Source organism: Chaetodon auriga, chromosome 17 (assembly GCF_051107435.1).
Source record: "Chaetodon auriga isolate fChaAug3 chromosome 17, fChaAug3.hap1, whole genome shotgun sequence".
NCBI lineage: Eukaryota > Metazoa > Chordata > Actinopteri > Chaetodontiformes > Chaetodontidae > Chaetodon > Chaetodon auriga.
This window is the reverse complement of record NC_135090.1, coordinates 4,876,793-4,948,881: the sequence shown is the minus strand read 5'-3', so window position 1 is coordinate 4,948,881 and position 72,089 is coordinate 4,876,793. Positions and strand designations below refer to the sequence as shown.

The 72,089-nt window shown below is 40.7% G+C and overlaps 1 protein-coding gene across 5 annotated transcripts; it reads right to left on the bottom strand.

Annotated features, from left to right (window-relative positions):
* Positions 1-14,783: 14,783 nt before the first annotated feature.
* On the bottom strand, positions 14,784-51,342 carry phactr4a (phosphatase and actin regulator 4a). 5 transcript variants are annotated; one of them, XM_076755073.1, is made up of 16 exons: positions 51,008-51,342; positions 41,984-42,094; positions 36,081-36,125; positions 27,773-27,943; positions 27,605-27,685; positions 26,068-27,513; positions 24,350-24,733; positions 21,812-21,943; positions 20,734-21,310; positions 19,428-19,663; positions 18,384-18,546; positions 18,111-18,166; positions 17,102-17,163; positions 16,841-16,978; positions 16,236-16,312; positions 14,784-16,055 (listed from the first exon to the last, which is right to left on the bottom strand). In XM_076755073.1, the coding sequence occupies exons 3-16, from the start codon at positions 36,091-36,093 to the stop codon at positions 16,040-16,042; spliced, it is 3,552 nt and encodes a 1,183-aa protein (XP_076611188.1). In that variant the 5' UTR covers positions 36,094-36,125; positions 41,984-42,094; positions 51,008-51,342; the 3' UTR covers positions 14,784-16,039. The 5 variants fall into 5 exon arrangements, with proteins under 5 accessions (XP_076611188.1, XP_076611189.1, XP_076611187.1 ...); XM_076755074.1 differs by lacking the exon at positions 41,984-42,094 and having other exon boundaries at positions 51,008-51,320; XM_076755072.1 differs by lacking the exons at positions 36,081-36,125; positions 41,984-42,094; positions 51,008-51,342 and adding an exon at positions 33,322-33,512.
* Between the last annotated feature and the right edge of the window lie 20,747 nt (positions 51,343-72,089).

The window sequence follows — 72,089 nt, the reverse complement described above, 5'->3', positions numbered from 1 at the left end:
AGGAGACGTATTGTTTGAGCGTGCTTCAGTGTGAACTGTCTGCTCGCAGGATTCAACACATACTGATTGAGACCGATGAGCTTTCAAACACAATGTTTGACAAGCGACACAAAGGTGAGAGTCATGCTTTACTGAAACTGTTTTATAAGAGAGAAGGCTACAAGGGTGAAGGACTGACTGCTCGGTGTGACAAATGTACATCTGCGTATCTCCCCCGCCTCTGTCAAACAGCCACACACAGCTGCTTCATGAGCTTTTCTTTGGGATAATCAGGAGAAAAGAATGGCTAATTAATTTCCAGCCAGCACAACTCAGTAGGTAAAACAATCAGTCTACCAGCACCTCTAATGCTCAGTAATAAGGTTTTTCTTAAAACTATCATCCAATTAACCAATTTGCTTAACGCTTACAAAACCATGGATTAAACTGATGAGATACAGCCTGTTAATTGGTGCTCCTGCTTTCAGTTCAAGTTAAGCTAAGAAACCCAATAGTCCCAATCATCTCAACTCTCAACAAGAAAGTACATTAGCATATTTCAAACTATGTCAACTGTTCCTTTATGCAGCAATAAAGACATTTAGGCAGTTTATTTTTGGCGTCATTAAAAAAATCCATTATAACCTTATAGCATACTGTGATTCAAGCAGTCTGAGACAAAACTAGATTTGTACACCTCCTCTTGCCTTTTACCTTGCTTTAGAAATTCTTTCCCACGACAGGTGACTTTGGCCAATCACAGGTCATTTGAAGGATGGTGTTCCTATTGGCTGTGCGCATGTCCCTTAAGCTGCATTGCGAGTTTCACTGCATCTTTCCCTTGTATCCGAGTCTCTCCCACTGAGGATGCATGGAGAGATGTTAAGGAAACACATGAGGAGAAAAGACACAAGGAAACATGTTTTCAGAGAAATGAGACTTCCTTTCCTCTGAAGCATCACAGTGCGCTACATCAACTTCTGATGACGGTGGCAGCTGATCACAGCTGGATCAGCTGTCAGTCAGCTTTAACAGCTGTAGAGACTTTAGATGAGTTTGTGTCTTCACATGTGCACGGTGCTAATAACAGTAAAAGCACTCAGATATCAGTGCAGGGGCAGCAGGGTTTTCTCTGTACCCTGTTACCTGCACATGAACAACAACCTGCATTCTGTGTTCAGACTGTGTGCTGTGAGTCCTGCTCACAGGCACAGGAGCCATTTCTACTGGAAGAGTACGTTTCTATTATTTATTCATTATTTGCATCTGTATGTATTGATATGCTGAAGGTGGAATCATCATTTGATAACCCGAACTATGAGACTGGAAATAATCTATTCAGCAAAATGTTTCAGAGAAATTTGAAATAATGTGGCCACTATCCCTGATGCTCATCAGCTGCACATGTGACTGAATGGCAAAAACAATAAATGATGTGAAACGTGGTTCCTGCTGACTGACAGACTCTCCTACTCTCTCTAACTCTAACTGCATCCACAATAATTAGTAATGGGGGAAATAACAGATCATGAAAAGAAAACATTTTCTCATAAATGAAGAAAGCTTTTTGTGCTCCTTTGATTATTCAGACATACAATTACTAACAGTTATCTTGTTTTAAAATGAAACACTTCTCTTTGTTTCTTCTAGGGTATTGACTGATTTAGAATGTTTGCACTATTATTAACCAGCCACAGGAATGACCCTAACACTTATTGCCATGATGGAAAGTGTATTATTTTCAAGGATCTAATCAGAATTCCGTTCGGAATTTGAGTTGATTTGAGTCGCTACTGGATGCAAATGACAAATTGACATGACCTGGACAAATCAGTGCATCTCCATGAGCCAAGGCTAAAACATACTTACTTTAGCATATCGAGTGGGGTGATGGATAATCTTGTGATGACAAAGACGAAAGACAGCCAGCATGAATAATTAAGTAACCACTGACAGAGTTTGGTTCACACAGGTCACGTACTAATTGAACTAGGTTTTAACAGAGAGTGTGCTTTTCACAGTTTTACTCTTATTAAAAAACCAAGATGGCGCCACATGAGTGGCAGCTAGCTACAGCAGCTCCAACCATTTATCTTTGTTTTACAGCTTTTTTGTGCATTTGTCGCGTTTCTTCCATCACTAGCTTTGGTCGATTGGGCGCACTCATGGATGTAGAAGTGGCGAGACTGGTGATTTGCTTTTTACTCAGACAATTTAAAACGACACTGGGAGTTCCCTTTAGCCAAGGCTCCATTGTTTACACTAAACTGAACTGAAAGCCCTGCTGAATGAAACGAAGAGGGTCTTTAGATCGGGGGGCAAATATGAGCTGAGGAGGGTGCAGAGGGGGCTGATACAGGAAATAAGGAGAGGCAAAGTCAGCTACAGGTGGATGCTGGAGGAGTGCCTTCAGGGGAACAATGCCAGAGAGGTTTAGAGGGGCCTGAAAACCATCTCAGGCCACAGCAGTGACAGCGGGAGGGGCTCTGTCTGGCTGTGTGTTTCCTCATGCTAAAGGCTGCAGTGTTAAGCCAAGCTAATCAACACCAGCTCCGTGCTTATAGCTCAAACATCAGATTGATATTGATTTTTTCATTTAACTTTTTTCAGGAAAGAAAATGAGCACATTTCTCAAAATGTCCAAGTTTTTCTGATAAGTGTAATGAAGAAGCCAACTTTTCACATGTTCCAAGTGGAAAAACAAGGGACAGGAGCACACTGACTTTCAGCCTTTAATTGTGCAAATAGACACTGTTTCAACTACTTTTGCATTTGCTTACTCTCTCTTAGACCCCTTACATTAAATTATGTTTTGGGTTTGATGTGGGTCTGTCCAATCATAGTCAGATTAGCACACTGTTGAGCTCATGTCAACGTAGAATTTCATTTAAAGTTTCCGTACCCTCGTAATCTCACCACCTCCAGTGCCCACACTATCAGGGATGGCTCGTACCATGACCATGAAATATTTAAAATATCTATATAAATATTTCATAGAAAATATTTTCAAGACGAGGTCTAATCACTAAAAGCTCATTTCTATCTGTTCAACGGCATGATATTGTGCAGCCTATATGGCACATATATTTATTTCATAAGCCCCTTTTTCAATTGGACCAAATATGTATCTGAGACCCCTGCTGCTATTTTCTGCTAATACATAATATATTCAAAGCTGGCCGGGATCATTCAGAGAAAATGATTTTTGTGCCCCTGGAGTTGTCTTGACTGACAGGTGCATTAAAGAAGAGGCATGCAAATGCAAATACAGGCAAATGCAAAAAGATGAAAAGCTCTTGGAGACTCCGCTGTTTCATGATGGAAACGTTGTGCTAAAGTTACGATGAAAGTATTAAGGTTGTCCTGAGGTGCACACATGGAGCTTGCAGGAGTTTCCATCCTCACTGAAACAGTTATTTCCTCCTTAATGTTTTTGCTGATACTCCTGCTAGCAGAGACTGTCCTCACAAGAACAGCATTGATGTTTACGCTCAGGACTGAGGCCATGCTCACTCAGACATCATCAACAACGGCAGCCACCTCATTCATTTCAGTGAGACGACACTGCAGGCACATTGGAGACGCTGACGCAGAGGGCTGTGGCAAAGAACTTCAGGGTCCACCCACAAAAATAATGTGGCTAACTAATCAAATTTGTGCACCCATAATTTCCTTGCAGTTTACTTTGTGCTGCGAAAAACATTTAAGATGGTAGGATGAAAATCCTGTCTCATTGTATTATGCACTAGTGTGTAGTGTCTGGGCATCTAATAAGCCTTCAAAACGATGAATTACCAGCAGCGGTTGCAGCAGCGCCTGTTACGCACAGCTTATGGAGGCAATTAGGGTTTTTGAAATGAAACAATTGTTGACAGCATGAAAATCACAGCCTGAAAATGCAAGAGTAAACCTAACCATTGAAGATGTGATTTAGTTTTTAGTTGAACTGGTTTCAGTGACTCATAGTAAGTGCTATGACTGTGCAGTTTGCAAGAAAACCCTAAACAGGGAATGTGGGTATTTCATGTAAAGAGAGTGATTGAAGTAAACCTGCATACAAACCAGGCCGAGTTGTTGACTAAAGCTCTCACGCTGTTGCTTCTATAACTTCTACTCCACTGCTCTGCTACTACTGAATCAATAGCTCTGTGAGGCTTCCACCTTAACTGCCTCCTACAAGGAGCTAGTGTAGCACTGAAAACTGATGAGAACATTATGCAAGCAGATGAAAGAGGGCCAGATGGCCTTCAGGCCGCTATTTGTAGGAGTCTGAGAGGTGAGGAGTGCATAGCAGTGCTGTGATTGATCATCAGCCATGATGACACTCGGCTGTGAGGAGGCCAGTAGTAACACCAATCTTGTTTCTGGCTGCATCAGTCTCCAGCCTCTTCACTCACTGATGTCACGCTGCCTGATATCAGTTTGTTTCTGCAGCTGCACAACACACAACCAGATGATGAGGATTCATCATTATTTACTTTTCAGGACTGCATTTGTTCTGAAGAGAGTATCAGTTTTCTTATCATTTACTTCTTTAAGGCAGAAAATAAAAGGAGCTGGGAGTGAACAGATCTATAATATTTGGGGCAGGACAGCCTGACAAATGTCTGGTAATTCAAGGCGGGGATATGAGTCCTGAACACAGTGTGACTGGCTAACTTCAGACTTACTAATTCAAGTTGAAATAGTTCTTCTTGAGTAGATCTTCCTCTTTGCTGTGATGTGACAGTGCTGACTATCATTCAGCTGCATTGTTTCTTGCGTGTTTGAATTTGTGTGGTCTCCTTATGTCTGTGTGGGTTTCCTCCAGGTGCTCTAGTTTTCTCCAGTCCAAAGAAACACAGGTTAAAGGGGCATCCCACCAATTGAGTATGGCACTGCCACAACAAAGAGGCTGAGATATCCTGATTTTTAAGTCATTTTATAGAGTCAGGCTCTAAAATGATGCAGCTTGGTAGCATCTGTCATTGGAGCCTCCACAACCTGAGCTCATAATGCAGGCACAGTTGAATAAAAAACCTCCAAGCCCAACCCAATATAATCCTGATGGTTTCGACATCACCCACGTTGTCGCTATAATGCCGTCATTGTCAGACTGAAAAAGGTCATTATACCATTATACGGGTGCAAGCAGGCTCTTCACTTTCTCTTATTCTAATAGCTGTGAATGGTCTGAAAGAGCACAGTTTTTCACAATAAACAAGATTTCTATAGCAGACTAATGTTTTTTATTCTGATTTCTTATGTTTTTAATCATCTAATGAACCCTCAGAGTTTATCTTGCAACACATATCACGCCCAACTGACCACTGATTTAGATTATCATTACTGTTGACACCCTCTTATTATGTCTGTATTTTGGCCTTCCCTTTTTAAAATGTGCAATTATACAGTTACTTGTCAAGTCTGTTTTTTTTGTTTTGTTTTTTTTTATGGATAACAGTCCATGAACAGCATTGGGTTTAATTTATCATTGTGTTGAAAATTTGATTCAAGCTTAATCATGATAAAGATACAGTGTTGTCTGAAGTGTCACTGCATGCTCTAGCACTGAGATTTATCTTTACTGGAACTGAAGAAACAGCTCCAGACCAAAAGTACACTAAAGGGGTGAAATAGTTTTGGCCAAATAGTTTAAAACCCTGTTAGTTTCATTTAAATGTTCAAGTATTTAAGGCTTATCTACTTCTGTTGTGTAATTTATTTGACTGAAGAAGAACATTTTCCACAACAAATGAGTTTATATTGAAATGACAATGTGGATACGAAGAACAACGTAAGACCCACTCCTTCAAATGACCAAATGCTCTGCGAACTGGTCTTCAGTTTCACTTATTTGAGACTCTGGCTGTGAATTTATCTCATTTTCATTTTAGAGCTAAAAGCATTCCAGAAGCAGCTTCTAAGCTTCTGCACACTTCAACAAAACTGCACGCAGGCTTTCATATTTAGGAGTTGAGTGAAATTATTCTAATCACAATGTAGCAAGGCCTGGGCATTTTTCTTGGAAGCTAATTTTCTAAAAGGTAATTGGTAAATCTGCAAGCCTCTCTCTCTTAATGCCTGACTGCTCCTAAATGATCTTTTTTTTTTTTTTTTTCCTTACTTGCCACAATTCCCCATAAATCACTCACACACTGGATCCATGAAGGCAGAGCAGGAGCTGTGAGTAGAAATCACTGGTGGATTGTAACTAAGTGCATTTACTCAAGAAATGTACTTAAGTAGAAATTAAAGTACTTCTGTGTAAGAGTCTTTTCATGCTGCTTATATTGTAATTTTTACTTCACTACATTTATCTGATGGCTTTAGTTATTAGTTCCTTTACAAATTAAGATTTTTACACACAAAACATAAGAAGAGTTTATAAAATATGATGTTTTGCTGTAACTGGAACTACCTAACAGTTTATACTGTAAATATCAGCTGATTAGTCAATTAATAGCAAATAAATTAACTGTTGACATTGATACATATTTTGAACATTTCATGGTTCCAGCTACACAAATGTGAAGATTTGCCTCTGTTCCTTGTAATTATTTCAATAATTTTAATTCATTTCTAGTAATGTTGAGGTTTGGACTGTTGGTTGGACAAAACAATTATTGTCAAGGTGTCACTTTGGGTTCTGGGTCATCATCACTAGTTTCTTAGTTTTTACAGATCAAACAATCGATCGACTAATGGAGAAGACGATCAGCAGATTAATTTATGATGAAAACAATCATTAGCTTCAGTCCTCTACAAAATCCTTTAATGAGCTCCTCCTCAACCAACTACAACAGTAAGATCCTGCTTTTACAGTAATGACTGAGCAATGATCATTTAAGTCACATTTTCAATAAAGGGAATTTACTTGTTACAAAGTATTTTTTAGAGTAGTACCGTGTTAGTACTTTTACTTAAATTGGCCTGAATACTTTCTCCACCACTGATTAAATTTCATTTAAATGTAATGTAACAAATACCATACATAAGTATAACTTTCACTTTGATGTGATACTTGAAGAAGTTCAAATATCATATTTATAAAGTAAAATGATGTCAAATCTCAATAAGATATCACACAAACACGTCACATCCTGTCATTTCACTTTGTCACATTTGGAAATAGATTCATTTTGTGATATATATGTAATTTGTTTAATACCTTTTTTATTTTTACCCGTTCATTGCTTGTTACTCAAACAGTATCCAGAATGCTGAAGTAGGATTAGTTTAGTTAGTTATCAAATTCTTTAACTAACTGCAGTCAATTGTAAGTCATGACTACTTTTCTGGCCAATTGCTGAATCTCTTGAGGGAGAAGACTATGTGAATACTATAAATATACCGGCTATTCTGGCTAACATAAGATGGATTTATTGGTGTGATGCTTTTCATACAGTTTTCCTTCCCTCCTGAAAATGAACCCTCCATATCCTCCAGTCATTAGAAAGTCTGTAAGAATTTGAGACATGTCGGGGCCATTTGAGGTAATTTTGGTTGGATTTACAGCCTCTATATTTTACAGCTTTTGAAAGACAAATGGAATAATTTGGCATGGTTTAATGGATTGGTTCAATTACAAGTATGCCATGAAAAACAGTGTCAAATTGGACTGTCACAGCGAGTCATTTCCATTTTCCAGAGAGCAAGAAAAATATGTTCCCATACCAGATTTTAAGAAAGCACTCTTCCACTACTGCAATCTGTAGATTACATACATTTCTCACCTATACACATAGTGTTGGCATTAAATGAAAGCCTGCTTTCACTTTGCTCTGAGCTATCAGTAAGGATAAAAACCCAATTCCAGCTGAAAGTTAACAGGCGCTTTGGACATAACGTCACTGCTCGTTTGACATGGTGTTTTAAAGATGTGGGTGATGCAGGGCAAAAGTAATAAAACAGCAAATGGTTTAAAAAATGAGATAGTAAGTGAAAGAGGTGCTTCAGGCATTTTATCTGCATAGGCTGGATTCCTCAATCTGAGGGTTTTATGGAGAGAAACAGTCATGGAAGCCTTGGTTCTCTCTGCTGTCCGTGTATTAGCTACTGAACAGAGACGGAGGTAATGAGAGAGAGTGGGTCACACCCTCTCGTCTTTCTTTAATACTTCTGTTTGACCTCACTGAAAAATGTTGAAAGATGTGAAGCAGAAATGAGATGATAGGAAAACAAAACTAATGGGCTGAACATGAGCTATTTGCTAATGGCGGTATGTTCATATACCCACGGTGACGGTGATGTTTATAAGGTATAATGTTGCCCATCAAGTTCTCCATCATAGTTTAACATGAAATAAATGATGACCACTCTTTATCACGATTTAATCATTGTTTATATCAACCCTGTAATTTTCCCTTAGATTGCTTCTTGCTTCTGAAACACAGAGAGTCAGTGAATCCCTCTGATGACAAAGGCATATTTAGATTTAGCTCAGCCTGATCGTTCCACAACTATTCATCAAAGAAGTTGCAATGCTTAATGCAGATGCGTGTAACAGTATGTTACTGAAACTGTTATATTGGGTCATTATGTTCCACAATGTCACATTAAGTGGTTACATTATGTTCCCATGTTGCATTGCACTGTTGTGCTGCTTTGTGGCTTGACTTATGTTGTGTTATGTGTCATAATGTGTTTGCTGATGCTCTCCTTCAGTGTACAATGCAGTTATTTCAGCTGTGTCTCTAGAGAAAACCTTGAGTCTCAGTCACATGACTGATAGAGAATCAACACTATTTCTTCATCTCTTTACCCCTCAGCGAGTTTAGCATATTTTTGTTTGTTTCATGCGGGGTCCTTGTGGATTGAAACCTCAGCAAAGCTTTGCTAATTAGTCTAGATTGCCAGGCAAGCAGTGGCATTCCTCTAATCGCACCACAGTTAGCATCAGGCCTGTTGGAGCAGAGCTTAGCTTCTTCTTCATGCATCTCCCCTGGCATTTTAAAGTGTGGAAGGGGGGGGCTCACTGAAGCTGAAATGCATATGGTTACAACACACAGGGGCTCATGGGTAAAGATTTTTTTTTTATAAAAAAGTTATTAAAGGAATCTGGCCATAATAATGCAGGCTGCATTGTGAAAAGCTTGGATGGAATAAAGCAAATGACATTAATCATTTTTTTGTACTTATATAAAATGTATTCATTTTGTGCTGCAGGGCAACAAAGTGTTGCCGCCTAATAATGGAGCTGATGGCTTGTCATTGGAGATCCATTTTGTTTGGAGGCAGCACAGCCCTGAGAGAGAGCATCTATGTAAACACTCAAGCTTTTAGTGCTTCAGTACACATTTCATTACTTCCTTTGCGGCTTTCTTGTGCTTCTCTCTCTCTCTTACCCTCGCTGCTTTTCTCTTTCTTTGTGCAGCTCCACCTTTTGTAACAGTCATCTTTTACAAGGGCTCGCAGTGCAAAGGGCTCTGATTCAGCCTGATGCAGGAAGGAAACAAATGTGCAGCCACCAGATGAAAGCTGAGGCAAATGGACGCTTCACAACAGAGGTGTCATGTGTGATAGAAGATATGATTTCAGACTGGCTGCAGAGAAAATAACACCTTCCAACATTGATAGGTTTGATTTTGAGCCTCAGGTAATTTCATTTTTTATTATAGGATATTTTCAGTGATCAGATTAATTCCCACAATCATTTTGATTTTATTGTGTAATGTGATATGTGACTGTGAGCAGAATTATAAAGAGAATGAACCAGAGTCAGTAACTGAGATAGAAATTTGTTATCCATGGCCCAGTATTCTGATATGGTTTTCCCACAAAAGTATTATTTAGCTAAAATATTTTTAAAAAATCCTGATTCTACAATTATGCAAATCTGAATCATTTCTACAAGTTTAACTGCTTCACAGGAGTCGCTTTCCACATCATACCATCTGTGATGTCACAAATCATCCTCTTTAAAATGAGATTTTCAGTGAGCATCGAGAAACTTTCTACTGTGAGCAGATGAATGTGAAAACAGCCTTCTAGTGTCAAACTCCGCACAGACATCGTTCTGCACAGTTAAGCTCAAACATTCAACTGAAGGAACAAGAGGAAAGACACCTTTTTAAGTGGAGAGGGACTTTAACTGATGATACTCTGAGGTTAGAACTCATGTCAGTGAAATTAAGAGTGTTAGCTACAAATGTGGTTCAAGAGGAGCTCAGGTTTTAGCCACACTAGCAGGGACACTTTGCACTGTCAGTCGGTAGGTCACTTTGTCCAAAAACTGCATTCCCTTTAGCTTCAGCTGTACTTTGTAGGCCTATCTCGTGCTAATTATCAAATGTTAGCACAACTCAGAAGAAAAAGCTGCATTTCTGCATATTAACCATTGTTAGTGTGACCATGTTAGCCTGTTGACATCAGCATGTTGCTCAAAGTACAGCAAACAACAAATTATGTTTACTTAGTTTCATCCCATGTTACTTTATACTCTGCTACATTTTAGAGGGAACTATTCAACTGTTTACTCCATTATTCTACTATTTACAGCTATAGTTACAGGTTATTTTTAATTTTACACACAAGACCTATGAGTTCATGAAGCATGTTACAGACTGTTACAAGTACCCAGCCAGTAGTACTAGCAACAATGTTTAATTGCTTCTTACAAGATGCATCACTTATACAACATGCAACAGCATAACACTAATAAATTACTGAGCATGTTTTACTGATGATACTTTTGTACAAGTACTTTTGTTTTACTTTTGTTTAAACAAGCCATGAACACAGTACTAGCATCACGTTTTGGGTTTTTCACATTTTTAATGCTCACCAAAGGTGACTGAATCCTACACACTGGTCCTTTAAGTTGATGTGGTGAACTTGTTAGCAAACAGTTGGAGTCATGTTTGTGTCCATCAGGCGAATGTAAGTCCATTATTTACTCTCTTTTTGCTGTTTTTAGTCTCTAGCGGCTCCTGGGGGAAATATATTGATCTTTAGCGGCTAAGTGTTCCACTATTTTTACCAGTTTGACAATAACTGGGTCTGTCTGCAGTTTTCTGCTGAGCAAGTAGTGTACAGATGGTTTTGGGAGGTTTTTTTCTGAAAACAGTTGCTTCAATCAGAAATGATGCCATAAGAGCAGTGAGAGTGAAGCACAAGAGTAAAGTTGTAGCCGGACAGCCAAACAGAGAGCTGAAACTCACTGTAAAGCTCCATAAAGCCAAGAGCTGCAGATTCAGGTGATAAAACTCTGTGGCTTCATCACGACAAGCAAGAGTTCAGGATGTACAATTGCCCCCCCTGTCTCCTCTGGAGACATTTAGCTCAGAGGAGTGTGCACTTCACTGGTATTGTGTTTCCTCATTTCTGTGTAATGAAGTCATTTGACCTTTCAGAAAAACAGACACAACAATAACATCAGCTATTTAGTCTCCAGTTTGTCCTTTTCCCCTCGTCTCCTTCCTAAAGCCAAACATCTCAGCACGTAATTGAACTGTTACATCAAATGTAAAAATGGACAGCGCTGTCTTACATCAAAGACCAGTTCGGGTCATTTGGAGACTGAAGCCTTCATAGCTGTAAAATCATTCGATCACTGAGGAAGCTGCCATTAAGGATCTAATACAATTTTTTCATCCCGACATTCATACAAATTACATTCCAGGCGGCTGTGGAAGATGTTAAGAGAACCGCTCAGCCTACCTGGGAACCAGAGAAGCCCCACTGGGGAGGTCATGTTTTAAATGAGTGTGTATTGATGTTCGCTGTTCTTCCATCTACCTTTAACACAAAACTCTAAATGGACTGTATTTAATATCAATACAATATAAAACAAGTCACCAACTGACAGAACGCATCCTCCTGATTTCCATGAGCTTCACGGGCCGCGAGTGCCAATCGGCCTTGAGTCTTTCCTGACCAGCGACGACAATGGCGAGGTGGCAGCAAGCTTTGTCAGTACAATCTTGCATCAGTGACCCACCTCCCCCCTGCATTCCCCTGAGGAGCAGCTGTTTAGAGACTCCTGGGGCTCTCTAATGATACAGTGATGCCCCCCGGCATGTTTTACAATCACAAACAGCTTTCCTCTCGGCTCCTGTCTGAACAGCATTGCCCTCATTTGTGCTTTGCAGCAGCAGAAGGTGGTCAACATGCAGCCTTTGGTTTTGCTGTAATAACCTGAGATTTGATCATTGTAACTTAAACTGGGACGTGATGTGAAAGCTAATTCACCTCAACTTTAAAATGCCAAATCCTGCATTGGTAAGTTCTCAATTATGATGACCAGATGACAGTGAGGCGTTAATGTGACGTGATACTGTGGTCAGGTTACAAATCGTCCCTAAAATGTCGGTTTGTTATGTGAATGTAGCTGCCTGCCACTCAGACGCAATGCATCGATTAGTCTCCAGGAAGACAAATTGGACATCAAATTTTCATCGACCCAGCGCAGTCATAAATATTCAATGCTCGCAGCCAAGATGAAGTCGAATTCAGTTCACAATTTCTTTCTTTTTTTTCTGCAAGAACATAATAACTCACCAATAATCGTGGTCGCTGTCAACATTTGGGATTTGCAGCTGATTATACATTCATGCTGAGCTGCTTTCTGAGAGCACGAGTGCTTTTCTGGTTTGGTTTTTTCTTGTTTCGTAATTAGGATGTTTACTGATGCAGATAGGGGAAAAATGAATCTGCTTTTATTTTGCGTCACATTAGCTTGATGTTTCTAGAAAAAAGAAAAAGAAAAAACAGTTACCAGGTTTAAAGGTTGACTCACCTCCTGATGTGAAATTAAGAATATAAATCATATTCCAGTCAAAAATTATGCTAGATATTTCTATATTTGTAAGACTTGCAATGTCTGTGTTTATTAGAGGGGAAAACCACAAGACAAAGGGACTAATGGGACCAGAGTATGATGCCTGCAGATCTATGCATGCTAACATGTTAGTGTTAGCATGCTAACATGCTAATGTTTAACAGGTACAATGTTTACCATGTTCACTATCTTAGTTCTGTGCCCCAACATGCTAACACTTGCTAATTAGCACAACACCACATGCTGCTGAGACTGATGGGAATGTTATTCGTCTTGCACATATTTTTTCACAGAATAAATAGTGGAAATATTCAAATGACTTTGGCTTCATGATGGCATTAGATGTGACGTTAAGGGATCACCAACGTTATCTTTCATCCTGAGGGGGACATGACATTTCACTCAAAACTGCAAATGTCAACCTCATGGTGACACGAGAGAATAAATCAGAGGATCACCAAAGTCATTAGGATTAGATGCACATGCTGCACACTGCACACATCACTTATATTTTATATTTTATATGCACTGTATAACTCATCTGTTCACTTATACTTTTTACTGCACTGCCACTTACCACCTGTTGCACATCACCTGTTTACATACCGTGTAGCACATGTTTTTATGGTTTCATAGGAATTACTTGCACTACCTGCACCTACCTCATACCATTTATACTTCATGCCACTTGCACTACTTGCATGTATTTATATTTTTGGATATCATGACTATTTGCACTTCTGGTCAGATGCTAAACTGTATTTCATTGTCTCTGTGTTGCACTCTGACGATAACAATAAAGTTGAATATAATCTAATCTAATCTAATCTAATCTATCTGGAAACCCAGAATGTCTGCACAACCAACAACCCTGCTGACATGGCCATCCCATGCCACTAGCATGGCTGTGATACGGAAGTATACAGATATTCTTCTCTGGCTTCATTAAGGCTGCTGGCCAGGACGTCAGCAGCTCTAATTAGTTCCACACATGTTGCACAGTGCAAACAGTTTGACAGTGTGATCACTAGCTAACCAAATTAGAGATGAGATCGTTTGACAATGTGTCGATAAGACCGTATTATGCTCAGCGTTCATGTAATTAAAGGCTTAATTGCCACCAGCCTATGAAGGCCCGGAGGCACCACATCAAACCCACAGGCTGACCTGGTACGGTTTGCTTTACATCAGGCACACGGTGACACCTAGTCAAAAAAAATTCTAAACTACTGACTATATCAATGACTAAAAGATGTTTTGGAGAGTTTATGATCTTAAAAGATTATAAGCAATGTCATTTTTTATTTGTAGCTCAGTCTGGGCTGCATGAGTAATGAGTCCCAAAAACTCCAAATTTGTTAGAATGTATCATTTCAGGGTAAAAAATATTGCACTACTACTACTACTAGTAGTACTACTACTACTAATAATAATAGTAATAGTAATAATAGTAATAATATTAAAGCATATTTAATGATTAGTGGTTAAAACTGATGAATTGTGTTCTCTTGTACCTGAAAACAAGCTACTGTCCAGGGGGATCTGCTGTGACCTTTTTGTTCTACATCTCATACTAAAACAACTTACCAGATTAAAGGTGTGTCCATGTAACCAGTCCATTTTGATAATCATTTGACATTCAGTTAGTGTCTGAACACACAGTGGAGGAGAGCTGTGCCCCTGTTGACTGACTATGTCTATGCACTGCTAATTAGCATCACTGGGGAGGTTAAAGGGACAAGCTAGGTTTGTTCAAAGAAATGTCAATTGCACTTATTCTTCTGTTACAGACATTATAGCCACACAGATCCACAGTTCTGCAAGGAAAGACATGTGTCTTTATCTTAGACCACTTTACTGGACTTTAGCACTGGTGACTGGTTTGTGAATCAGTCTGCACATTTTGTATAACACTGCCCTCATCTGGTCACTTTAAGAGGCCATGCACTTGTTATTCACTTCAGATATTTCTTTCCTCAACAGACAGACAGGACTGAAATGGCGAAGCGTGGGCAGACTTGCTCTTTGAGACTCGAATAATCACATCATACTGAATGAAAATCACAGGTTATTTTAATTTGTGAGTGGGCTGCTCATTTATACAGTGTGGTTTGCATAAACAAGTTAAAGATCTTTGTATATAAAAAAAAAGAAATATTTGTGCCATCACTATTTGGAAATAACATTTGAGAAATACTTTACAATTAAAACACATCAGCATTACTGTGGATGTACAATATTAAGTCAATCAAGTCTATTGAACTGATCTATACAATTGCAGCCAACTATGGACTTGCATATATAAAGTACCATAAAACAGGCAGGAAAATAAAAATATGTACATTTTCCTGCTTGAATAACTCAATTATAAACATAGAATTTATAGGCTCAAAACTGTTTAATTTTCTACAGACCCAATTAAGGAACATAAGGTGCCGTATTAGAAAATAATCTAGAGATATGTGCTCCATGAGAATCATTTCAATGATCAACAAAATACAGTAAAATGCACACTTTCTGATATTAGGTTGGAATCAGCGCTCTGAGGGTACACACACAGAGCTCGAACCGTTGATTCAAATAGAGCTACAACTTTCTTTAAATAAGAAACACACTGCTGTACACAAGTCTGTCACATTTTGTCTGAACCTTTAATTACATACAGTGAATGTGTGAAATCATGTGAGGAGTAAGGCTGGTGCTGCGTGGCACCTCTGGGTCGACGTTTGAAGTACCTAACATAAACAGTGTTTAAACAGTCCAGATTAGTTTGGTGGTACCGTGGACAGTGTTAATAGGAACTACAATGATCCATTTATGTGCATAGTCTTCCTGTTTTGCAGGGAAGAGAGGAAATATAATGTGAAGGCAGGTAAAGGCATGGTGAGAGTGGTTCCCCCTGACAGAGACAGTGTGATAACCCTCCAAAAGTTGTCCTTTCAGTTCAATCAAACTCTTTCTGAGCCCCCAGTGGGAGGGGGGGGGGAATTTCTCGCTCTGTTAGTGTTGGCACCGGGTGCCTCCATCATGGACGCACTAGCAAACCTCCTGTCCTGAATTCTACAGTCTAGGAACTGGAGTACTTCTGAGAACCACCCGAGGCTGAACTGATTCGTGGCTTCTTTGGCTTTGGTTCCAGTCATCAGCGACAGCGTCGTCTCCAGCTGACGCAGGTTAGCAGGCAGTCAGTACAAAGGGACCAAAGGGCCACGTGTTCAATTCACAGTGAGGAGAGGGACTTGTGCCTCCTACAACTCCCAGTCTGAGTGTGTTACTGGTCATACTGGTCAGCACGGACAGCTAAGGCCGGTGGAAGCTGGCGGAGAAAGAGGGAGAAGGTCACAGAGGTCAGTCTAGATCCTTCACTGCCACAAACATCTTCGGACTAAAAAACAGAAAATCTTCACAAGAGCTAATAAAGTATTGATGAGACTGCAGAATAAACTTGGAGAACAGTTGACATGAATTATTGATGGCTGTTGTATACGAGCCTGACCGGGTATAGATCCTGCTTTCTTCATGAACCTCCATCTCTGAACTCTTGAATTCATTGAGCTCTTTGCGGATGGCAGCCTGAGAGGAGACAAGAAAGAAAGAGCACTTCAGCTGGAAGGCTTTTATCCATTTATAGCAAGGCACAAAAGAAGAAAGGCAGTGTGTGATCCGAGCCAGATCACCTTTGAATGCTACAGTTCCACTCCAACTCAATAAACATGCTTTTAAGTAAGTAAAAACTGAACATGTAGTTAAAAGGATGCCACTTCTAACATACATAGAATTTCTTTTCCTACATATTGTGTGAGCTTCAGTGGAGCAGGTAATTCACTTGGTAAAATGTACAGCCATTAAGCAGCGTCTGTATTGCATTCCTGGGATTCCTCCTGGATACTGAATCTGCTTGGAATGCAAATCCTCAGAGTTGACCAAAGTAGAAGACATTGCTGTTAAAAAATGCACAGGGCTTAGGCGCTCTCTGGCTAAGAAGCTCTAAGCCTCAAGAGCCCTGTTAGTATAAAGAGAGGTGTCGAGTATGCGTTTGTGTGTGTGTGTGTGTGTGTGTGTTTGTGTGTGTGTGAGTAGGTGGGATATGTTGAGTCTCACCTTGTCAGCAGGAGTGAGCTTGGTCCACGGTTTATCTGCCCGCCGGTCGTAGTCCTGAGCATGGGTGGACTCGACGTACTCGTGGAAACGCAGGATTTTCCTCGCCTGGAGTTCAGCCACTGTGGGTCTCTGCGACAGCTGATGGGAGAACAAACGGCAGCATGTTAAGTGAGGTCTGTCTTAGGAGTCATAGAGGTGTAGCTTCTAGTGCCTAATAACAACTGGTAAGTGTATGATGCGGTGACTCGGTTGCATCCTGACCTTTCTCGTGAGCCTCCGTTTGATCTCACATCGCTCTAATCGTCGATCCGTTTCATTCTTGGCTGCGGGAAGAAAACACATTCCATGAGCAAGAGGGAAACACTGCAGCCAGTCAGGTTGATTTCACCCGAGCTGCCGTCGGCACGCTGCGGTAACGGGAATCTTTAATCGCTGCCTCGCTCTGCACAAGGCGCAGCATTGTTTCAGCGGGGGTGCAATGCATCGCCTTGCCCGAGTCATTTCAGGACAAGCGCGATGTTGTGTGGTGGCATGAAACCTGGATCGAAACGTGTTGACAGATTCTGAGAAGATCGTGTTACCACTTGCTTCTGGGATCCAACTTGGCATCACAGCGTTGTTGTTTCACCACAGTAAGCTAATTTTCACAATACACCACAAGGGGGTGTTTCATTTTGTGCGCCTGAGGCGAGACGCTTGAAACCTTGTTCAGTCTAAAGCAAAGAGAAATGCATATATCTGCATATGTATGTACTCATCTATTAAAGCTATGCATATGAATTATGGATGCACCAATCTGGCAGAAGACTGCATATACGGCGAACGGCCTATGAGAATATTGGATTATTGATTCAGTCTTTCACCTTGTTTAATCCATCTTCCCACAACAATATCACAAGAACTCCTGCTGGAAAAATGTGCAACTGTGGTCTGAAGAAAACATGAGCTACCCACATTCTGACCGCACAGCCTTCTTTACAAATGTATGCATGTGTGAGTGCGTGTGTGTTAAAATCAGAAACAGTATCTTAATAAAGTCATATCACTACCAACATTCTACAAACTGCTGCGCATTTAGTGACCATCAATATGCCTGAGGCGAGAGGGGAAAAAACACGTTAGCCAGCGGACGAATGACTTATGCTGACTATTGACTTCAGGAAATTAGAAAAATGAAAAAGGTGCCTTTTGATCTTGTGGTGCCGAGAAATTGAATGCAAATTACCACACCAGAAAGAAGAAGAAGTGAGGGATGGAGGGAGAGTCTCACCTTGAAGGATGTTCCTCTGCTCCAGCTCTTCTGCTGTTGGTCTCTGACTCAGCCGCCTGAGGACACAGACTCTGTTTACTACTCATCTTTAAACACTGATGTGGATCAGTCTAGGGTATGTGTGTGTTTAATCTTTGCAATGGATGGAGAGCCTCTCAAATAACATCAGTTACGCTATAAATAATGTTTGTAATCAGCCAAACTGTAGCGGACAGATGGATGGAGATGATGACATTGATTGTCACACCCATCATGGCGATGTGCGCCCTTTACCGGTTCAGCGTGGTGCCGATCTTGTTCCTCAGTGCCACCCACTGCTCCCTGTTGTGCCAGCTCATTTCGTTGTGGTTCTCCTGATCAGCCCTTTCCTCTCTCTCCTGTCTCTCCAGCTTCAGGGCTAACGTGTCCTTCCTCTTCACTCGGCTTGCCAGCCCACCTGTTAAGACACATCAGCCATAAATAATCAGTTAGCAGTCTGTGCAATGTGCAGTAAACAGTATACAGCTTTCAGCCTGCTGCCTTTACATTTTATGTTCTTTTGGAGGGGGGGAGACCAGTTTAAGAAAGTGAACTTGATTTAGCTGCTGCTGAAGGAACATGTGACTCTCCATAGGTCAGAGTAAGACCAGTTTAAAGGGCAACATTTCTGTATTACATTTGCTGTATACAAGGATGAGGTAAAAAAAACATATGCGCTGTAAAAGCTGTAAATAAAGAGAAAAGAGACGCTACAGAACTTGAAAATGTGCCATCACCAAAGCAAAGTGGCATAAAAAAAATCTGTTTGAAACTGTTTTGTCAGACCAGCAGTCAGCATCCATAGACACTTCATTGGCAGTGAGTCAAGCACGCACAGGTGTTTTTAACCATATTATGGATTTCATTAAATATATACAGCTGATTTTTTTATTCTTGTATGTCTCTTGCTGTACTCTGTAGTTCCTTTTATTCAACGTGGATTTTTTTTTCACCCTGAAGTAAACTGTCAAGCTCCCTGTCTCCCTGCATGTGAAGCTGACACAGCATTCTTCAGTAACATACATGAATTTTTCTGATCCATATTTATAACAAGGATTACTCTTTGGATCACAAATGAGAAATTCAGTGGTTGCAGCTTCCTCTTCACATATTAAGACATCAGGTTCAGGTAATCAGGTTAGAGATCAAATAATTTACTTCATTTTATGTCAAATAGGCCCCATTTCCTGCACTTGTTTACAGATATTTCCTGATTGGTCATGGAGAATACAGTATCACTTGTATCTACAGCCTCTCCCACATGACCTTAATGTAGCAGTATACGAAAGACCAACTTACTCGGAGGACCTTCCTCGTCGTCGTCATCATCGTCGTCGTCGTCTCTGTACAGGATGGGGCCGTCAGAGTCAGACTCCTCACTGTCCCCGGGGCCTCCACTCTCGTGGATGACGCTCACTCTGGGGTCCCCAATCAAACCCCTCCTGCTGCGGGGCTCCATCTCAGGCTGGCGAGGAATCCTCAGGGGCTGAAGCTTCCGCATCTCCTCCTCCATGTCAAAGTCATCATCTTCTGGCCTGTAAACAAGTCCAGCTGTGAGAGAGCTGAAAAGGCTATTAAAAGAATAAACTGTAATACTTTAAGGCTTCTTGTAACCACAACCTGCCTTGATGTGCTAATCTGAGTACAGTCACGGGCAATTTGCAACAATTCTGCCATGTGAGGGAAAACAGCTCAATTGTTTGCTGAAGAGATTAACAAGGCACAGTTCGATGATTCTTATTTGGTGAACTGAGGAGTGCTGCTCTCTTGCTGGTAGCCCTGGAGCAACAGACTCATGTCTTTTTTCTAATTAGGAATGTGTACTTGAAATATGGCAGAGCGAATCTGAGAGTATGGATCAAAATCAATCCAATAATTCAAGGTCAAATGACAGCTTCAATTTTCACTTTGTGAAAACATTAAACGTAAAATAATTTCACATTAAATTAAAAGTTAAAAATCTTATTTATCGAATCTAATAAATGAAAGTAAGAGAACAACAAACTGCAATCCAGATGCAGCTGTGACCAGTCCATTTCCATCAAATAAGCCCTGCCTCTGGAGCCTCTGTCTGGAGCTACCGATTGAAGTGTACGTCTGTTTTTGGTCTTTCTCTGGCTCCTACAGCACTCTGAACCATACAAGTGTGGGACCCCTCTTTGACCAGGCCCACCCAGGCTTTCTTCCATTTGTTTCCTTTAAAGTCTTTCTTTGTTGATATTGCTCATCTTCCATTAACTTCTCAGATTAAAGTAGTCTTGTTATGTCTCTTAAACATGATACTCTGTCATTTGTAAAATAACATCTCACTTTGTTTCATCCTGCCGCTGATTTTATCAAATGATGAATCTAAGCAGGCTCTTGCAGTTTGGCTTTTTAAATAAAGCTTTATATATAACTCAACTTGTTTGTATGGACAGTGGAGAATGACGCTTGGGGGGCTTAATACACTTTCAAGTGATATGCAATACAGTACTTTAGGCATGAGACTGCAGCCAAGTACAGGCTAAAGGCAAAGTAAGGTAAACTCCTCTCCTTCATTCTCAGCTTTCAAAGCAATGTTTCTTTTTGTTAGAATACAGTGCAGATTATGTGGGCCACTTACAGCCTCAGAGGTTCGATGGTGATGGGGAGCGAGTGCCTTGAGTTACCCCCCCCTTCGATGAGGAAATCTGGAGGAGACTCAAACAGCAGTGAGTGTGCCCTCTGGGAGCCATCTGGGTTTGGCTGAGTTGGGCCGGGGCTGGCCAGGGCTCTCTGGATGAGGATGTGCAGGGGGATGGCTGGTGGCTGGCTGGGAGGCTCAGTGGTCGGGCTGGGGGGGTCAGCTTGCATGGTGGGCACAGGACCAGAGGAGGACATGCCTGGTGGATGGAGCGACTGAACCCTGGGAGGGGATGGAGGTATATGGGATGGTGGTGAAGGGAAAGGCTCAGTGGAGGGCTCAGGAGCTGCTGCGCTTGTCCTGTCGTCGCTGCTCTCTTCTTTACGGACAGCAGGGGGCATCAGTACAGGGGCAGAGGCTGGGTCAGTGGTGGGAGAATCTGGGACCTGACTGGGAGGGGAGGGGTCCACAGAATGGCGCTTGGTGACAGGGGTCATCCTCTTTGGTGGCGTTGGTGGAGAGCGCCTAGCAGGTGCTGGCACTATGATGATGCCACTACCAGGCTGTGAAAGCTCCGCTGTAACCAAAAAAAAAAAAAAAAGTCAAAAACAATACAACACTTGTCATATCGAATGACCCCCCCCAACAAAACCTACAGTCAGAACATGAAGATGCACAGTCAGTCTGTAGCAAGGTGAAGTTAGTTTCATCAACAAAACAAATATGTCCATAGCAGCTTTAGAAGACATTCCTGTTACTGCTGATCTGGTGCATGACAACAAATATTAATACACAACTGTATCAACAGTCTGGAAGGAGCATCCACTGGGATCAACAAACACATTCAACGCGCTGCAGCACACTACATGTCCAACCAAGTTCCATGCATTGTTTTCTTGGCAGCATTTGAAGTTACGTTAGTTGAGCTGAAAATGGCTTCAATGGCTGCAACACACATGCAATGCAGTATTGTTAAAATGGAGGTGAGGTATTTCATATGCTCTGAGGGTGGTGAATCAATACAACAAGTCTGCAGGCTCTGTTAAGATGTTTTAAGATCTGGTGCCCGACTGGGTACCTGAGCAGGTCTGGGCAGCCCTATGCCGCAGGTATACAGGTAGAGAAAGGTATAGGCCGAGCTCACTCTGGCGTCTCCAGCTGGTCCAGTAACAAGGCTGCCTGACCTTAGAGCCCCTGTTCAATGAGGAGGCTGGCAAAAATGAGTGGAGATGTCAGGGATAGGGCTGGGTTTAGATTCCAAGCTGGGAGAGAAATACAAGAGGGTGGTTTCGGATAATGTTTGTCTTGTTTCTACATTGTACAGAAGCAAAGCATACATCCATCCTCGGATGTTTAACAACTTCTGTGGAGAAATAACTCTGAGCATGTCAGTTATCCTGGTTCCATGAAGTACCACCACAGGGTGATTTCCTATTGACACACAGTTTCGTTTCAACTGTTTTCAGACATTCCAGCTCAGTCGTTACGGCAAAACGCTTTCAGGGAATTAATCATAGGGAAACCCCATTCCTCCTTGTTTCAGCTTGTTGATCACTATCTGATGATGCTGATGTCAGTTTGTTGCAGAAATTTTGAGAGGGTAACTAATAAGAAATTGCAGAAATGCTAAAATAAGTTGTCACTTTTACAGTTTGTCCACCAGGGAGCACTGACAAGTTCATTTTCAGACAGAAAAATATCCCACTCAGTATATCAATAACAAATCTAAGAGATCCTAATCAAGATTATGTTTATGCATTAAATCAAACTGTTAACGGCCAATATATTATTATGAGATTTCAACTCCCAAATATCAATTTTAGTATTGGTTATGAAATTTCTATGATGTAATCCCTATGATTCCAATTTACGATTACAATTTGACATTTGGCAGACACTTTTATCCAAAGTGACATATCATGTATTTAACATTAAAAAAACCTTGTGAGAGAATATACCTGACAATACGTAACATAAGTTTTGTACCCAAAACATGGGGGGACAAAAACAGAAAGCAAAAGATGTGTTCAGGAGAGATCGCTTGCATGAGGCATGTGTGCATGTGCGCACATGCAAAGTTTCAAACACTCTCCAAAGTCAACGTCCATTATCAATTTCATCTCAGGCTGCCAATAAGGCCAGCATTTTTTACAGACAAACACCTATAGACTGTGAATGTAGCAGTGCGAACTGAAATGTAGTAACATTGGTATAGAAACCTCGCCCGCCAAATGGTAGTGGAATGTGTCCCCGCCATAGACACCATTTCAAAGAGACAGTACTGGGATGGGCTGTAAACAAGAGCAGCTGTGGCATGCTGGGACAAAGGATACGAAATACTAAAAGCCAATCAGTCTCCATGTAACCTCAAGAGAAGTGCTGACATTGCAGTAATGGTGCACAGACAAGCTGGTGCAGGTCCTTTCCTCAGAGACACGGCTGTACACACTGAAAGTGCAAACTAGCAACATACTGGAAAACACCTACACAGCAATGAGCCACAGCGTCAGTGCGTGACACTGCTCACAGTTAGCTTTGGGAAATGTTTCAAGGTAATCACACTCACTCACTCACTATTTTGACACACTATACTTTCAAAGAATACCCTGCACCACCACCTACAATGTCATTTCTCCATGTCAAACCCTAACGACAGACGATCAAGTCTGTCAAAACTCACAACTGCCACACCACAACAAACAGAAAGTGCATCTGCATCTTTGAAAGAGGTGTGGGCAAAAGCACACCCAACATACCGCCTAAATCCTGCCTTTAACTGACACCGCATTGATGTTTGAATGAAAGAGTCTTTGATTTACAAGAATATTTCAGGCTGAAAAAGTGACAGCCCTAATCAAAAGCAAGGTCAGAAATGTACTGCTCTTATGCACCTGCAGCTTTGTGCACTCATACTTAACTTTAAGCTTGAAGCGAACACTGACACTGACTGCTAAGTTGTAACTAGCTAACGACTCAATTAACCACTTTGTTCACTTGCAGCATCTGTGCTTATTGTACAGCTTAAGCACATTGAACATTACCAAAACACTGTGACAGAGAGAGACGTTTCATCACGTGCAGCATTCAGGTAAAATGGGAGAGAAAACCACTTCAATCTAGTGACAGATGTGAGGACACGGGTTTGTCGAACGTCCCACCGCTGTAATTTTATGCAATGGTGAGAAGAAACAGCAAAGGTAATGTATGCCATCAGATGCCAACAAGCTAACATATGATTAAGTGCATGTTTGCGCGGTACTTCTTTAATAATGCAACCTTTATTTATCGATCACTTTTGTTCTTTTATGTTTTTTTTACTGAGATGAAGTGGGCTGTATTACACATAATTAATTATGATAAGAAATATAAAAACATCAAAATAGGGTTGATTCTAGCATGGCCAAGGGGGCTGTGGCCCTCTGTGGAGGTGTCATGCAATTTAATACCATTGTTTTTCAAAGATTCAAGTTTCCCTGGGTCTTATTAAAATCCTACAAAGCTCATTTGGAGGACTAAAAGTAGAAATAGACACACAAAGACCAAAGCAGCTGTTTATAGAGAGAGGCTAATCTTATGTGTCATATAAAACTGCAGAAGCAGATGGCAACAAACTCACCAAGCAGTGCAGGGTTGCTGTTGCGGTTGGTGGGTTTGGGTGGAGGGACAGGGGGCTGCTTGGCATGGGGAGGGACAGGGGGTGGCACGTCAGAGTCAGCTGAGGAAGGAGCAGCAAGGGAGGGTCGAGGTAGGTCATCAGCCAGTAGGGAGACTGTCCTCGGCGGCTTGGCTACAGCTACAGGAGCAGAGGAGGAGGAGGAGGAGGAGGAGGAAGAAGAGGAGGAGGATGATGAAGAAGAGGAGGGGTTTGGGCTCCTGCTGGAGTCAGTGGAAGGAGCAGTGAGAAACTTAGGGGGAAGCAGAGCCTGTTTGGGCGGCGGAGGTTCCTGCTGGGAGTCTTGTGCTGGATGAGGGTCAGAAGCGAAGCGGACACCAGCGGACTCTACAGATGGGGGTACACACATTTCACACATGTTAACATTAACACTAAAGGAGAGGTCACAGATACAAAGTTTGCACTCTTCTACTGCTCTGCTCTATGGAAAAGTAAGTAGGGGAAACAAAAAAGGATCATCAGATGCAGTGTAACACTGGAGGAAAAGCTGAGGTGTTAAGGAATCTTGTAAAGTAAGCAGACATGTCAGAGCTCACCCAGAGGGCAACTCTGATCAAGGATCTACAGTTATTAGAGAATGGGAGGTAACATGAATCAGATGAACTGAAGTTCACACACAGCAGACAAGGAGAGAGATCAAAGAAGCACTGAGGGCTCCCAGTGATTTGTTCTTCCCTCTCTTCTTGTTCCCCTTAATCCATGCATCAAAGCTTGATATTTACTGTTGCAGTTGGTTGAGGCTTTCAGATTGAGCGTATTAGCTTTGTAACCCCTCTCAGACTTACAGTTCAATCATTTACCCAAAATGCCTTTGCAGCTCCACCACGAGACTTTGGTTTGCACGCATGTTGGCTTGTCATCATAGTAAAACATTCCCTACTGACTGTTTACTAGCACTGTGCTGTACCACATTAAGAAAAAGCAGCCGGCTGCCATGTCTGAGGACGGCTCGCCGCAAAAGATGACACTGTTGGTTGAATCGCTGCTTTTCATCTTGATGTGGCACCTACATATCACTTGAAACATCATAGTCACTGCCATAGTGAGACAGGTTTAGCTTGTAGCTCAGTTCTGTTTCCCTGTTAGGAATGCAGATCAGATTTACTTTGAGATTGTAAAGTGTCTTAACATTAGGACAAGAAATGTTTAATTGACCATGAATGTATTTATTGTATAACTATAGTAAGGTAGGCTCACATTTTGCCTTAAAACAATACCCATAGGCATATATGGATGTTGAAACAGCTTTTGCTCAGCGTGATCATTCATCCTGTTTATATTGGCCATTTAAACATGCCTCCAATGCTTCCAAAAGAAGTGATGGGTGGCAAAATGCACAGTCCTTCTTTTGTGCAAAAATATATTCCAGTTTATCTGAAAATCAAGTCAGCATCTTCCAATGTTACTGTCTTTTTAGTGCAAAATGCTCTGTGTGTTTCTACAGTTGCTTCCTTGCAAGGTCTCATGTTAGCTTGAACCAGTTGCTCCTGTCCCAACTTCAAATTCAGAATAAGCAGATATTTACAAAAATCAGTGAAACTGATGAGGTCAAACATAATAATAATAATATGTTGTCTTTGTACTGTTTGGAGTTGTGAGTAAAAGCAGAAAAACACAAGCCATGTCAGCTAGTATAATTCAACACAAGAGCGAGACCTTACCTGACCGCTCTCTGAACTCTGTAACTGGCATGTATCTGGGCAGGGTACTCCTCTTGTCAGCCTCTGAGGCTGGGCGAGCCCTCTTGTTTTCCTCTGAGGAGCTCTTCTGTAGAGGAGGCCGCAAGTCTATCTCAGAGACAGGTCTGACTATAGGCCGCGAGTCATCCACAGAGCGCTGAGGCTCCGGCTTTTCTCTCCTCTCCTTCTCCTCCTTCTTTTCATCTCTTCGCTCTCTTTCGTTCCTCTTGGCCCAGTCATCCCATCTGTCCCTCTCCTCTCTCCTGTCTCGGTCATCTCTCCTATCCCCATCATCTCTTTCTCCACGCACGTCTTTCCTCTCCCTGTCTTCTCTTTCTCTGTCATCTTTTCTGTCATCTCTGTTGTCTCTCCTTTCTCTCTCAAAACGTCGATCCCTATCTTCTCCCCTGTCCCTCCTTTCCCTCTCATCCCTGTCCCTCCTTTCCCTCTCGTCCCTGTCCCTCCTTTCCCTCTCCTCCCTGTCCCTCCTTTCCCTCTCCTCCCTGTCCCTCCTTTCCCTCTCGTCCCTGTCCCTCCTTTCCCTCTCCTCCCTATCTCTCCCTTCCCTCTCCTCATGCTCTCTGCGCTCCCTCTCATCCCGATCTTTCCTTTCCTTCTCGTCGTAATCTCTGCACTCCCTCTCATCCCGATCTTTCCTTTCCCTCTCGTCGTAATCTCTGCGCTCCCTCTCGTCACGATCTCTGCGCTCCCTCTCGTCGCGATCTCTTCGTTCTCTATCGTTGCGATCTCTGCGCTCCCTCTCGTCACGATCTCTTCGTTCCCTCTCATCACGATCTCTGCGCTCCCTCTCATCGCGATCTCTTCGCTCCCTCTCATCACGATCTCTTCGCTCCCTCTCGTCGCGATCTCTTCTTTCCCAGTTGTCTCTCTCTGTTCTTTCCCTGTTGTCTCTCTCTGTTCTTTCATCTCTCCTGTCTCTGTCATCTCTCCAGTCTCGTCTATCCCTGAAGTCTCTTTCTTCCTTCCGGTCAACTCCTCCATCCCTTTCCCTTTCCTCTCGCCAGTCCCTTCTGTCCATGTCTTCCCTGTTTTTCCTTCCTCTGTCCTCCCTGTCATCTTTGCCATCTCTCCTCTCTTCTCTGCGGTATCTATCATCTTGTGGAGGTCCTCGGGGTAAAGATCCGCTTCTCTTGTCAACATCTGATGGTAGACGGCTTCGTCGGTCTACGTCCAGAGAAAGCCGTGTGTGAGAGTCCACATCAAGAGGTGCCCGGCTACTTCGGGAGGCATCGGATGGAGCTCTGCTGCGACGTTCATCTGCTTGGGGTAGCCTGAGGGGATTCGCCTTGATGTCAGATTCCCCTCTCGACACTCGTACCCCAGCTTCAGACACCCTGTCCATATCCATTGGCACAGGGTGTCCATTTTTCACTGGTGGACCTTTGGAGGACTTCACGTCATTGCTCTCTGTCGCATGAAGACACAAGTAATGAAAGAGAGTGAGTTTCGTCAAAGATGGAGCAAATTCATCCAGAGTGTAACAACAAGCTCGACTCACCATTCTCCTGGATATCCTTTAGAACCCCTCTTGCAATCAGCTCTTGACGACTTTTTCTCACAGAAATTTTTCTTTCCAAGGCTGAAAAAATGAAAAATGTATCAATAAATCAAGCACAATATAACGCACACAACAGGTGAAAATAATAAGCTCCTGTATCCAGCATACCTATTGATGTTTCAGCGAACTTTTCACTCGGCTTCTTCTTTCTCCATTTCCAGGGCTTGAAGATCTTTCCCATTTTGGAGAACTTTCCTTTGCGTTTTGTTGGAGGTGTTCCTCCATCAGAGCTTCCTTCTTCACTACGTGTTGTGCTGTGTTGCAGGTCGACCTCATCGTCTGCAATGAACATGAAACGTTGGCAAACAACTACAAGTGACTCAAAGTTTGACTCGTGGAATCAAATTTTTCAACTGAAACAAATATATAGAGTTTTATTGATGAAATCGACTTAATTGAATTGTCATTTGGTCTATAAAATGTCAGACAGTGTTTCCAAAAGCCCTAGATGGCATCCCCATATGTCTCGCTCTATCTACAACCCAAAGATATTCACTTTACTCTCGTGGAAATTAGAAAATATCCACACTTAAGAAGCTGGAATCAGAGAACTTTGACCTTTTTTTTAATTAGTCAAACCGATTAATCAATTAATTTAATAGCTGACAACTAATCAAATTGAGAAGTCACACCTCTTGCATGTTTAAAAAGCTTTGGTTGAACAATAGTTTATTACCAGTGCAAAGCACATACATCATGATACACACATCTTTTTTTTTTTCCAGAACAGAACAGTTCATTGTGTTCATGTGAACAGAACTGATTGGTACCTGTCATGTTGTACTGACAAACCCACATATTATTTAGGCTTATCGCAGAGATCCTGGTGAGCCTCTATTACCAAACGGACACAATGGAATTTAATCTTCAGTCTAAGAGTAAATGCCAAATATCAAGATGACAACTGCTCGTGGCCTGTGACTACAGCAAACATCACAGTTCAGCAATCATCTGTCTGGAACACAGACTGTCATGACAGCAAAAAAATACAAATATCTTCTTTTAATGGCTTTCTATAGACTACCAACTGAGCATGTATGAATTACAGGATATCAACAGTGTTATATCCAACACATCAGTTGGATATAATGTCATCATGACTAGCAGATATGCAGGACAAAAATCAACCTGTAATAATTTAAGATAAAACCAAATATTGTCCCTCATTTCTGGTTGCAGCAGGTTAGACTGCTGATCAGGTGTGCATGTCCAATCATAGGGCAGGGCTCCAGCTCTAAGCTCCTGCTTCAATTATCTGTCATAATAAAGGAGCAAACCTCAAAACAAAGCTGGTCCAAATTCCACTCTTATTGCCTACTGCTTAGCAGCCTTAGCCGTCACATTAGAGCCAGACAGTGAAATATGGGCACAGCTTCTTCTGGAATTATTTACAGGTTGGTGCGAATTCATGAGATCTTTTGCCATAACAGCGGTGGTATAGGGTCATGCAACATCCTCTGCATTTGTCAGGTTCATCATCAACTGCAAAAGGTAAGATTTTAAACCCGAGTTATGTGACGAAACTAACAAGGAGTCAGAAAAAAATTCAAGTGGGAAAAAACTAAACAAATAAGGGAACAACTGTGACAGAAGCCATGACTCAAATTCTCGTGCTATGCTATTGAAAAACCCAAGACAGCAATAACTGGGTGTGAAGCCACTATTATAATTCTTAGGTGATGAGTCGCACGGCAGCAGTTACACAATGGAAAGCATATGAGCCGTTCAGAAGGCCTGTGGTTGAAGCACATGCAGGAGGGAGAGCTTAAACAATTTTGCGCAAGTTAATGTACAGGATGGTAGGTGAGCATTTTCTCATCGGAGCAGTTACACTGAGCATTACATGACAGTGTGAAGGTGGCACGCATGACTGGGATGCTTCCAACCCGGTATGATGAAAAAGGAATGCGTGCAATAGAGGTGGCATGACTGGGAATTAAATCAATCTGAATCTGCGTGTCGAGTCATAAATACAAACAAAAGCTATTCAGAAATACAAAAAAATCTCTAGACGACATTTTTTTCTACAACAAAAGAAAAGAACATAAAATAGTAGAACAGTAAGCCGGTGTGCCTAGTTTGGATGTGCTTGCAGTGATGAAAAATGCTCGAGCCTGTTACAGCTCCAAACATGCTAAACTGGATGAAGAAAGAAAGAAAGAAAGAAAAAAGAAAGAAAGAAAATGTACAAATGTCATCGATTGCTGCTGTTGTAATGGTGGGCTGTAAGGCACAAATAGATTTCTTTTAAAATACGAACAATATAATTAAAATTATTCTTAGTATTATTCTCATCTTCTATTCTTATCTTCTCAGATAAAAGTTTAGGTCGTAGTTTATAGGATGTTCAGAAAAAAAAAGATTGGGGGCAACCATCATAAACAATAAAGGCAAGCTGGGAGAGGAAAGGCCTAAGCGACAACAGAGTTTCCTTCCAGCAACGCCAAAACTGACTGATTTCAACAGAACAATATCACACATTACACTGAGGAATTTGTTTTTCAAGGTCAGATAAATGTGTCCAGTATCAGAAAGGAAAGCTCAGGGCATCAGAGTCATTTGTAAAATGAATGGAAGTGTTACTGATTGGATGTATGCACAAACTATGAATAATCTATTAGAGTTAGAGTTTGGACACATGTGCTGTACACCAAGTGGATGGGTAACCACACCATACCAGCACCTTACAATTAATACGGCTTACATAACTCAATTGTCAAGGTGGGCAGTCCATTTTAGTTTTCAACTTCATAACTTGATTTATAAGTGCCCTTCATGTTTAGTTCTATCCAATTTACCATATCCGTGGTTGAAGACCAGTGTTGCTGCTGATCTCTTGCTAGCAAGGCAGGGTAGTCTGTATCTTTCCTGGCAGAAATTTCCCATTTGCAATTTCTCATATGTCAGATTTTTATGATGTGATAAATGTCATCCAATTACAAAGCAAGTTTATTGATTTCTAATCTACAATAGCAGTGGAGTATCCCTTTTATTTTTGTAACACAGTGATATAATACTGTCACTGCAAAAAGGTCATATTGCCCACCCCGACCCAGGTCTTACTGCAGTTTCTTGTTATTCATCGCCCGACGTAAACACTGACACCAATGAGCTGATACAGTATATCGACATGACAGGTTTATCTGTCTACCTCTATTTGACACAACCAAGTTCAAAATAACATTCCGGGTCTAACTTAAGTCAGCATTCACACTGCATACATTCATCTGTCGGAGGGAGCACCTGCTGGCCGGGATTATCCAAACATTTGCAGTTTCACTGTCTTAATGTGGTCAGTTCGACTTTGCCACCAGAGCAATGGTTTCATCACTAGAGTGCACATACATGATAATATGATGATGCACTGGGTTAACTGTTCCTTCTGCAGCTCTCAGACAAGGGAGACTTTGTTTTCCTCAAAGGCCGAAGTGTATGCTGACTTCGTTGATAACTCCCTTTGCTTTTACTCAGCAGCTGGAAAGTCAGATTGGTAACCTCTTGAGTACAGACGAGCTGCAGCATTTATTCATGGACAAGCTGTAACCTATACTGTACATTTTACTGCCACGAGACAACTTCACTGCTAACTTTTCCCTCCGCTCCCATCACCAACACCTGTTGACTCTGAGTGCAGCCACTGGCACTCTCACTCATTCGCTCACCCACACACACACACACACACACACACACACACACACACACACACACATACACACACATACACATACACATACACACATACACATACACATACACATACACACATACACACTTCCCTATTCCTTAAAGGGGCTATGCCACTCGTGTAACAACAGACTATAGGGAAGAAAAAAAAGACTGGGGGAGAAGGTGAGGATGGGCCGCAAAAGGGCTCAAATGTGCTAAAAAAAAAAAAAAATCAAACATACGTATATTAATAATATGGAACATGGGATGTAAAAAATTAGCGGGACAAAAAGATGTGCAGTCTTCAGCCCTGACCTGCTTTCTTTTGGCCCTCATCTTCATTTTTGGTTTCACTTATGTCTACTGGGAGCTGATAAAAAAAACAACAAAAAAAAACTGATGCGTTATCTCTTTTTCTGTGTCCATGCCAGTTTCCTGTTTGCATGCATGTCCATGAATGAGTTGAGACTGTCAAGCAAGATATATTTCATTATTTTGCATTTTTACTGACTGATATACCTACAGTTTGGTCACAGATAACTTGCCAAAAGACACGTGTAAGTGCTGGTTAACTGGCATTCAAACATAAATGGCCGACCATTGCCAAACAGAAAAATATTTCATCTGCCTACTGTATCATACAGGCTGTTGCATGTATGTGTGAAATCCCGTGCCGAAATGCAGGCATACAGAGGTCAGGAACTCTGTGCGGTGCACTGGCCCTCACAGCTATTCCTGACACGTAACACAAACACCAGCGGCTGTTAAACTTGGAAGGGTGGGGTGGCATGGAGCTGGGAGACCACTGATGTGGCACAGCTACAACAGAAGCAAAGCGGGATGTTTTGGCTTTGTGTTACAATAGAGCATGTCAATCTGAGATGGCTGCTTTTCACAGAACAACCAGAAAATTAAAGACACTGAAGACCCCTAAGTGATGACATTAGACAGTTAAAAGCAAAAAAAAAAAAAAGTATAGTGCTACGAGAAAACACCCAGGCCTCAGGTACACACTTCTTAACTGACTAAACAGGAGAGCTTATTTCAACACAAACTATGATAGCAGAACGTAACAACACAGGCTTCTGTAAATGTTCAGTCGTTCAAACTCAAAGGACTAATAACCTGCACTAACCAACCTGCATTAATGCCAATACCCTGAAGTCCTCTGGTCCAGCTGTCCATGTGACTCATGCCAATCACATGAAATGTTGACACCAACTACACAGAATAGCACGGCAGAGACAAAAATACATTTCACACGGAGAGCAAATATGTAACGATGAAGATATTCTCAGGTTACTTGTTTTATTTAGGCAAGGGTGCTGAAAAGTGTTAGAACAGAAACCAACACTAAAATATAAAGCACATGCAAAAGGCCACTGTTTCTTTCCATCCAACAGCTGGCCACGATCTACACCTCAGCGTTGTGATATTATGCAGAGAAGAGGTGACAGCCACTGTGATATACAGATGCTGGATTCCAACAGCTGCGAGTTGTATTATTAAGAGAAATCGAAGGTGTGAGAATCGAACCTGAGAGCGGACCTCCTTTTGACAGCAAAAACAGGTTCGGAAAGTTTGAACTGTCATTAGCCTCACTGGATATGACTTGAGACGCCAAGTTGTTTAAGTTAAAAAGAAAAACAGATCCACATGGGGAGAGCTGGGGTCAGCTGGTGCCTTGTACTCCCAAAGCTTGTTGTTCAGGAAAGCTTCCAGAGGGGGACATGGAGCGCTGGGTGCAGACAGAGAGAAGTTTGTGTGGGTTGTACATTTCACAATCACCACATTCCATCTGCATGCATTCTTCTTCACCTGTCTGTGCCTGCCACCTTCCAGTTTTTCTCTGGTTTCAAAACACCTGCTCATATGGACTTTATTCTCTTGTTGGCTTTCTACACAAACGCAAACCTGGTGGCCAGGTCGTCCCCCCACCTTGAATGAGCCAAAATGTTCTGTTAGTGCTGAGCCTCTGGTCTCTGACTCACCCTTGTTGTGTTGGGCTGGTTGCTGGGCCACTGTCTCACTGCTAGCACTGTGTCCCATGCTACGGCACCTGTCCCCGTTGGCCTGCTGGGCCCTGCCTCTCCCAAGGCCTCCGGCAGGAGAGCAAAACCTAAAGCCGCCTCACTCGTCTGCAACCAGACATGGAGCTCCTGTAACTCAAGACTGTCTTGACTGCTCACTTGTGTCGTTTAGTCTCTCGTCTCTGTACGCTAGCCCTCCCCCTCCCTTCAGCCTGTGTGATTTGGTCTCTCCCTCCCTTCCTCCCTCCCTTCTTTTGCTTTAAAACACAAACACACTCATTCGCTAAGGTCTTAGGTCCCTCCCTTCTTGGAGCTCTGACTTCATAAATAAGGTACACCAATAAGGTAATCCAGCAGTCTTACATGCCTTTCATTCCCGAGAGCAGATTTTTCAGGGTCAAAGTTCACAGCAGGCGAGCTTTGAGGTTTGGACTGTCCGGCCATCAAGCCTTGAGGGATTTGCAATGCGGTGGGCCCCCCACAAGCACCATTTTACAGACTGACAAAACATTACTCCCTGAAGGGCGAGGGGCGGGCTCTGCGGGGTGAAGTAACTCGAGTAGTGGAAGGTGAGCCAAGCTAAGGTGGAGCTCAGAGCCAGAGAAGAGGAAGTGACACATAGGAGGTGTCCAATGACTCTCCAGGGATTGTCCTTTTAAACTATGAAATGCATGTGCAACAATTCCTTGACTACAGTATATCTACCTCAGGTTACAAATATTTTTATTGGAACTTCATTGGCATTGGTTTTAGAAATAAAAATCTGGAATTGTCTCTTTAAAATAAATTCATTAACTCTTTACTGGAGACACCTGTTCTTTACTTTTACATGCTATATATTTCTCAATCATTTTGCAACAGTGAAAAGCCAAGACAATATCTCTAAACACAGCACCTGGGCAGACAGGCCAAAACTTCTCCAGAGGCCTTAATCTCACATACATCCCATACAGGACAGAAACAGGGCAGCCGGGCAGTCTCTGTCTGAACATTGCCATCAGACCCACTGTGAGATTGGTTACATGTAATCAGTATGGGAGTTAGCTGAGCTCTTCAATGTATGTAAGAGATGAAAGTGGAATGTAGGACAAATTATGTGAACTATCTTTTCTACTGCTCATCAGAGAGAATTTGGTTTAAAGAACATGATCGAGGTCTACTCAAAGGATAAGACCTGTTCATAACGTTTTTTTCTCTACAGATGGGGGGATAGGGAGGCAACATTAACAGCTTTCCATAAATTACAGCACAACACTCAATTAACTACTACAAACTATACAACTTCTGCTACTGCATTCGAATGCAATTGATTGACACTTTAGTTTTTAAAAAGGTCAAAATAAGACGAGGTTTGGTGAGCAGTGAGAGAGCTAACTGTGGGAAGCTGACTTCATACTAAACAACATAACTGTTGCTCCCTCTGCAGTCCAATTAAAGCTACAACACAGGAGCACAACTTTGAACCAGGAATGTCTGGAATGTAAGACTACTAGTCAGTCTTTAGGTACAAAGACAGTAATTAAGGACCACAATCCTGGGAAGTCATTGGTAAACAGACATCTTCTAACTTATGACTCATCATGGCACTGAAATCTTTTTTAGTCTTTCCAAAGAGCAGCAGCAGATGGAGACAAACACATTTTTACAGGCTACAGAGAGAACATGAAACCCAGCTGAACAAAAACATCAACTTGATGACTCGCAAAAATTCTATCAGACTGTGTCATCATGACGAATCCAAAACATCCAAATATTAATATAATGTAACATGACACCATGTGCTGAATGACTTTGCCCTACTGGATCAAAATACAAGGACATGTAAAAGGCTCCAGTTGCTCAACAGCCATGCCTTCATGTCAGAAACACATTACTTATAGAATAAGACAGACAAGGAAGTTCAGTTTATTTTTACTGCCTGGCCCCGTGGCCAGGCAGGGCTGAGTAGATCAGACTTCCCTAATCTGTTCCTGTCATGGCCCAGTTGATTAAAAAGTGAGAGCCATTCCAATGTCCTGTATTAGTCCACTTAGTCAATGGACCGAAGCAATAACAGGTCATTTGATTTCAATATTGTCTCCATCAAGCTGTAACTATTATTTCAAAAAGAACAAAAGATTAAAGGAACTGAAATGTAAATCTTAAACAGTCATCCCAGCAACGGACAGAAAGGCGGTTTACTCACAAATATATTCCGACTGGACAGCCATCCCAGGTATTTTCCCACAGATGTTGCAAACACACTACTACAGAACAAAGATCCTCTGTTTATGAGGTATGCTGAGGTCGTCAATGATCGAGGTCAGTAGTGAAAAAGACACAAGGCCATGAGTGGCAGTGAGGGAAACCGGCTCAGCTAACCTACAGGTGTGTCCTCTGGGTGAGGGCCAATCAGATAGCTGCAGTGTCAACAGCACAATGCGTCACAGGGACAACCCCTTAATGGACAGCTTCATAACCTAACACTGTGTTTGTTGACTCACCACTTTCTGTCATCATGATACTATTGTTGAGATAACATCAGTTTCACTACTGCCAGCACACACACTAAAACAAAACCTTTCAATCTCAACATATACAATTTGGGTTTAGGATCTTTTTTCATTCGCTGACATACTTATCCAGCACAATGGAAGAGAATCTGCACAGCATACTAAGAATATTAAAACTATACATACATCTTAAATAGCAGTATTAATTAAAAAGGGAGGTTTTCTTACCAGGATTTTCCATCACAGTGTCCAACGCTCAACAGTCAGCAGCTCCTGAAACAAATCATAACATTATGAAATGTATAAGAAAAATATAACACAATACATCAGATTACCCCTTGACTACAAAAATATGGTTGTGCCTCATTACATAAGTGTCACTTGGGAGTTTGGGGGAACAATGGCAAGTTTAACAGGAATTTACAAAACTTTTTCCAATCACTGAATTATCCAGATTGTTATTGCTCAGTAAATCAATGAATGGCTCTCAGGGCACTTCATTAGTTAGCAAAGACAAAAATAGTGAATTAATTGGCCCACACACTACATCTATTCTGAATCCTGCTAATCGATTGGTCTAATTCAGAATTTCTTTAAGAGACATGAAAATGCTGTCCCAATTTTAAAGATACCAATTGATCAGTCAATCACATTTAAAAATACACATCTTCTCAGCATGAATCAAAGAGGCTGCAGTTTTGAAGAGAATGCAGAAACATTCTACCCCCCGAGTTGAGGAACCAAAATGAAAGAATGAAAAGCAACCACAGCCTGCTGTGAGCAGCTGTGTTCTATAATCATCTTCTATTAAATGATGTGTAAAATACTTAAAGATGATACAAAAGGATTAAATGTGCTTGAAACAAACCTGAGAAAGTGAACACAAAACACTCGGTTTTACACAATAAAAAATACAAACTACGAGATAAATAACAATTTGAAAACATGCAGAAAGTAATAACTGTTACTGTGTGATGGAATGAGACATTCACTGATGGGGTAATTTTTCTCAGGCTGCAGTCATTATCAGATACTACAGCCTAGCTGTCACATCTATTTATTTCTAGTGACTGAGCATATCATGGGACTTTCAAATTATAGTTGAGGGGTCTTCTTTTCCAATTGTATTGTAATACAATTAAATTACATGGAACTTGTTATTTTACATATTAAAAAAAAACACAATTTCAAAGCTGGAAAAATTTACGAGACTGACTAAGAAGACAAATAAATAAACTGAAAATCTGCAGATAACCAAAACCACATCTGCCCTCTGGCATTTCCGACCATTGAAGCTTTTTGATTCTCATCATCCTCATCAAGCTTTGGAACCATACTCAAAATTTGCAGTCTACAGTCCAAAGTATGAACATTTTTAAACATTTCAATATTTCAACGGCTACCAAACATCTCATTTGTAACTGTTAATGCTCGAAGTTGACTCACACACCTTCATGCCGATGTAGCACGACTTTAGGCTGTCCTGTCTCTCTCAAGCAGCTATACAGCAATAAAGTGGTCTTTGTACAGGTAATTGACCATGTTAAAGCATCTGGAGGCTTGATGCTGAATGACTTTTTATATATGGTTACATCCGTGATCTACTGCGCAAGGCATCTAAACTTAAAAACATAAATAACTTCTAAAGTATAAAATAAGACCTTTCTCATTGAATTCCAGACACCAGGATGATTGGGGTGTTAGGTGTGCAAACTGAATCAAGACCCCCAAGTAAATAATGATCAAGATACCACACAATAACAGCATACAGCAATGAAGCTACAGAGGAATGCAGCAGCCACTTTCAACCCAATTTGTACACAAAGATTTGTTTGTACTGACCTGAGAAATGGCACAGGCTTTATGTTAACTTGCAGCAAATCGATTCAACACAAGGATCCAATGAATGCTAAAACACGCTCAGTGGTGTGTGTGTGTGTGTGTGTGTGTGTGTGTGTGTGTGTGTGTGTGTGTGTGTGTGTGTGTGTGTGGTTGAAGCAGACACAGGTCAAGGCTGTATGTTAACTTTGTTTGCACATAACACTGGTGCTACAGTGGTCAAAAGTTTTGTGGCACAGGCGACAAAATTAAAAAGGACAAGTTAGGGATGGACGGTACACCAGTTTTATCACTGTCATCTTCCGCCATAACATGGATTTTGCAATAATGTCATTACAGTGAAAAATGTTTTTAGCAAATTAAAAATAACGAGTTTTACTGTGGTTGTGATGATATTCAGACAGAGGGCCACACTCTTACTCACAGAACTGGAGTTACATCCAGTAACTACTATTTTCCTCGCTATAACGCTGACTCCAGTAACAAGATGTGGACAGTAACACTATGAGCAACACACTTATTTCTATGTTTTTGCTGCAAGAACCAACAAAAAAAAACTCTCCCACCATTTCAAGAAGTGAAGACCCAATGGGTAAACTTTATGGAAATATCCCCATAACAACAACAACAACAACAACAACAACAACAGGAAAACTCTATATGTGTGTATTGTTTCACTCAGACTGCTTTGAGGGACAGATCCAAAGCCGGATTCACTTCAAAACTGAAGCTCAAGGGTTCAGTTCGATGCTGACTTCAAACTTAGAACCTGTAAGTTTTGCCATTTTTATGTTGCTTTACTGTTTGTTTTGCTGGTCAGCCTGTTGAATTTGACGTTAGCACATTCCACAACTAATGCAGCTAGCAGGATCTATTGTAGACCCACACGCTGGAGCAATGCTGGTATATTTAATTTTGGTGCCAGTCACGAGAAACTGAATGCTAAGTCTCATTTGAAGCCAATTAAACTACCAGAGCAGTAGTTTAGATGTGGTTTACTATTTTTTTCATGTTGCTTTTTGTGTATCGCAAAGTCAGAGCTAAAGTTATCTCCACATTTTATACTGTAACACAAGCTCAGCTGGTTTTATTGTTACAGGAAAGCCCTCTCTGCTGCATGCCGCGTCAGTGTGTGTCTGCTGCTGACATAAGTAAATATATTTGATAGACATGTAGACATGGTACACTGACTGTTGTATTTCTACAATATTCTTTGGGTTTTCTGTTAAATAAATGCTGTTGAGACGCCTAATCCTTCCCCTTGTCTCATTCTGAGAATGAGTGATATTACATTTACTATCCTATATTATAGGACAGGTTATTCCTCCCAGAACACATGTTAGCCTATACCTCATTTTCATTCCTATTTGGAGCCAATAAGCACATTAGATTTTTTCATACATTTTTTTCTTTCTTAAAATATGTTCACTTACATTGCTGATAGAGCCAAAAAGAGGTTGAATCATGATTTGAGTAGAGCTTCCCTTTTATTTCTGTACTACTGTGATAAAGCATCACTGTTATTAACTGCTGTTAAAAAACAAAATAAATACCCTGATATAAATTCTATTTCCTGTCACCTACACCTCGCACTTGTATTAAAAATCTGTTACCATCTCTAAAAACAGGCATGTGACTGGCAAAGGACATCAACGTTGCACACAGGGCACCATCCAAACCTTAAGAAATCACTTCAAGCAAACATCTTCTACATTTGCCCATAATTGTAAATTGCAGGGACAAAACCCCCTCTTCAGTTCAGATAGTATGCTTCATATGAGCAGCACATATCTCAGTAAATGTATATCACCACACCATATCATTTATATTAAGTTCATATTGATCATATAGTATAAATCTCTAAAGTGTTTTTGTTTTCTTGTTAGTGATTTACAAAAAAACAAACATGGGAAGCTGTATAACAACTAAAAACTAGAATCCAAAAGATTTCTTTGTTCTTTAACAGAGCGCAACAGATTCAAATCACTGGCCAGAACTTGTAGACAAACATTGCTTAATTAAAGTACTCATTATATTGGAGTTGTCTCCACGAATCTTTTCTGGAGCCACCCTGCACCAGCAGAACAAAAGCCACTGGTCCTCGTTAATGGCGTGTCACTCTTATTTTCATTTGGCAGTGTTTCATATGTTTCTTCCTTGCAGGCTCATTTGGGTTATAGTGGGGGTGGACGGTATACCAGTTTTGTCACCATGACAGGTGTGACGTCATCCTATGACATGGATTTTGCAATAATGTCACTGCCATGATTTTAGCTAACACATTCAAAATAATGTGTTTTACTGTGGCTGCCATAACACTGAGGTAGAGGGCTACACACACACTCAAAGAACTGGAGTTACACCCACTAGCTGTTTTCCTCACTACAACACTGACCCTTGTAGCCTCACAAATGACATCACAACTAACTGTCACTTCAGTGATGCTGACTGGGAGCAGGGTTTCTGTTATCAGGTAACTGCCGCTTTTCTTAATGGGGAAAAACTGTTGAAGTCCAACGTGAAAATATTCGACTCTACATGCCGTTTCCTGTTGATTCTCTGATGTCTGCCCTGTCTCTCTCCTCTCCCAATTTGATGAATTAAGGGTTTATTTAACCAAACCAGAGGTGGTGGTGATTGCTGGAAGAGTGGAAAAACAAACCAAGAAGGTTTTGGTAAGTTTTATTTTCTTTCTGTCGTGGTTGAATGAAGTGGGTTTTACAATGGTATAATTACAGTTTCTGTAAATGGAATCTGGTGGGTTTGCTGACAGCTATTCAGCAGCTGTTTCTGGTTAATTGAAAAGGATCTTACTCCTTAACAAATATGTCCATCTCTGTAAAGTCCTTTTCGTAATGCTGTCAGGCACTTGGGATAATAATCTGAGCCTGTCAGTGGCAGAAAGAAGCACTTTTAGTGGACGTACTTTGACAACACACAAACATTACATTGCAGCCTGTTTCGTGCTCTCACTCAATACTGGACCAGTTTCAAAAATTGCTGTCCCCAACATTCACATCATCTCTTTATGTCTTTTTTATATGTTGGATATATGGACTCTAAGCAGCCAGACATGTGCCATCAATTCATACACACAAACAAGCAGCTCTGTCCCACACATGCATTGAAAGCTATATCACACAGATGCTACTGTGGTAATTTCATTCATTTCATTCTGTGTCTTGCACAGATCGATTTTTCGCAGCACGTGCCACATACATGTCTGGTTGTTTGGTCGATATGCTCTTGTCCAACCATTCTCACTGGTCAGAAAATGGCTGTTGTTACTTTCATAAGGAGAAAAGCGCTTCTTAATCCATCAGCCCCAATCACTCATCAAAGCAGTTCCAGTCTGTTGCACAGTAGCCTTCAATGCTGATTGGCTGTTGTGATGTGTGTCACAATCAATGTCTGGTGTAATGAAAACAGCCCTAATGGAAACATATCTGTAACTGATAATAATATGTTGATTTTTAAGAAAGATCCAGCCAGGATTGTCCTGTAATAGTCCTGATATTGTTCAAAAGTGGTCAGTAGGTCATAGCTGAAGCAGCTGATCAATGACCTGTCAGATCAGATCAGAGTTGAAACCCCCTAAAGAGCAGTATTCTCCAAAATTTCATGTCTGTCATTTAACATTTCTTCATTTGACAGAGCTATTAAATGAGAAATAAATGATGACGAAAAGCAGAGAAGAAATTCAATTACTCTCAAGGGACTGATGGCAACAACACCAACACTATTTAGTAACAAATTCACAATTTGGAAAGTCCTATAGTTTTTAGAATGAGCAACTGGGCAGAGGGAATGATCAGTGTCAAGATCAGGAAGACAAGCACAGATAAGCAGCTGACACTGACAAACATAAAGATAGTACTGGTGTCTCTCCCAGTGAGCTTCACATTAACTATTCAAATGTTGGCCTTGCACCTAATTGGTCAAAATCAGAAGGTGCAGCTACATCATGACGCTGACAGGGGAGGGCACAAACAGCAGTATCAGGCTGCACTTTGAAATGTCAAAAGTTCTTCTGACAACAAACAGGTAAAACTCAGTGTGTATGTGTGTGTGTGTGTGTGACCAGACTGCACAGTGTGTACAGTACAGCATTGGAGTGTAGCCTGGCAGACAAGCATTTGACTTTCTTATCAGATTGACTAGGCCAAGCTCTTATGGGCTTTTGATAAAGCACAGGTTCTATGAGAATAGTTTACTAATGAAAGAAAAGTAAAATAAGCCAAGATTAGTTACTTTTTTCAACTACACAATGTTGTCTTGTTCCACCAACTTACTTCTACTGAAGATCAGTGATCATCGATGAACTCTTCCCAAGAAACCTTTTCCTGTGCAGTTTGGCTGTCCACTTGGAGCAGGACTACTTAGCAGTAGTGACTATGGCACTCCTGTAAAATATACAAACAGCTGAGTACATAAACCAGGCAGACACAATGTCAATTTCCTTCATGGTGCTGGACTTTTTTCATAACTTCAGCCTGAAAACCTGCTGAGAAAGCTCACTTTAGCAGATACGGTTTCAGCAGGTGCCATTTTCTTGGATTGTGGCGCAGAACCTTTTGTCAGGAGACAGTCATCCCCAGTGACTAAAATCCCAAGTTGTTAGTTTGTTACCTCACATGACAACTAAAGAAGCAACTCTGCCTTGAACTTTTAAATCAGTTAGTTTTAGCTTTCTAACAGTGGACAACCCTCTCCCTGATCAGCTTTGGTTCAGTCCAACTGGTTTGACAAGTCTTGGGCTATAATGAACACAGAGCACATGCTCAACAGCTGCAGGCAGGACTACATGCCTGTACTGTACATTTAAAACATATAGCATGCATGTTTTAAATACTGTACCAGCTCACTGAAGGACATTTTTGTTCAAATAAAGTTCAATCTGTAAAATGCCTTAACTCCACAAACTGTACTCAATTGAGCTACAATAACAAAATGGTAGTTTATACTGCATGTTCCTGTGGAGTTACAGAGCCGACATGATAGAAGATTACTCTACAGAGCAATCTCAACTCTTACTAGGCAATAATGCTTCATTTACTGGTTTCACGTGGGAATCAGACATTGGTTCAATAAATAGGGTGATCCTGTAAATTGCTTATTTTGTATCTATTTCCAAAAAAATACACCCATGTGTACAGTCAATGGTAACAGGTCAAGTGTGAAAGGAAAAACTGATGAACTACAGTTACTGTAAGCTGCACACAATCACTGCCGTTTGCATTATTTTCTCTGGATATCTGTGGTTCTAACACACAAACTATTAAATCTGAACTAATTCACAAAAAAACATGGGTTTATTTTCTTACCATTTAAAAAAGGCTTAATCCATCTATTATTCATTGTTTCCAAACTGCCCATAGAGAGAGAGAGAGAAGCTGATACGCATTTGAACTCACAAATAATTCACCAGATAAAGTTCAGCACCACTGCTACCCAATTCTGTTCTCAAATATCCTCCTGGAGCACCAGGCCCCAACGAGCTCCAGCTCTGAAATGCAACATCTAGCTGGTGCAGGCTTGCAGCAAAGCAAACACGGAGGTAAGTTAATGTGTGAGCATACAAGTACCAGTAAACTAGAGCAGCTGAGCCGGTAGACTCAGTCCCCGCAATGTAATGTAGAAGCCCAGAGGAAACCAAGTACACACACACACACTGCACACACAGACAGACACACACACACAGTCACAGTCTCATTATTTTACAGCACATCCAAAGGTTGAGGAGGAGATATTCTTACCTATGAGATACATTATGTCAAGTTTCAAGTCACTGCTTCAATGTTGTCTTTGTGAATGAAGGTCACAATGACGACCTAAGCATTAGCCAGTACTGAGTTCAATTTAAAGAATGGCAGGTCAATTGGCAGCCAGATTTTCAGGTTTGGTAACAAAATCTAACAGTGGTATTTCAGTACTTTCACATGAGTGCAAGTGTGTACCTTTCTGCATTTTTTATGGAGCTAAACCCTAATATGGTTCTACACAATAAAGTTGCAATACCTTGACTAGTGTGCATTTAAATGATCCAGAATAGCTTCAGACTGACATTTCAGAATGAATAAAGTCTGCAACAACCCAAATACAATGCAATATGTCAATATACATGTACAACAACAATAAACAAAGACGACTAAATGAGGCTGATATTGAATAACAGGCTGACAAATATGTTTTGCATTCAGGGCTCTGCAGGATTGTAGATGTGACCATTAGTTAACCTAGTAAATTGTGTGGCTCATGCTGTGGGAACACCTCATACACTGTCGGAAAATGGTGGTGTATTGCAAAATTACTGTGTTGTTAATAATTTTTCAGAAATGAAAAAAAAAGGTGGCGTATGCGTACATCTAAAACAAAAGGGTGCGACAAAATCATGTGCTGGTGCAACCACCTGAAAAAGTTAGTCTGTTGCTCATAAATGTATCACAACGCTAATGCAGGCCACAAAAGTGGTAGATTTTAAAAGATTTCTATTTCTATCACTATCTTAATTTAAAGTACACTTTTAGACGATCAATCAGAATCAGAACGGATGGTGTGTATCTGTATCTTACGCCTCAGATTTCCTCTTCAAAACAGAATTTCAACCTCCTGTTTTCTGTGGTTACCATATCTTAGCACCCCCATTCGACCAAAGATGTATTATTCAAACATTTCACATAATAGTATTATCAACAATAATGACTGATCTTGCATTCAGCAATAATCTGACACTTGTGAGAAAAAGTGAGAGTTTTTCACAAATTTTTCAGCATAGTTCTTCAAACAATGGGTCAAAGACGAAACCAGGTTTTCAGTGCACCAAAAAATAAAATTCGTGCACAACTATAATATTTGTCTTTTTTGGGTACCTTGGACTGTCTAGTTCTTAACTTTAATATTTTTTAAGAAGTGAATTGTGTACAACATGTGCTTTTACTCTGTTTTTTAAAGGGTGGCCCTTAAAATGTCATTCAGTGTAATAAAACTTTTTTTTCCAAAACAATATGTATGCAATCACAAAAATGAAATAAGTCAAACTACTTACTAAAGTACTATATGTAGAGTGATCATTAGAAGTATAATGATGCGATAGGTCCTAAGTCTCCATATTATGAGACAGTCATTAATCTTCCAACAAGTCACTTCAGCCCACTTCCTCACATAAAGTTGGGAAATGGAAAGGAAAATCTATTCAAAATCCATTGTAATTCACGTGTTGGTATGTGTAAGTGTGCATTATTCTAAACCAATACTTATGAGACATGTACTTCATTTTTTTATGCCAATATGGGCATTACACCAATGGACCACAATGGTTACACCAAATGACCAAATGACGTGTTTTTATCAGAAGCTATGTAAATTGATACAGATCACAGCAATGTTATTATTACTCTTAGTATACCACAATATGCACTCTCCTAAATACATGACAGAGACCAATTTTGAAAAGAAAATTGTATTTATTATTTTTAAGAGCATGTAAGTTAACAAAAATGCTGCAGGGTATAACAGTGTAAAAAAAATGTGAAAAAAAACCTTGAAATTGTAGACGGCGGCTACAACAATCTGAAGTCTACATTTATACAAATTAAATCTTCCACAATAATGGAATTTTCAAATGATATAGGTATGCCACAATTTATGGCTTAGCATTACTTACACACACTGTGTTGCTGCTGTAAACTTGTCCCAGTCTGATTTGACAAGTTTGGACTGCCTCATAGTTAAGGGCTCTGGCTCAGATATAACAGCCTTCACATCTGATCTGAAATAAAAAACTTTGTCTGCTCTTTCTGGCCACACAAAAGCATTCTTTCCTGTTGCACACTGATGCATGCAACTGACTTCCATCTCGTGACCTACGACCTGCACCACCTGCCCAATAAAGGGCTTGTCTTCATACATTACAATGACAAATTTGCCACTTATGTCCTCGATATCATCTGTTTTCTTGTAAGCAGCTTCTCTTTCAGAATTCTCTTCCAAGGGAGGAAGTTGGTTTAGGTCAACATGGGTTGGCTCCTCGCATGCACATTGGGTATTGTTCCTGTGGCAAAAGCAAGAGATTTCCCTGTGAATAATTTGTCCTACCCCTGTCGTTTCCACTTGGTGTAATCTGAAGGTGCCTTTCACTATTGGTAAATGGTCAGGCACTGCTTCATCATACCTTGTCACATCCTCTTCAGTCACCCAGAAAAACCGAACATTGGATGGCGTTGTCTGAAGGAATGTGAAGAGGTCTTGGGGTGTTTGAATGTCGCCTCCTTTCTTCACATGGCCATCAGCCATCCTTTTCACAGCACCCCCAACACCATCCGGAGCACCTTTTCCATGGCAGGCTTCTGAGAAGTTCCAGGTCACCTTCCTGAATCCATTCAGAAATGGCAAACTGCTTAGAAGATAAAAGTTGCCTTTATTGCGGTACTGGGTGACTGGGCCATCACTCATGCAATGAAGGGTGGTGATTGATGCATGCTTAGTCCTGATGTCATCCAAGACAGGTTTCAGATGTGCCCAGACTGCTTTTTCATCATGCCGTAGACAATCTGAAATGGTGGCATAGGACTGATAGCCACTGGCTGTATAAACAACACATGTGTGTATAGTGGCCTGCTGTCTATTTGCACCAAAATCGATGGCCTGGATCTCAGTTTTGAGTTTGCACCCATAGTTTTCAGAGAAGTCCATATGGACGACAACCTCCTCTTCAGATAGGCTGTCCTTTAGCTGCCTGCATTTCTCTGCCTGACTGATCCAGTTAAACTGGTGTCTTGCCAATAAGTCAATTTTGGTGTTGAACAGTTGGACCAGGTCTTTTACTGTTCCAGGCATTCTTTTTTTCAAGTAATGTGGGACTTCTTTCCCACTTTTTAGAGTCTTCTTCTCCTTGACAAACTGCTCCCACACAATCTCCTCTGTATCATCACACACCTCAACTGCTATCTTGTTGTTACATTTTGTGCAGAGACGATACATGCATTGTTTGTTTTGTGGATCACAAACAATTGTGGATATAAGGTGAGATACACTAGATGTTCGTAGTATCCCTCGTTGTTTCAGTCTTTCCACCAGGAGGCCTACATTTTCATGATATATGCATGCGCATGTGTTGCGATCAGTGGCTCGAGGCTCAGTGATGTGAAATGGCCGGAGACGCAGGAACTGTCTATAGGACATTGTGTTTTCCTTGGCCACCTCTGCATTGAAGGAGCTGTGTAGATCCTTTAAGGTGTGTGAAAGGACACGCCGCTGCCTTTTTATTTTGTTCTTTGTAATGGTGTCCTACTTCCCAGGCAAAAGCCTGCTGTTCTCATCACGGGAAAGAAAAGCAAACACACTCTTTCTCCTTGAAACACTCCTTTTTTGTGTTTGTGACACCATTTTTTTCCTTTCCATTGCTGTTTTCCCCTTCTTTCTCTCCCTGTGGAGGACCATCCTAATTTGTTCATATCTGTGTTTTTGTTGGGCAAGCTGTTTCTTGAGTAATGCCACTTGTCTTCTAAGTGCCACATTCTTTTTCTTCATCCGTTCAAATCTTTGTTTTTGTTTTGCCCCATCTTCCTCTGGAGTGGAGGTAGTCAATGGCTTGCCAGCAATAGAAGACCTAGGTGATGGAATGGAGTGTTGAATAGACGGCACTGGCTGTAGCGAAGGAGGTGACTGGGTAGGTTGCACTGGCTGCACTGGCTGGGAAAGAGGTCTGGAAAGCTCTTCAACGGGAATGTCAGGGGAGTCTGGTGTGAAGTCCAGTTTTTTGGCACGTTTAGCTGCCCGGTGCTTCCTTTGATTTTCCCGCCACTGTTGTCTTTTCTTGATGACTTCATGCTCTGACAGAAACTTGATTGGTTGATGGTCAGGATTTGCACCCAAGGCTGCAATTTTTCTCTTCTTATAGTTTTCTCTTCTTTTTGCAAGTAGTTTTTCCCGTTCTATTGGGTTTGCATTTATTCTTTGCCTGTGTTTTGCCACTGCCGCTTTGTTGGAAGGCATCTGTAAAAATATATAAATAATGTCATTAGAAATATATAATATCATCAATAATGACAGCATACATCATACATAAAAACAATATCAACATCGGTAATGGAAATGATGGCCATAATAAGCTTGTGCCCAGGTGTGGACAGTTAACAAGCCAGGAACAAACACTTTGTCTGCAGAAATGATGTTGGTGTTTTACAGCTATAACAGCACTGATTACACAGAATGACACTGTCCTTGCACTGAATGACATTATTATACATTTTACATCTTTTATGGGCAAATACATAGCCACCTACATTAAAAAGTGCATATGATCTACACAGTTCAGTGCAATTACTTCCAACACATACTGCAATACATTTGTTTCAATTAAATTTCAACTATAAAAGTGACTTTTGACATTTCACTGAATGACATTTCATTTTGTGTCCATTGGTACCACATCATAAAAACATGAATATATCACATATTTTAGAGAGGAAAACTCACCTTCTGCTACCACCTCCGAAGCCTTCAGGAGTCCTTCTAACGATGGAACAGGTGTTCAGCTGACTATATATTAGATTGGTCGTTAAAAAAGGCCAGCTTTATCTCATTACACTGAATGATCTGTAATTAACTTAGAAGTGGGCACAAAAGTCCCCTAATGATTTCAATATCAAAACGAAGGAGTATTGCAAAGTGCTTTTAATATGATAAGACCAACACCTGTACAATTATGCCAGGGTAGTTACAATACAACTTTATTTATTTTTTCACATGAATATTTAAACATGTTTCATTGAAATTGTAGTTCGTACCATTACACTGAATGACAAATATGGACTTTATGAGCTTATTTCACATATGCAGATTCATTTTTTTTCATCAAAAGTTACTGACATTACAAAGTGGACCATGTACTTTCACCTGATGTATCCAAAATGTAATCCTCTCCTTCTCGGGGTACTTTTATGTGTCCGTACTCAAAAAAAAGGGCGTCTCGTCTTTGACCCCAATGCATTGAAAATCAATCCATTAGTAACTAAGCCGCTGCTAAGCAGAGTGTAAATCTAGGCACACTCTGGACAGCCACAGAGAAATTTGCAAAGCACCTATGTCAACTGGTATCGCGCTAACTGGATAAAACATACAAATACGCACCTGATCTCAGGCTGTAACAGCTCACCACATCGTCTGAATTCACGTGGTTTATTCAGATGAATATAAAAAAAAGTCCAAGATAGAGTTCTTTGTGATAAATTAGCAATCCAAACTGTAAACAGACCTTGTTTATCTTGATTTTAGCCACTTTAATGGAACTGAAGTGTTGTTTTAAGATGAAAGATTGTGTTGCCTTAGCAAAGCAATAATAACTCCTTAGATTGCTGCATGCTGAATGATACAGTTTAAGAAATGTAAGAGGTATTTCACACTGTAGCTGACGTGCTCATTAGATATGAGAGTCAATGTTTAAAATCAGCTGTACTTGGTTTGCACTACACTGGTAATTCATACATTTTACACAATCTTGTTTGTTCCCTGTGAGCTCCCAGTTCGCTCATTAAGAACTGCCAGTTCATTTGAGAAAGGGACAGAGCTCTGCAGAGCACAGAGGAGTACAATCAGCCAGTGGGGCCATGGTCATTCTGCAGACTTGGCTATCACTAAATGATGAACCAGGCTGGAGTTTGTTTGGGAGCGAGCCGCATCGATCTCAATGAGCCACTGTCAACAGCTAGCTCATAATGGCACACACATCCGATTATACAAGTTCTACACAGACCCACAATATTCAGATGTTCAAACAACATCTGAACACATCTCTGCTTTCTACGTGTTTCTATTATACCAATAGTAGCTTGTTTTACCAAATTCAGACACTTTAACAGTTTGTTTCTTCTCTCAAATTTGACAAAAAAGCACAGATCACACCTCTGCCAGGGCTGCACTGTTGTTTGCTATAGTTATAGTATAACTAGAAAAAAAGGGTTAAAGAAACATGTTATTTGCACTCAGATTATGTGTGCCTGATTTTCTAGATGTGCAGTGAAAGAGAAAACAAAACAAATGATGAAAGATTCCCATCCTTCAACGTTAAGAACTCCTTCCTGGATATGCACCAAAAACCGGTTCCTTGGCAAAAGTTTTTGAGGCACACTCCAAAGCAAATTGATATGAAACTAATAAATATGAAGCTACTTGAACCGAAAACATTACATCTTTGGCTGAGCTAAGCCAAAGAAGGTGTTCTTATGAACAGGATTACAGTTCCCAGCTATGATAGGCCTCCATTTCCCACCATCTGAATCCTCTGAAAATGAATGTCAGTCCAGTGCAACACCAATCTCTCAACCTCATTCCAAAATGCGACCCACCTTTATTTGTTCAGATTGAGATGAAATTACCAACACCTCTTCTGCTGATAGACGAGGTGTAATCCCGGTCAGATGCAACAATCCGCGGCTATTTGTATACAAAGCGAAATAACATGACTGACCTGATTACAGTGCTGCCTATCTAGAACAAATACAATAAGCTGCAGCTCCTTTTGTCTTCGCTCTTTCTAAAGAGTCCGTGTTGTACTACAGGGCGTATTACTGCTTTCAGCCAGTACTAAAAGCACAGGACGCTTGTTAGAACAAGTAGACGGGCCTGTGAATGGAATGCGGTGGAATGCTTGACTGAGGAAGTTTCTTACCTGGTAGCCAAATAGTTTGCACCTGAAGCCTCCCTCCAGACGGTCATTATAATGTAATATAATGCTACAGCTGCCATGCAAAAACCGAGGGCTTAGTGACGCCTCGAATGAAAATGTACTCAATACGAAGAATTACAATACAATGAAAAATGATGAAAACAATCTCGGTTTTAACAGTCTCACGGTGATACAGCGTCCTGAAAACAACAGTCTGCCGACCAAACCAAAAAACATTCGGAAGGTACATTCTGTTATTCTGCAACTAGTTAACGCTGCATGTACTGTACATGTAAGCAGGCTAACACCAGTCAGGTAACAGGTAGCTGATACCAGAGGCTAATTGGGGAAAGTTAGACAGAAGTTACTGTAACACTCTGAATATTGTCCTTTACACCGGTTTTCGGTCCCCGTGTTTGTTCATTCTTTGTGCTGACTGTGATCTATCCAGTTTTGGAAACAGTAAGGTTACTTACATTAGGCTAATCCTTGGTTGCTGTTAGCTAAAGTAGCTAAGGTAAAGCCAGCAACAGGTGACTGCTGTCCCTGTTCTGTAGCATTAACTTAGCTTTGTTAGCTAACGTACATTCGCTCATACTTGTCGTTCTAGTTCAAAAAGACCAATGTATTACGGTGCACAAAGTGTACTCACCTTTTGTAGGAACCGATTAACTTGTGTGAAATGTATCCAAAAGACAGGAGACGTGTTTATCCCGTAACGTTATCTCGTTGAGCCCTGATTACTTTTGACACTTGTCGCTGCTGTCCATCACAGGGAGAAAGCAAGGCGGAACTAGCTTCACTAACTACCTTTTGACCTAAATAAAGTCACAAAAGTAACTTTCTGGAGCGTGCGAAAAACTCAGAGCATACAAACATCGCCTAATTTTTCCAACAAATGCTAAGAGAGCCTTAAAGTGGTATATTTAAATCCTCTTTGTCAACACTTTGCTGTCAAAAGCTCTGTCACGTTAACTCGATAGGAAGATTAAATACTGTTGCGCATGCGCACTTGTTGGCAGGGTGGCCGCTCCCCCACCTGAGAGAAATACACAGGCCACAGGGAAATTGGAAGAACCACGTGACCAACTGCGCGTTGAGAAGGCAAAACACATTCTGAAGTCATGGTAAAGACAGGGTCAGTTTGTTGAATAGTTTTTGAATACAGGCAGATGGTCACTTTTAATAACGTCATACATTTGACTTGCCATTTAGTTAAGGGTGAAATGTAACGCCTGAAAAATTCGGCAGCTGTTTGGTCCAATTTATTTTCATCTGATCGCAGTAAATCCTCAAGGGCTGTTGACATTATCAAGGAAAATGCTCTGATGTATTGGAAATATCAATGTAACCCTTCTTCTGTGGAGATTTGACTGAATAGTGAGAAATAATTGACTAGTGAGATTAAGAGTCAATAGTGAGAAATTGTAGTAATTAGATTAGTTCCACTGAATATATTCATATAGCAGACAGCTGAAAATCAGATAAATATTCTTATGATTTCTATTCATAGAAAATTAAGATATTTTCCATATTTTCTTCCACTGTACATGCGCAAATATGTTTATTGATGTGTGACATGATGAAAGGAGAAAGACTGGGTTTTTCTTTTACAAACTTTAATCTGCACAAAAGTTTTGTCTTCTTTATAAAGTTACTATGTTCAGTATTCAAATTCACCGCTATCAACATTCCAACTGATATTGGTCCAATTAATCTCTGCTCTTTTGAAACATGAGTATTCATACAGTATTTTTTCATGTAAAATGTCCAGCAAGCAAAAGTTTGAATACTATGAACTCTTCTGGTCATTCTTTGAACTACATGGCATGAGAACAGTGCATGTTTGTGTAGAGACCGTGCACCAAAGATCAGTGGCACAGAGTTGTCTGCCATCTACTGGGCTGCTAAAGACTCTGTCATAAGGTGTGGACATGTCTGCTAAGAAAAACTCAACCTAAGAATCATCTGAACAAAGTCACTCATCTAATCCCAGGACTAATTACAACCAGAACAATTCATTTTGTACTTTTTGCCTGCACTGTTTAGTTGACATTTCTTAATTAAAGCCACACATAGAAAAAGAAATCATTCAGATTGTTGTCCACGCTCTCCTCTAAATGTTTGCAGTAATCCAAGAACAAGGCATCGATGCCAGAGCTGATACTGAAGTTGTTCAATTCATTCAACTCTGATAAAATTTATGTGTCCTTTGTTTTCTTGGTATTAGGAAGTAAACACACTGCACAGTGCTGCTTGCTGTGAGAATAGCTGCCCCAGCCATTCCCAGTCTGGAGTTGTTGTTTGTGCTGAATACTTTGCTGAACAGTTCTCCATGCATGCAATTGTTGGGAATGAAGGAAAAGTCACACAAAAGCAAGCCTGCCAGTGACCTTTAGGTGGACCCAGTCTAGTCTCACTGCCCCCAGACAGGGTTTCCGACCCTCTCACTGTGTTTAATTATAGTACCCTTTCATGATTTGATCCCACAGTGTTTTTGCTTGGTCACTGGTCGAGGACTGTAGAGGTTTATGACGTTGGGACAGAACCAGGGATATTAAGATTCAAGAGATAGAGGAGGTGATATACTGTATATGTGTATGTATGTATGCATGCATGTGTGTGTGTGTGTGTGTGTGTGTGTGTGTGTGTGTCTGCATATGATATATATACATATATATGTATACATGTGTGTATTTATATATGTGTGTGTGTGTGCAGTGTCTCCTAATATCATCCTAATTTCTAATTTTAATGTTCACTTAGTTAACACTGACAGTACGTTCAGTAAGGATTTTAAAGCAACGTTATGCTACTTCAATCTAACACAATGTCAACTTTACAACCCACGCCAAGCTGTGTCCTTGACTTAGTTTGCTCTTGTGGCATCCCGCCATATAACATCTCCTATGCTGAACTACTAGTCTTAGATCACACAGCTGTGCCTTTCAACACCAACCTACCGCTTAGTAAATCAAGGGTGCTCTGTATCATACTGCAGCTTCAGACATGTTAACTCAGAAGATCTCGTCAGTTTAAATACCTCGAAGCCCACTCCTCCTACCACCTTTCACTCCGGGATCTAATGGATTATGACAGTTTATCTTCTGCACTTGATACTCTAGCCCCTCTGAACACACAGGTTGTCTTATCTGCCCATTCTGTTTCCTGGTACACACCTGAACTACATCAGATCAAAACATTAGGTTGGCACCTGTAGAGGCTTTGCCTCAAGACTGGACTTGCTGTTCATAAACAGATGTATTGTGATCATACAAAAATACTCTTTCAATAACTCAAGTTGCTCAAACCACCTGAAATCAATATGAGGAGTAACCCCTCTAATGAACAATGCTCTGCTTTTTTGAAGTTTTTCAGTTCCAAAATCACTACTATTCATAAACATCTGCCCTCTGCCAACATCATGCAGTTCAACATCATGCTGACCATCTTAACATCAGGAAGTGTCATGAAGCTGCCCCCATCCACTGCTCTCTGCTCTTCTTCATTTCTAAGTCCAACACTTCTCCATGCCCTCCTGGATCCAGTCCCCACAACCCTACCCTACGAACGACTCATCACTGGCTGTAAATCTACCCTCTCAAAAACTAGTATTTGTTCACTTTCCATTGGTGAACCAACCATACCTGTCTCCACACAGGCTAAAAGCCCTTGTCATACAAACAATGTCTCGTGGATTGCCTTTTCCATCCATGAAACATCTCCAGATTATGTCTGCTTCAAAGCAACACTCCACAGAAGTCTGCATCACTGCTTTGGTCCCATCATGCATTGACTACTGCAATGCAATCCTGAAAGGCATCCTCGACAAACTTATTCACCAACTTCAACTCGTACAGTCCTCTGCAGCACAGATTATTGCATGTTCAAAGTCCACTGAACATGTCACTCCCCTACCGATTCAACTACACCGGCTCCCTGTGTGACAGGGGATTAACTTTAAAATCTTATTATTAACATTTAAAGCTCTCCATAATCTATCCCCTGCTTACCTACTTCAGATTTCCACTCCCTCTCGCTCCCTGCGGTCTGCATCAGCAGGTTGGCTGGCACTACCAGCATTCAACCTCAGCACAATGGGTGCTGGGGCCCTCTCTTATGCTGCACCCAAATTTTGGAACTCCCCCATCGCATCCACATCTGGTCTCCATTAAACAATTCAGAACTGCTCTTAAAACCCATCGCTTTAAAATAGCTCATTCAACGCTTCAACTGCATGCTTTACTACAATATTCTTTGCTACTGTGTTAGTTACTCTGTTGCTTATTGCATGTCTTAATGTTAACTGTACTGATGCTTTATCACAGGTGCTTTTTTTGTTTATTATATGTTTTATTATTAACTGTGCTGATGTTTTATTACTGGTGTCTTGTTGCTTATTGTATGATTTTATTGCCGATCTTTTATGATGTAAGGTGACCTTGAATGCCATGAAAGACACCATTGAATAAAATGTATAATCATCATTATTAGCATCCTTCTCATTAGTATTAGTTGTAGCAGTATTAGTGTTATTAATATTAGCACATCTGCATCTTTTTTTTTTTTTAAGATTCTGCTTATCGCTTACAAAGCAGGCAAAGTTCAGCAGAACTTTTAGGCCTTTACTTGCTAGACTGCACCTTCAAATCACACATTGAGTATTCTCTTTTGGTTTCACTTGTTTAAAAGAGGGACCAAAATCAGTTGAGGTCCGAAACTGCAACAGTGAACCTTGCAATTACACTTGCTAATTCTCTTTCCATCTATGAATGTCCTCTAAAAGCCTGTCTATGTCATCTCTCATTCCCAGTGTTTCTGTCGTTTATCCATCCCTTCTGTTTCTTGTTGGTCTCCTGTGTGTTCTCTCTCTGTGTTTGTTTGTGTGGGTTTGTCTGGTAATGGCACTTCATTTTCCCACCTGCAACTCGCCCACTCATCAAGCTCCTGCAGTAAACATACCCTGTCTCTATACTCTCATCTTCACCAGATTGTTTAGTTCACCAACACAGTTAATGGTCAGTTAATGCTAACCAGTCTGTTGTCACCCCCCACCTAATTTATACTACATTAACAGTGGAAGTGAAATAGGGATCGTTCATTCACAGAACACAATCTTTCTTAAGAGGGTTTGTGTTTGCATCAGTTTGGGCTCAGAGTTTTGGGGGCTGGGAACTTGTTAGGATGACACATTGATGGCCCATTAAGTTTGAACAAAAGAGTACTCTCAAATACTAATGTTTTGGGGTAAACAAACAATGAGAAAGGAGTGTGAGCAAAGTTAAGTGTGCTTTGGAGCACTGTCCTGCAAGAAGCGATGATGGCCATGGCATCATCAATGACCTGAGGCAGGTCAAAGTAAATAAAAACAAACAAAATGTAATACAGTTGTCAAAGAACGGCTAATTGACATACACATTCAGGTGATTTTCAATTGATTACATAAGTGGGTCATTCAGGTGAAGGTGTACAGTATGAGAATGGCTCAGGGAGGACACACCTGCATGTGAAAGTGTCTGATTACTGATTCTGACAATCCTCCTCTTGCACACGTAGATACAACCACATACAATTTCAAGGATGCAAATGAAGAAACATGCACCAGCTAGAGATTGGTGTTCAATCACCAACCCGAGATGCACAATGTAAGATTTATTCTGCATGACACGCACAAAGGTTGAAATTGGAAAAAAAAAATATCTTTGTGGTGGCATATTGCTGATAACTTCTGTGCAGCTGTCAGTGCACAATGTAATCAAAGTTATATCTCGCCATAGATACAGAGGAGTTGTTTCTCGTCAAAGGTCCAGCACATTGAGACTTTTGCCTTTAAAAAAGCGTGTCCATCTTCCACTGTCACTGTGTTCAGTGTGACTTTTGTCCCTCCAAAACTGCATCATTTACTTTCGCTGTATAAACTGAAAAGTAAACTTTACAGCCTGCGTAGCTGTGCTCCTCAAATAGGACTGAACAGACACATGCATCAAAGATCAGCCCCTCTTCAAGCATCTCCTTAAGGGAACTAGTCTGTAGCAGAGGAGGTGGTTGCTAGGGCGTGATATACTCTGCTCTTCCAAGATGCATGCATTCTCTGTCAGCAGCCATAACCATAAATTCTCTGCAGCCTTCTACTTTACAATCAAGGATCTGCCTATGGAAGGACTTGCACATGTGAGTTATGGTTTGTGGTCCAGATTTGTCCTGGGCTGTAACAAATACTTCTTTGTCTCCATCAGCCAGGGATATTGGTTCTTTAACCTTCTTCTGTTACCTTTCTAAAGGTTACCAAAGTAGAAAAACATGCACTACATACTGAGCACTCAAAGGATTTCTTTTGTTTGATGGAATCCAATAGCTTCCTTTTCACACGTCAATTCTGGAGAAAAGGGGGACAAATAGATTATAGGCTATATGTAACATAACATTTTCTCAAATATTAAACATGTCATGTCACGGCAATGCACCAAAATAAAATCCACTGTGTGGACACTTTATAAAAGTGCATCAAACACTGTTAGGAGTAACCAAAAATATACAAAACCTTTAAGGCAACTGAATCAATTCAGATTTACTCTTTGGGGATCAATTAAGTTTTATCTTATCTTAAAAAATACCTTTGAGAAATTTGGTTTCCAGAGGAATCAACCCTGTGTGTTCAGGAAAAGACTTACAGTAACTGTATAAGAGCTCTTTGAGCAGAGCATTGTTTTAATGAGACATTCCTAACATAACTTGACACCTTTTCAGTGAGTCTGCAGCACTGTTTTTTACTAAACATGAAATACTAGTAGCACTGCTTCATCATGCTGAGGCACACCTCACACATCATATTGTGCACTTGTGCAAGGTATAGGCCAACTTTGCACTACTGGAACCCAATCTCAAAATTTTAATGGCTCTGGTGTGCATGCTTAGTAACTCAGTTAATAATAATAACAATTTTAAATGAAAGTGCATTTTCTATAGAGAAAAACATTGTATTTTAGAGGAAAAACAAGCTGCCTACACATCTGTAGTGGGACAGACTGTTACACCCACTGCTAAATTTGCAATAATACCAAATTATGGAACTAAAATAAATAGTTCCTTCAGTCCAAATGTCCCTCCACCAATGCCATAAGGTTTGGAGAGACACCCATGCTGCTTACCTTCACTCTGTTGAAAATAATCAGCACATTGCTGACTGCCACCGGATCCCAGCTCCGGAGTATAAATATCCAAAAAGTTTGTCCTTCTTCCAATTGTATCCCACTAAAAACTGAATCTAAGAAACTATCACCTCGTTTCATTACTATATGGAAAACCTGACTCTGTCTATCAGGATAGCTTCTAGATGAAAATACGTTAAAACCATGTATCTTAGACAATGTTCCTCTGTAGTTAAAAGTAATGCTTCTTATCAGCTTTAGCACACCATGTACTGATTAAAAAATACACCATAAAATCCTTCATAAACTACAGCAGCAGACATGCTGTCTACAAACTGAACTGTCCCTATAGGCTGGTTCATGTGTGCACAAGCTGCTTTAAAGATTAGCATATCTAAATACAACACTGCAGACAAAACATGGATCATGCTATTGCAAACCATCATGTCCAGGCTAACTGACTCTGCAGCATTATTCAAGTTGTGGAAAAGAAAAGAAATCTCACCCTGGTGGTGACACAGTTAACTCGCTGCTCTGCAGAGAGGATGTTAGGTTGATGCTCTGAACACAGTGGAGCCTTTTGGCCAGAAAGGACAGTTATGTTTCCTCTAATTGATTACACCTGATGGATGCAACACTTGATTAAGACAGCAATTTTAAGATATACCTGTGTTGTTCCGTTTCTGTTGTTATGGTAGTTGGTACTGTGGCACAAGTTATGGCAACTAGGTTGACTATATATGTTTGCCTAGCGGCTTAGTCCATTTTGAGTCTGCTGAAGACACAGTCATGTTGAAAACATCAGTCCTTGTGAGCTCTTACAGCTAAAATCATCAATGTTCAACAATATGTGCATTTCAGAGAAGACCTCTTAAATATTAGAATTAATAATACGTCATTGTTTCTGCAACATTACCCAGTACCACACATTTGCCTGAAAACATCAGCCTGATAATCAGACTGAATTGCTGTTATTTCACTTTAATCGCTTAAGAAAGATTCAGAGGTCTGGAACCAGACTGTGAAACCACAGCTTGACTGCAACGATTCATTCATTGATCATTTAAGAATCATCTTCATATGCCCAATACTTCCTACTGATTGACCTTACACTGTAATTCCGTGGGCAGCAGACATTGTAGAGAAACATGTTGTCCTTGAACATGTTGTAAACTTTTCCTTTCTAGTGTTTTTCCACAACGCAAATTCAGTTTCATCACATTTAACATGTCAGCATTGTGATCTTGCGTGGAACACCCTCACAGTAAACTTAGAAACAGTGAACAAACAGAGGAAACCTGTGTCTCTGATCCCTGTAAGGCCTAACTATAAATATACTAGATAGGCCAGCTATTTCACGGTGAATAGAATCTGCACAATACAAGCGCTGTTTGATTAGCTACACCCACGTCTTCAGTTCTATAATTAGTTAGCAGGATTATATGACAGCTTTTGTCCTGTCTCTTTTCTAGACGCTCACTTCCTGTGACAAATTTGGACAAATCTGACCATAAATTCTATGGATGAATGAGACGGAAAAGGCACGTATTTATATCTGCTCAGCTCACCCACCCCTGTCAGGTTTCAGAACATCACACATTAATAGATATGTGATACGACCGTTATTGCATCATGCAAAAGCACAATTTTAATGTTGACAACAAAGGTAAAGTTTGTGTGCTGTCCTGCCTGTCTGCTCGTGTTTCTATTGTCCAAAGACAGCAGCTCAGGTGAACTGAGGACTCTCAGCTGCTCGTACATGTGACTATGAATGTGTTTAAATGTGTTTGCTGTGTAATGACTGTGTCCCTTCCTCTAGCCCTTGTGTATGCTGAGATATGCTCCCATTTCCTCACAGCTCACATAATGAAAAGATTTGGAAAAACAGATGCAGTAATTACAGGGTCTGCTGTGCGGATAGTGTGAATAATGGCATAAAGGAAATAACAGAGCTGAAATCGTGTCTTGGCAGTTTTATTTTACCAATATAGTAATGACTTTCACTTACATTTGGCATGCCGTGTCTCAGAAAGGGATCAAGCTACAGTAACTAGCTCACCTTTTCCACAACTGTTCAGCCAGTTTCAGCTGTATTGAAGGTCATCTAAGGTAGCAGCTAACCTACAGTAATAGCATATCTCAGTTAGACTGCATTTTTTGACTTAGTTAGTTTCTTCCTTTGTTAGCTCGTGCTTTTTCTTTCCGGAAAAATTTTGTATAAATAAAATAGAATCAACCCAAACTTGGAAGAAGCAACATTTCCTGGTTGGTGAGAGCCAATTTATCTATTTTGTAAACGGCTGGATAGTTTTAATCAACAAAGGCTGTATAAGCCTTTGTTAATTTCAGCTCAGTGTTCAATACAATCACCACCATGTATGTCAAACTTAGCTCTCTAAGAACCACCTCTTGGAACCCACTCTGGGACATTAGACCACCTCACAAACCCGTTTGGGTTGGCAGTCACACCTCTTAAACTCTAGTGTAGCCCTCTCCCCAACTGCAGTCAACAATCTTGCAGGGGGTGCACAGAGAGCAACCTACTGCTCAGTAAGGGTGAGGAGCTGATTGATGGATTTTAGAAACAAGAAGACAAAGATGCACCCCCCTGCCTAAATCAGTGGAGCTGACGTGCAGCAGGAGAACGGTTTTCGGTTCTTGGGAATCAGCATCACGGAGAACCTGTCATAAATATGCCAGATCTCCACTCTGGTAAAGAAAGCTCAGAAACGACTGTATTTCATATTGAAACTAAAGAAAGCAAAGTTCAAGTGCCAAGCTATTGTTAACTTTTACAGAGAAATGATAGAAAGCATCCTGGCTGGAAACACAACATATTGACATGGTTTGTGCACAGCCCAGGACAGGAGAGCTCTGCAGCTGGTGATTATAACAATTTAGAACATCACTGGTACCCCTTCACCAAGCATCCGTGATATTGGAGCAGCAGGATGCTAATGCAGAACCCAAACGATTCTAAAGGACAATTTCCATCCCAGCCGCAGCCTGCTCACCCTGTGGCCGTCTGGCAAGCAATACAGAAGTATCTGTTGCCGTACCACCACACGACAGAGCAGCTTCTTTCCTCCAGCTGTGAGACTAATCAATTCATCCTCTGTACTCCACCATAATAAACTGTGGAGCATAAAGGGACTGCAGCTTGCATTTCGTTTTGCCACCCTGTGTGTCAGAATGACAAATGCAAATGAACCTTTAACAATATATCATATTTTAAAAATTGAGATATGTTTTGGTGTAAATTCTCAATCTGTAAAGTAACTGTACCTGTCAGATCAACATGTGGTAAAAGATATAATATTTCCTCTAAAATGAAGTAACAGAGGTATGAAGTAGTACAATTTACTCAGTCATTGTACTCAAGTACAAATTGAGGCACTTGTATATTTTATTTGAGTATTTTCTTTTATGCAACTTCATACTACTACCTACTACTAAATATTGTAGTTTTTATTCTGCTTAGTTTATTTGGCAGCTTTACTTGATTAATACAGACAGAAAAGATTTTTTCAATAAAATTAAATTACCAGACTGTATAAACATCTACAGCTGAAATGATGAATCAATTGGTTGATTGAAAGAAAATTTATATTATCAACTATTCACTATTTTAGTAGACAAAATAATTCATCATTTAAGTCATTTTCCATGCAAAGCATTTTGTGGTTTCAGATCCACAAATGTGAAGATCTGCTGCTTTTCCTTTTCATCATTTTAGTAATTTTGAAGTTTGTACTATATCACTTTGGACTCTGGGTAACTGGGATGATATTTCTCACTATTCTAAGAAAGAAAAAAACATCAAACCATGATGAAAATCATTAGATGAAGTCCCATACAAAATAGTTAAAAAATAGCTCTAGCTAATTCCTGCATTTACATTAATGCAGAGATAATAATGATCGAGTAATGATATAAAATATAAAGGTATTTTTACCATGTGGCATTAGCACTTTTACCTCAGTAAAAGATCTGAATACTTCCTCCACTGCTGTTCACAACCTGCTACAATATTTTTTCTATAGTTACACTGTATCTACACTCATATGCTAGGTCAAGTTAAGGCACCCTCTGTCAAAAGACTCCCCCCTCTGCTAGCAAAGCCTTGAGCTGTTTGTGGATGAATTCAGACGAAAAAGTTTCCACTTGTTGAACCAGTCATGGGACTACCCATCCATGCTGCAAAATCGAAACAGATGAGTACATGTGTTTCCAACTAATTTAATATCACGTCACAGATGAAGAGTTTCCCTCCTCAGACTAATGACTAACCACTGATAACATTAATAGAAAGGTTGAAAAAGTCAAACAGTAAAAGCACAAATGTGGGTTATATTTGGTAGCTAGGGTGAAACCACTGTGCTGATAACAAGGCTGGCTGCACTTTCCTTGTGTCACCCTGCAGGAAACAGGAAGGAAAACAACAGGCTCATCACTGCAGACACAGAGACTGATTGTGCACTGCTCTATCTTGGCTTCACTCAGACATTAGATAAGCCAATGCCAAACAATCCTGAAAAACAGATTATGGGTGACTCATGATTATAACCCTCATTACTGACCTTTAGAACCTGTAGAACAACATTAATCCATGGCCGTTTACAATGACACCACCATAGAGGTTCATTGTAAGTTGTACCAAACCAACTGATAATGTAATTATTCAAAACAGCAAATTACAAATCTTTTGATTTCAGTGCAAATTTGGCCACAATATGATCCTAATGTTACAGATTACATGGGATATGAGATCAAATATGTATAAAGACATAACACCAGCAAGTGTTGTGGCAAGTGAAGTGGAAACTAACAAGATTAGAGAAAGACTGAATTGTTCCACACCACTTTATACAAAAACTCCACTATTACTCAGAGGGAAGTATTGTTCTTTTACTGCATGTTTTACTCCATTAAATTTATTTGACAATGACAGTTACTAGTTTCTTTACAATTTAAGATTTACATACACAGTATGTGATGAATTTACAAAATATGACACATTTCTATAGCTTGACTGTATGTAGCTACAATTAGCTCCACCCTGATCAACTGTAACAGTACAGCAGTATTAATGCATCAGTATCTAATAAGATCGCATACAGTAGTATACCAGTCACAGATGGATTTTACAGGACTAATGTGTAGGATTGTGTAGAACTTGCGAAAAAAAAACCACATGGTAGCAGCCCAACATTTGGACAAGAACCTCCACCAACAACAACTACTCCGTCTGAGGATTTCAGTTGTGAAAAGCCAAATCAGGAGAAATGGATATCCAAGATACATTAATGACAAAAATGACAATTTGCAGTGTATCTGTTCAATATCCCTCACGCTCAAGAAGAAGAAGATGATAATGAAACATAGGTGTATGTGAATGTGTTGTAATGGGATTGGCTGAATTCTCAATTCTGCCTGGTCCAAGGGTGGGCATTAATTCTCAGTAAAGCAACATCTCCTTGGTCCAGCCAAACTCAAATGCAATTAAAAAAAAAAAGAAAAAGAAAAAGAAAAAAAAAAGAAAATATTTGACTGTCAGAAGTCCCCATCAAGGACTCACACACATCACATATGAGGCAGGAAGGACAGCGTAAGCACTCCAGCTTGAAGAGGACCTCCCTCAGGTGCAACTCATTCAAACCAGTATATTGTTCTGTCTTTGACCTGAGTCCTGCTGTGTGCATCTTGTAAGGGAACTTCCCTACTTAATGTTTGCTTTACTTCTATTATCGCACACAGTTTCTGCAGAGATATTTGAACTTTGAAGCCATTTTGTTCTCTTTGCAGAACTTAAACCACACACACCCTGAAGAAATGTATAAAGAAAAGAAATGAAAAGATCATTTTCATTTTGAACCTTGGACTCTTGCTTCATCTATGGGTCTCTCAAACACACTCAGCCTCCAGATACACACAGAGTTTGGCCCCACCATGAATCTGGCGCCCTTGGGTAGCAGCTTAGCAAAATGTCGAAAACAGGAAATGCTGACAGGCAATTTAATGAGAGATAGGAAAACAAATGCATGTTTGTGCTTAATGGAGACAAGCCGGTATGTCTTCTTTGCAATGAGGCAGTGGCAGTGCCAATGCAATAAAATTTGCAATGGCACTTTGTCACCAAACAACAGGCAGAAACTGCCAAGAAAAGCACCAAAAAGTCCAACAATTAAAAGTCAGTCTGAGCTCTCAGCAGAATACGTATGTTTGCAGACGTTACAGTAAAAAATGATGCAGCAGTGAAAACCAATTCTGGCTAAAACCAATAATAATAGAAAGCAAAGGCAATTATGTCATATAAAAACAAGTACATACATTTATATAGTCTGACATTTCCAGATGGCTGTTTGAGGGAATCCATAATACCGATGAGGCCCAGGATGAAATTATGAAACTAAGGTTGACACCCCTGCACTAGAGAATGGTGTGCCAGTGTGTCAGTGTCACATTTAGTCTCGCCAAGGCATGAAAAGTACATGCCTGTATGAAGATTCAGTACCAGCAGGGGGCAGTAATGACATCTACATTGACTATTTTACCCTATGTAATGTATGCCATTCATGTCACTAACTTAACTTACGCAGCTAACGTACTTACCCAAACCATGATCTTTTCCAAAACCCCACCAAATGTTTTTATTACCAAACTTTAACCAAGTAGTTTTGGTACCCGTACCTTCCCAAACTGTGACCTGAGATGTTTCTCCACAAACTTTCAAAAGTGTAACGGGATGTTGCATATTTACTATTGCTAACTTGACTGTGGTGGTTTGAAGAACTCTGGTTTTATTGTGTGCTGTGGAGAGGTGTTTCCTGTGATTCCTTTTTTGGCAGAGGCTGGGCGTGGTTCTCCAGGTGGCTGGGAGCTGGCTCCAACACAGCTCGGACCAGTCACAATCAGCACATCATAAAGACTGTGGACTGCAGAGGACTCTTCACCCGATTGTTTCTACTGCTTAGTGGTATTGTTGGCCAGTCACTAGTGTTACGAGTGTTCATTATCATCAAGTGTATGTTCTCCAGTGTCTCATCACCTGTGTCTTTTTCCCTTTGTTTCTGGATCAGTGAATTCACCAGCACTGATCTCCAGCCCCAGTTTCTCTGCCACCACGCCACCCAGCCTCTTGCCTCCACCTGCCTCAAGCTTCCAACCCTCAACCATCACCACCGTGCTTCACCTGTGCCTCCATCACCACGTGCCCTCCACACAAGTACTCACACCACCTGAGCTCTGTGCACTCCTATTCACCTCCTCAGGACCTCGTGCCTCACCTGCTGTTCTCTGGACTTCCCAGCTACAAGTTTCCCCTGTGCACAATCAATAAACTCCTACTTTCCCTGACTTCCTGTCTGCATGTCTGCTATTGAGCCCGATTCTTACCTGAAACATCACCTTGACCACATAATGAGAGCGTGTTATGCAGGGCTGCTGCAGTTGTCTTGCATCCTTACACTGAACCTTTGTTCTTTTGGCCATATCTCCGCATTCTTATCCAAGCCAAGGAAAAAGAAATGGGCACCAGGCACTGTAGTGGCTATTTGTCAGTCAGCTGAACACTGAACCACAGATAGATCGGAGAAAGTGAAGTTTGAAATGAGATTAAAAAGCTCTGATAGTACACGAGCTTCAGGGCTGATATTACAATCTTGAAGAGATCAAAGGAATGATGCAGGCTCACCCAAACTGTGACTTCTCAGTTCTCTTGTCAGCTCTATTTATTGTCTTGACTTTTGCTCTTAGAAGATAATGTGTTACTGTTGCTCTACAGCGATGGATGATGTAATGACTGACAGGATCATTTGGAAACAAAAGGAATGTCTGATGGAGTGTCGAGGACCACAGCATATCAACATCAGAAGTTAAGTTCTGGAAAGGTCAGTTGAAGTCAGCTGAAAATGCATCGCTTATGTAAAACAGTCCTATTACAGCAATTGTGAAACCTTGAAACAAGCTCTTGAAGCGTTTTATTACCTGTCGGCTCAAACAGAGGATTATAAGGAAAGTTACAAAGTGAACAGTGCTTTTTAGAAGAAACCCCCAACAGTAACTTGTAGAAGGATTTAGGAAAAGTACAAAAGCCTTACCTGAACAAATTTTACTGAAAGGTCACATCTTTCTGTCCATCAGTGATGACACATTGTCTGTTCATGTGCTCACAGACACAAGAGGCAGCAATGTGACCATAAAACACTTTTATGACGGCCGGACAGGTGGACAAAAGATTTATGCATGACAGCATCAGTCACAGGGAGCATTACAGTGGCACTTTGTGTAGTTAGGTAATTGTACTCGCTTGGTCCCTCTGTTGTACATGTGGGGGTTTTATTGTTGTAATGCAAGATAGGGCAACAAAGATGTGGAGACGTTCACATCTTTATTGCCCGCTGGAGAATACTGTGGATCTTTTCATGTGATAAGCAGCCATAGAAAGTGATGTAGTGCTAAGTAATAAGGGGATCTAACCTTGAGACAGTTACCAATAAAGATGAAACCGCAGTCACAGATACACTTGAATTATGCTTTTCGCCCTTTAAAGGAACCAGACTTCACATAAATTACAACAGGATAATATAAGTGACAAAAATATTCATTGATTCATTGATTATCTTTTCTCTCCTTGTCCCTGTTAAGGTTTATGAGGGAGAACGGACTAAAAATCACTGTGAATACTCTTAGTGTCAAAAAGATTTCTATAATCACAAACAGGTATCTTAACTCTCCATTACATGCCCACTTGCAAGATGTAGGCAATCACCGATTCATAGAGCTCCCAGCTAAAGCCCTAATGTTTATTTCTATAGTGCTGCATATACAGTAATTTTAGAAGAGTGACATCTACGTATGTACAGGAGCTCATATCTATTCTACGACGTGTCCTATATTCATACCATTGTGAAAGTGGCAAAAAGAAGCATAGTGTAACGAGAACAGGTTCCTTTTGAGTGACAACCCAGTATTCACTGTGGTAACACTGACCTAAATGTGATCCAGGAAGATTTGAAGATTTGGCTCCTGTCATTCTATTGTCTGTCTTTTAAAGGAATAGTTTGACACTTTCGTCCACACACTTATTCACTTTCTTCTTGAGAGTTAGTCGAGCTCGGTATGAACACTGAAAGCAGGGGGAAAGCTAACCTGACTGCATCCATAGTTCAGACATATGACTAAGAAGTTCTAAAATAAACACATTTTATCTTATTTGTTTAATCCAAAAGTAAATGTAAAATGACAAGTCATAGTTTATGAGGCACTATTTCTTGTGGAAGGACGGCCCAGCGCAGGAGTCTTTAATTCCCTGTAAAAAACACAACTTGTCATTTTTACATTTCTGTGTGTACACTGAATAATAAAAAAAACAAGACACAAGGTCTTAAATACGAAGTGTTAGAGGTTCTGGTGTTAAGCTTTTGTTTTTTCAGTTTTTGCTTCACATCTTTAGGCTAAGCTAACTATACCCTGGCCTCACCTCTGTATCATCCAAGTAGATTGTCACTACATATATATATATATATATATATATATATATATACCACTTGCAAATGTCACAGACTCTTATGGATCAGACTGGTAATGAAAAATGTGACTTTGTGCTTGCTGTTCAACACAGATGTCAGTTCTGTGACATATTAGGAGACAACTTTAACTTTTAGCTGTGTGATACATCTCATCTTCTGTAGGCACAGCTAACAAGCTGCCAGTGTTAGGCTGACAAATCAGCAAATCCAAGAAACGCATTTGTCATAAGCTGCACAGGTTATTATTAAGGATATCACTGACTCTGCAGGACACATCATCCTCTGTAATACAGTGGCTTGCTTTTGCCAACAACGCTGACAAAGCAAGATGGATTTCTTCATTGTGATCATGAAGCTTTTAAGACAGCTTCTGCAAATACCTAAAATCCATTCTGCTAATGAGCTTAGCTTCTTTCTTTCTTTTTTTTTTAAAGTATTAGCATTGAGCTTTTCAGTGATGTAACGACTTGTGACTCTAGCTAATGCCTGATTTAAGGCCAAATGAGTCAAAAGGCCCAGTCACACCAGCATTTAAAAGAGTGAAATTTTGCAGCTAACTAATGACTAATAGATTCACTTACAGGGTCAAAATAAATCCACAACCTTGGTGAACGCTTTGTTTTCCCATTTCAGTAACTTTTTATTGAGGCAAAAAGTCCACTGAGGGGAGAAAACAGAACAGTAGAGAGAAATTGGAGAGAATCTTCAGGAGCTACCATGACTGTCTAGTTCTTGTCCATTCAGCTAGAGATGCAGCTATTGCTCCTCAGCCACAGCAGTTCACATACTAGCCCAGCGAGTAAAACCATCACCAAGACTCTAGAACCATGTTTTCTGCAAAGACATGCAGATTAATGTGGCTGTACCATTTTCTGGCGTGACCGGGTCATTACACTGTAACATATTGTGTGGCACAGTGATTGTCATCCAGAGCTGGATCCACCCATCCTACTTCCTACCCTCCTATCAGCATGAATAAAGGCCATCATGCTGGGCCTCCCCGCTCGATAAAGCTGAAAATGAAGCACACCCAGTGGAGCTGGAGCATCATGGAAACTTGATAAAAAAAAAGGCTGTTTGAGAGGCAAGGGCCTTTGTTTTGAGGGGAGATTCCTTAGACTATAATTAGTTACCCAAAGATCTGCAGAGTGTCAGATATATTTAGGCTAGAAAATAGAAGGAAGGTGTCTGAAGTTATGGAATTTGTGAGAAAGTAGACTGATAAGATCCAGGTTTGAGCCAGTGTCTGTAATGTTTATAAGAAGATTAACATTGTCATCAGGGCATTGCATCAGTCGCCCCCCACGTGTACAATGATGGCATGTTAGTGTCTGGGACTGAGGTGGAATTTACCCATCAGAATTTACATTCCTTTGGGAACAAGGTCATCGTAATTGGTTTACCTCCCACAGTTTCAGATCAGTGACGTGTTAATAGAGGAAAAATCCAACAAGGAGGGAACCTAAGGAAAAAAAGCAGATAACCCTGGTCACAGTGAAACACGATTACAAAGTAATGTCTGAAACATTTGCTGCACTCGTGCTTAGGATCATAGTCATAAACTACCTGAAGGCAGTGATTAATGTTTGAAGATTAGCTGCTTAATTGTGTTTACTGCGCTTTGCATAGTCGGCACAAATGAAGGGTGTCATTGCCATGCAAATTGCACACATCCTTTGATCTTCAATGGGCCGTAGCATATCGAGATGAGCAGGGGGCCTGAGGCTGAGGTTATAGTCATGGTTCAGTGACTTGAGATATGTCAGGGTGACTTGTGTTCTACAAAAAAACGCAGGCATGGACCCCCTTGTGAACATTGGTTAAGGGAGAAACAGGCCCTGGATGAAAGATTCTGAAAGAGGACGATTTATTTTTGACCTTTAATCATGCAGTAAAAATGAAAACCCTGCTTCTGTAAAGCAGTACTTCCATATTTTTCTGACATGTTGGACCACCCCGATAAAATCACTGGTATAATAGTACAAGACAATATATTTTATAATTGACCTCATCAGCTCCATTTATTCTGAATTTGATGGAGCAACACGTTTCAAACCAGTTGGGACAGGAGCAACTAAAGACTGGGAAAGATGTGGAATGCTGCAAAAACACCTGTTTGGAACATTCCACAGGTGAACAGGTTCATTGGTTACAGGTGATAGTATCATGATTGGGTATGAAGGGGGCATCCTGGAAAGACTCAGTTGTTCGTTCTGTAAGACCTTTCAAAGCAGACATTTTCACGTCATGTTAGGGAACGCACAGGTGTAAGTATTATCTATCTGTGATCCTCATTAACATTAAAATATGGCATTTATAGTCATTAGTCATAATTAAAATTCATGGATGTCCACAAATTTAAAAACAGCTTTCTTATTCACCATGCATGAAGTCCTACTATGATTTCAGAGGATAAGTCTGGTGATTATCTGAGTTTCCAGAGCCTGATATATCTTCTTCTTCTGTGCTATTAACTGTTAAAAACACATCAGTGAGGCACTCTGTCGCACCATGAACACACAAACAGACACACACACACACACACACACACACACACACACACACACACTGTAGTTCATTGTGACTTATCGTACCCACATACACCATCATACTAATAGAAACACTCTCTGTCTGATATTTCCTTATTTCCCCTTATTTGAATAATGTCTGTTAAAAACTACAGTGACCTGCAAGATTTATGTCTCTATTAGAAGCCAGTGGGTTTGGTGCTGAAAGTTTGATAATAAGAAAATACAGAATAATGCTTTGTGGAAACAGTGGACTTTCATACTGCATTCAAATGAGAAAAAACTCCACAGAATCTGCATTGGCTCACTTTTGCCTACATAGCCTAAGCCAGCAAATCATCAGACAGTTTTCTCTCATTATTAGTATATCCGATCGTATTTCTCTGTCATTGCACATGACACACATTTATATGTCATGAATGACGTCACCCGGGCATCGAGCTTCATCACCTTTTAAATAGCATTCCTCACAGATAACTCGGTTAAAAGCAGGTAGAGCAAACATGGAAAACCCCGTTCTTAGCTGGTTACACCTGCAGAGACTCTGCTCGGCTGATATGAATCAATAAGCAAAACAGTTTCAGTATGAAGGATTCCAGTTGAACCATCTATGACCGTCACTTCTATTTTTGAAAGTCACTTCTCTTTCTGAAAAGGTGACGCTGTGCTATCAGATGACGAAGACCATATTTTCTGGGAAATGGTAAGGAGCTTAATGTCCACTGTGCAAACAAGCTGCTTTGTTTGATGAGGTGTGAGGCAACATCTGTGTCTCTCCAGAAAATCAGCCCAGCTCTGAATGCCTCTTGCCCATTTCAGTATGATTAATTGACAGACAACACGCAATATTGACCCACTTCTCCCTCAGTCCCTCCAGCTGGAGGTGGTGGGAGGGTGCAGAAGATTTATGGTATGCATAGCAGTTAGAATGGCTGAAGAGGCACCTAATCAGCAAATGAGTAGATACCCCACATGGAGAGGAGTGGAGGTAGAAATTCTTAGTGCATGACCTTCTGCAGGTGCAGGTGGAAATGTCAAGCACTTATTTCCTTTTTAGGAGACTGTCTGTGGAGATGACATTAACAATGACGACATGAATCAGGCGATGTCGTGTTGTTCTGAATGCCAAACACAAATGCATGATGTCGCTTAAACATTAATCCACCTTCTGCACCAGTTCCTGTCCTGGATTCAGAGAAGAGTTTGGTCCCTATTAAATCAGAACACAGTATATAATGTCAAACTCAACTCACCTTTGAACTGTCTAAAAGTGTCTAAGTGTAAAACAACTTGTGTAATGACACGTTGCGAACCTTACGTGACTGTGAAGATTGTTCTTGGAGAGAATTTCAATGTTTTCCGATTGCTCCAAAGGAAGCAGTAGCTGTCACAATTGTTTCCTCTCTGACTTTATCGTTAAGGCTACAAATCACTGGGAAAGCTGTCACGGCTTTCCAAAACTCCCATATTCAGTCATGCATGTAATGGGCATTCAGCTAAGGCCATTGATAGTCATTACACTCAGTCAGTTCAGTGTGTTGTTATTTCACCGTGACTGTAATTTCCTGTCACCTTCTCCTGTCAACTATTCAAGAAAACTAGAATCACAGTTAAAAACCTTAATTTTTTTCCACAGCTACGATTGCAGACAGCATCTGCACAGACTGCATTAATGAGACGTTCCTGCAAACAGTCATCTGCACGGCGTTTTGTCCGCATGGACCAAGTGGACGTGCATGTTTAACAACACTGTCTCTTTGTCCTCGCTCACACTGATCTGCCACTGTTTACCACGTATTCACCTGCCGTGTATTTACCTGCCTGATTGCAGATGGACATCGTCAGGTGTCTGAATGGGAAATTAAGATTTCAATCGGCGCGGTCGCAAAGAGGACAGTGGCTGTTTACAGAGATGCACAGATTGTTTATACTGTTGCAGCGAGGCGCAGATGCATTGTGAGCGACTATCACTATATCTGGTGTACGTGTGCTCGGACACAGAAGAAGATGCGATGGCAATCTAGACTATAATGCGAAGAATGCCATCCAGTACAGGCATGCCAGCAAGCTGTATTAAAAAATAAAGCTGTGTGTTTAAAGCAGGCAAAGAAATGTCTGGATGTCTGGAGCCATTTGTGCAAGAAAGATTCTAAAGAGGTCATTTCACAAAGGAAACGCTGAGCACGTTTACTGCTAAATATACATACTGCATAGTCTTTGAATGAGTAGACTGCTGCTGCTGCTTAATGAGGCTCACCTTTGAACTCGGTGAGGAAGCATCCAGGAATGCCTGCTATTCAAAACAGCTACGTAACTGTTTCTTCACTGGACTCTGAGCAGTTTCTTTGAAGTCATGACACTTGGTCCGACATGACTGGAAATTTATCCATTTATGCAGTGAAACAAACCGACCAAGCCTGCTTCCTTCCTGCTGGTCCTGGCTGTTTGGTTATGGCTAGACTTCATGTTTTGGTATCAGCAGGCATGTTTGAGCCGGCGGTGCTGATAGGCCAGTCTGTCCCCAGTCT

Coding starts and splice junctions, on each gene's coding strand:
- phactr4a (XM_076755072.1), bottom strand. CDS start 33,379: ATGGGACACAGTGCTAGCAGTGAGACAGTGGCCCAGCAACCAGCCCAA. Junction 18,167..18,383: donor ATCGGCACCACGCTGAACCG/GTAAAGGGCGCA, acceptor CTGTGTCCTCAG/GCGGCTGAGTCAGAGACCAA. Junction 16,313..16,840: donor AGCTCACTCCTGCTGACAAG/GTGAGACTCAAC, acceptor GTCTCCTCTCAG/GCTGCCATCCGCAAAGAGCT.